General features: G+C 37.5%; 3 protein-coding genes across 13 annotated transcripts; all 3 read right to left on the minus strand.

Annotated features, from left to right (window-relative positions):
* Window positions 1–26079: 26079 nt before the first annotated feature.
* LOC114301908 (uncharacterized) lies at window positions 26080–36013 on the minus strand. 9 transcript variants are annotated; one of them, XR_014362702.1, is made up of 7 exons: window positions 33069–36013; window positions 31680–32326; window positions 30695–30904; window positions 29849–30063; window positions 29633–29674; window positions 29167–29237; window positions 27378–27846 (listed from the first exon to the last, which is right to left on the minus strand). XR_014362702.1 is itself a non-coding variant. In XM_082917169.1 (6 exons), exons 1-5 carry the CDS (start codon window positions 35848–35850, stop codon window positions 29635–29637), a joined length of 3894 nt encoding a protein of 1297 aa, XP_082773295.1. In that variant the 5' UTR covers window positions 35851–36013; the 3' UTR covers window positions 26080–27846; window positions 29603–29634. The 9 variants fall into 9 exon arrangements, 6 of the variants coding, with proteins under 6 accessions (XP_082773295.1, XP_082773298.1, XP_082773297.1 ...); XR_014362701.1 differs by having other exon boundaries at window positions 27378–27828; window positions 29603–29674; XR_014362700.1 differs by having other exon boundaries at window positions 29603–29674.
* Window positions 36014–38684: 2671 nt separating this feature from the next.
* LOC114301910 (Protein with RING/U-box and TRAF-like domain) lies at window positions 38685–43566 on the minus strand. The gene is made up of 3 exons (XM_028246869.2): window positions 43081–43566; window positions 40082–40468; window positions 38685–39284 (listed from the first exon to the last, which is right to left on the minus strand). The coding sequence occupies exons 1-3, from the start codon at window positions 43279–43281 to the stop codon at window positions 38922–38924; spliced, it is 951 nt and encodes a 316-aa protein (XP_028102670.1). The 5' UTR covers window positions 43282–43566; the 3' UTR covers window positions 38685–38921.
* Window positions 43567–47376: 3810 nt separating this feature from the next.
* On the minus strand, window positions 47377–51655 carry LOC114301911 (ENTH/VHS protein). Of its 3 annotated transcripts, none has more exons than XR_014362704.1 (3): window positions 51296–51655; window positions 48637–50447; window positions 47377–47737 (listed from the first exon to the last, which is right to left on the minus strand). XR_014362704.1 is itself a non-coding variant. In XM_028246870.2 (2 exons), exons 1-2 carry the CDS (start codon window positions 51482–51484, stop codon window positions 48687–48689), a joined length of 1950 nt encoding a protein of 649 aa, XP_028102671.2. In that variant the 5' UTR covers window positions 51485–51654; the 3' UTR covers window positions 48385–48686. The 3 variants fall into 3 exon arrangements, 1 of the variants encoding a protein (XP_028102671.2); XR_014362703.1 differs by having other exon boundaries at window positions 47414–47743; window positions 51296–51654; XM_028246870.2 differs by lacking the exon at window positions 47377–47737 and having other exon boundaries at window positions 48385–50447; window positions 51296–51654.
* Between the last annotated feature and the right edge of the window lie 20434 nt (window positions 51656–72089).

Raw genomic sequence — 72089 nt, forward strand, 5'->3', positions numbered from 1 at the left:
CAAGCAAAATTGATTGATTTTTTAATACAAATAATAACACAAAATATTTACATATATAATTCAACATATCTATTGTAAAACAAATGTAGACAACGTGGATAAGAGAAAATTATATATTTTACTAATATAGCTGGATAACTAATCCTACACTAATTTACTGGATTGTTAATCCCTTCTCTAGTAATCATGCTAATCAAACAATTACTTAGAAACAACTTAGTTGGCCACCATGATTCTGCTAAGGGTGTAGTCCCAAGAAGAGGTCATGGGTTTAACTCTCTCTCAGGGGAAGTTGAATTAACAAGGCAAGCACATAGTGCTTTGCAAAGGTGGGAAGACTTAACTCTTATATATGCTAATCTAATTAACAGGGCAAGCACTTGGTGTTTTGTAAAGGTTAGAAGACTTAACTCCCATAAATGTTAATTTAACAACTTACAACTAACTTTCGTCAATTTAAAATAAATAAATAAAATAAGCCTTTAACCGGACATTTTTAAAATAATTAATTGCATTAATTTCTCATGAGATTTTAATTCATGTAATAATTAAGTCATTTTTCATCACTAATTTGCGTATGAATAAAAAAAAAATTGGTTTCAATTTTCTGAAAAGCCTTGTTTGGTTTGTGTTTCTCAAAATTTTGGGAAAAATTCTCTACAAATAAGTTTTCAAAAGTAATCAAACCAAACAAATTTTTCCAAAACTTATTTGGTTTACAAATTTTCCAAACAAATCTCTCTCTCATACACATCAAATCAATCACTTTTTTCAAAACTTTCTCTCAAAATAATTTTTCAAAACATCTTTGAAAAAAAAATCAAACCAAACAAATTTTCGTACTTTTTATCTCAAAACATGTTTCTCAAATACAAACCAAACAAGGCCTGAGTTTTTTGTTTTTAGTAAATATTTTTAAAATGGGCCATTTTTCAAAAAGTTGTATTTCTAAATGTTATGTTCCATTTAATCCATTTTCTTTTTTAATATTCTATTAGGTTCTGTTTAAGATAATATGACCAAATCACCCTTTCAAACTTTTTGGGCATGTATCCATTTTAAATCAATACATAATAGGTTCTCCATTATTCTAAGGAGAAAATCTTTCCCTTCTTTCATAGGGAAAATCCCTCATTTATTTTATAGAAAAAATTTCGCTCTTATTTTAGGAAGAAAATCTCTTACATTTCAAAAATCCTAAATCGTTTACCTTACTTCGACGTGAGAAACAACGCTATGAACATTCACATCGACCGAAGTGTGTAGGGGGGTTCAAGGTTAAAGAGGTGATTAGAGAGGCAAAACTATGCTAATAGTCCAATAATGGCGGATATGGCTGGAGAATGAGTAGCAGCAATTGTATGGGAGTTAGAAAGTGTGTAGCTGGGTGAGGTTGAAGCAAGTAGCTCAAGAAGAAATGTATGGCAGTGTCAAAATGGGCAGCATCTCCCCCAAATCCCCAAAATTCTTCTTGTTAGACCTTGGGAAATGGGTCTTATTTATAGGCTTTTCCTTGGTACCAAGAGGACACCAAGTGGCCAAATAGAGATAAGACATGTATCCTAGAGGATTACATGAAATATTCTACCTTGAGCCACCAGGCTGAAGGTGCCACGTGTCCCTCTGCATATACTGTGTACTATCTGTTTGCCTTCGTAACTACCTTTTTGAGCATCAGCAAGTCCAGTTGCAGCGAGAGTGTTTGCCTCTGCATTTGCCTTCTCAGCCTGAATCTCAGCAAGTGCACTTGCAGCAGTGAACCTTGCCGCTGCACTTGCCTTCTCAGTTCTATTTGGCCAGTACATGCATTCTCAGGACTCTATTAGCCTGCTATTGGCTATGTTTGTGTTCACTTCAGCGATACCTCCACCCTTAGCCACCTAACCATAAACTCCCCAGCTTCCCAGGGCGAAGGCCACAGCCAAGCCTGCTATCAGCCATGTTGTGCCCTAGTACCAAGCCCAAAGGGGCTTCCTTAGTCCTGCATGTGCGACTAAGGCAGGTCCATGACCTGGGTAATGAAAAGGGAGTCCCTTATGTTTGGGCTAACTTGTTCTCATCTTCACGGGATCGCCGCGGTAAACAGGTATCTCTGGACCTGCTATCAACTCCAACTAGTAAGTCTTGGAACCTGCTATCAGCACCAAGTTAAATGAACTTTGGAGAGAGGGGGGCTTGCTATCAGCCCTGGGCTAGTAATGCCTTGGGACCTGCTATCAGTGCCAAGCATTAGCCTTTGGTTACAGAGGTAGGCCTTTCTCAAAGGCTGCTATCACCTTGGAAGGATATTCCCTCTACAACTTAGTTGCTGTGGTAGTCATTCCACGCGGCAAGTTCAAATGGCAAAACCGAGTATATTAGAGATGGCAGCACCGACATAATGCTTCCGCAACTTGGGCGCTGCAAGTGCTGCCTCTGCAACTTAGTTGCTTCAGTTTTCTCCTTTCCTCAGCAACTCTAGATGGTTGTGGTACCGACATTACTTGGAATGACAACGACATCGAAGATACTTGGAATGGCGGCGCTGAGACAAAGTGCCTCCGCAACTTGGTCACTGCAAGTGTTACCTCTGCAACTTAGTTGCTTCGGCTTTCTCTTTCCCTCAACAACTTCGGACGGTGGTAGAATTGAAGCTATTAGAAATGGCGGCACTGAGTCAAAGTGCCTCCGCAACTTGGTCGCTACAAGTGTTGCCTCGGCAACTTAGTTGCTTCGGTAACTTCGGATGGAGGCGGAACCGAAGATATTAGGAATGGCGACGCTGAGGCAAAGTGCCTCAGCAACTTTCCCGTTGCACATGTTCTCTTCGCAACTTCATCGCTGTTGGTGTTGCCTCTGCAACTTGACTTAGGCATTTTCCTTCGTGGAGTCCATTTGGACCCATTGCAAGTTGAACCTGCTTCGGCCCACTATTGGCCCGCTTCCCTTGGGCTTTGGCCCATGCTCCTTTTTCAATCCTGGCCGCCTCTTTGGGGTGACCTCAGTGCTTAGGCCCATACTTAGTTTGGGACTTAATTTCTGACCCTTCTACATTTTGCCCCTTGCGCGCATAAGGACACGCTCTTAGTTTCCCGCGTGTGCATGAATTCAACAAGCAACCCAAAGGTTGCGTCGATTGGGTCAGAAGTTGCGTCGGCTTTGAAAATGTGTCCCCTTTGACTGATGGGTCATAATGGGCCTTGGGAAGCGTGTTGGCGCCTTTTGCCTCCTCCTTTATAAATAGTGCCCTTGGGTCCACTGGTCTCCCACTTCTGCCCAAACATACCTTTTGTCTCCTTGTCTCCTTCTCTCATTTGTCCCCACTTTCCAAAGTCTTCTTTACCTTTCTTTACTCTCTCTTATGGCCAACACGAGGTTTCTACCCGACAGGGCTGCCTCACCCCCTACTGAGTAGAGGAGGGCCCCATACTTTGGAGGGCTAGCTAACCCATTCATTCCTGATGCCCTTCCTCTCGAGGAGCCTCTGCTTCTTTTTAGGAAGGCTACTTTAGATGACGCGGACATGGTGAACCCAGTCTCTGTGTTACGGTTCTGCGTGCAGCACCGCAACTTTCCACATTCTTACATCTACTATCACACTCATTCAGGCCCTCCAGCAGATTGGTCCCTTTGGGTTGATGACATCATTGCAAATGGCGGTTTCGAGCAACGTTTGCTTGATGTTCATCTTTTCAATGCCATTTTGATTTCAAAGGAGTTATCAGTGCGCAAGGTGCAAACCAACACTGATATGGTTGTCTCCCGCTGGAGCCGCGACACTCACACTTTTGCCTTGGCATGGGAGAAAATAACCCCAACCTTGGAAGATGTTACTGTTCTTCTGCGTTTGAGCACCCGTGGAGATCATCTTTTTGATCCAACGTCCTTAACCCTCGCAGAGCAAATTGCCGTCACTGCTCTCCAAAGCGCCTTTCGGGAGGCACGGAAGTTTGGCTCCTAGTACGAGCATGTGTTTCAATATATGTCTCTGTCATGTTGTGTAGGTCACGTGCCGCAAGTTAAGTGAATTACCTACTTTACTCGTTTACTTGGAGCTATCTGTTAACTGTGAGTAATAACTTAGTAAAACTATGTTCAAGTAAACTATTTTCTACTCACGGATTAAGAACTATTCTATGATTTATGCTATGAATGATTGTCCAAGTCTAACAAGCACTTATGACATTATGCTACGATTCAAGTAATGCCATGATTCAAGTATATGCAAGTTCCCGGTACCGGAGGTTCCTTATGGGACTGACAAGCTATCTATACCCGGCTGGAGGTTCCTCAGTGGAATTGACAAGTTTGCAAGTTCCCAGTCCGGAGTTTCCTTTATGGGACTGACAAATTATTCTTACTCGGCCGGAGGTTCTTATGTAGAAGTGACAAGTACGATTTAAGACATTTTGTGCGTGATCAGTCAACGCTAATGGATGTACTATGTAAGACTAAGCATGAACTTTGAATTCTATATATGCTCAGAATGAGAATACGAATGTGAATTTCATAGTTATGGAAAATCATTCATTTACCCCTTTACTTTGTTATTATTCACTGAGCCTCCGCTCACTAGTTATTTATTATATATGTAAGTGAGTAGGCTCGTGATCAGGCTTAAGAAGATTCCTAGGGGTATTTTGTGTTGGTCAGCCACCTTTTGTGCCTCACGGGAAGGTCCCAGATCAAGTCATGTTTTGTGGATGTGTCAATATGAATGTATAAAACCGTTTCCTTGCTTTTGTGAATAGTTTCCCCCGTTGTATGAACTTGATAGTGACCTGTAAATACTGTACCTATGACGTCACTTGTATGTATGTAAAGTTTAATATTTTCAGTTCCATGTATGTCTTCATAGCTCAATGGAATTCGTATATTTTGTATACCTGTTTCCGCAGCCCCTAACTATATGTTATTATGTCAAGAGGCCTTTGGTAATCTAATGATTACTGGCCGGTTGCGACGCTAAACCTGTAGGGGCTGTAGGGGCGGGTTTGGGTCATGACAGCTACCGCGGTGACTTGTACTTGGCCGCCTTCATCCGTTATTTCATCTCTTTTTTTGTTCTACCTAGTAACCCTGCCGAAAGCATTAATCCCCTGGTGTTTCCTTTGGCTGTCAAGCTCTACAACAGTAGTCAGATTCCTCTAGCCCCTCTTTTTTTGAGGAACCTATATTTCCTTCTTGATCTCATCCATTCGGACATAGAGCGATCTATGGGCTGCTATGATGTGTGGAGCTTCGTACACACTCAGTTCCTGACTGCTTTTTTCTACGAGAGATTCCCTGCCATGGGCCCTATTCCTAAAGAGCACGAGCCTTTCTTCACCGATGAAGTCTTTAATGCGGAGGGCGGCCCTGTTCTAGATGCAGAGGGTCAACCTGTCACGAGGCAAGTGCGTCAATCCCTCCCTCGCATCTCTCGATGGTCCGGCCTTGGCACCAACAGACCTTTTGCAGACTACGTTGATCGTATAGAGGAATGCGTGTTCCGCCATTTCACTCAGCTTCTCCCAGGCATTTATGTTGTTCCATTTTATTTTTAGAGGCCCGTCATGTTGATTTTTCTCTTGACAGTGTCCAGGCTAACTCCCTTTTTATTACTGCTATGATACGTCCCGGATTTCTACCCGTGTGGAACGAAGAGGGCATGTCCAGCGTCGTCTACCGACCGGACAGGGTCCTTAGGTAGTTCAAAATGGATCAGGGTGTCCCACATGCCCCTCCGCCTCAGACTGATTTCCACCAGAGTTTTCAGCAGTTTGCCCGTGACTACACCACTCTACTTATGGAGGGCTTAAGCTTCATGGAGCTTCCCTCACTTGGGAGAGAAGGCGTCTTTATTCCTAATAACAGGCTGTTCTGGCACCGCAACCTCAATTCTTTCTTCAATTTTTGTAACAGCACTCCGGTTGTCCCTACGATGGAACCTATCCCGCTGCCTGACTTATCCCTTCGTCTGCCTTCTGGCCGAGGGAAACAATCCAGTATATTCTGCCACTTTAAGCTTTTATCCTTGCCCATCGTGGATGAGCCTCACCTGTCTGGGGAAATGTCTGTTCAACCCTTGTAAATTGATCCCCCTCAAGTCGACACAACAGTACACATGACCCGCTCCAGACTGAAGGCAACCCAAGCAACAGTGGCATCAGTTGCCGAGGCACATGCCTCACCAAGTAGGAAGAGACTTCGAAAGGTATTCATACTTAGAAAAATATTTTCGCATTACTTCTTTCGCCTTCTTATATTTACTTTAGTAATTGTATAATCTTCTTCCTTTTTAGGGCCCATCGACCGTACCACCTTCGGGCCCTGGAGGTTCTTCTACTGCCATTGGCATTTCCTCAGATTCAGACGATGACGACAACCTTCCCATTGCTACAAGGGTCACAAGGTTCAGGAGCCATAGGACAGTACTTCCAGATGTTGAAAAGGAACCAAGCGTGAAAGCCGAACCAACTACTGAGGCTGAGCCAGTTATGAAGGCTGCAGAGAATGTACAAGTTTTCCCTACTGTGGAAGTTGTAGTGGGTGATACAATTATTGAGGGTCCAAAGCCTCCAAACCCCACTGATTCTGTGCACTCCGACCGTTCCTCTGTCGGCAGAGATGATTTTGTCCCCGAAACCCCAAGGGAAGATCGCAACGTGAAAAAGCCGCTGGAAGTCACACCACCTCCCTTTGGATCAACATCTGGCGGTTCCTCCTAGTCCACTGAGTCTCCATTGGTTCAACAGACTCCACTTCCAAATATCCCATTGGCTGAAGAGAGTGCCAGTATAACGGCTACTTCCACTGTTCCTGTTGTGGCCCCTCTAAATTTGGACCGACTTGCAAAGGTAGTTGTCACTTTAGCCGCCCACACTGTTACTACTGCCGCCCACACTGTTACTACTGCCGCTGGGACCTCTGACCCAGTTGATTCGGCAACCTCTGAACAATTGGTAGACTTATACCCCACTCATTTTCCAGAGGTGCCAGCTGACCTTAGGATGTCTCAAGATTTTTATACTAGGATGGATACCACTGTTGTTCCAGATCTAAACGTTAGAGATTACCAGATGGATGACCTCTTTTCAAAGTGACATGATGGTGCAGATAGTTTTGGAATTTCTCGCGATGGCTAGTTCACCCGATCGCCAGCCAGCATCTACCCACTCTAATGCTGCTAGGCAGTCATCTTCAAGAGAAGTGCACCGCCCTCGGGCCTTTGGTCGCTCTGCCAGTCTCCCTCCAGTGATTGAAGCTGGCGGCGACGTGAGAGAGCTGCCTCAGTCCTTGGAGAAAATATTATTTCTAAGCTACTGGGTCTCCTCCGAAGCTGCTCCCACTCTTGTTCGTATCCAAGCACTGCATCCGAACACCTTTACTACCTTTAATGTTCTTGGATCTATAGTGCAGACAGTGCTACTAGAGTCACTTGCCAGCTTCATCCGTGACCTTGTTACCAAATAGATCCTGACGACTCCCAGCAAGTTCATGGAAAGTGCTGAGGCCAACTTAGGCAGCTTTGAGAGGAACAGTTTGGACCTATCATAGATGAGGAATAGGCTTCAGACAGTTAATGGTTTCCTTGAGCATGCAAACAATGTGGCGATGATTGCGTCCTTGGAGAAGACTATCAAGGTGTGTGAGGATACCTTGGAGCAGCATCAGCAGAACCTAACTCGGTTCAAAGAGAAGGATTCTACATTGGTTGCCCAGCTGCCTCGAGATGTGACTCTGATGGACTCCCTTTTGAAGGGTTTGATTTGATTTGATGTAACTCTGTTATGATTTCCTCCTTCCTTTTCTTTTCTTTATTTTGTTGTTTCATTGCGCTTACGGCGCCTTTTCTTTTCCTCTTCTCTATCATAACTTCTTTTCAAACATTGTAATCACGTTTTGGAAGTTTGACTTTAATGAAAAGTGTGGATATTTGGCAGTACTTTTGAGTTTCATTTCATCGCTTTCTTTACATTGCTTTTACATAGCTTCTAAAGATACGTAGTACTCTTGCCACGAACAAAACTTCATTATGACTAAGCTTTTACAAGGATAAAAAAAAATTCACTAAGTATGGAAAACTTTCCGCACACTAAGTGTATACGAGAGTAACAAATTTACTAAGTGTATGACACTTTCTTTACAATTTGCTTTGGATATATTAACTTACAACTCTTTTTTTTCGAAAGAAATTAAGGAAAATATTCTTTAACATACTTGGCGTTGATAGGGCCAGTTCTGAACCCATCATCTACTCTTGTCAACTTGTAGTACTCACTACTGCTTGCCTCAGCAACTTTGTAGGGGCCTTCCCATCTGGGTGAGAACTTGGGAATTGGCTGGCCCCACATGATTGCATCTACTGTTTTCCATACCAAGTCCCCTTTCTTAAAATTTCTGTGTTGAACAGATTGATTGTAGGCACGGGCTATGGATTAATGATACTTTTCCATTGCCCACGATGCCTGATCTCTTCTTTCTTCAGCTTCCTCTATGTCATTCTTCCTGCTGTTTAGAACTAACACTGTGTTTGGGAACCTAGGAGAGAAAATAAAAGAAATGATTACTTAAGTAATAAGAGGGGGGAAAAAAATGATTCTGATTTCTCTCATTTTTGTTTGGATAAGGAAGAAATAAAAGAAAAGAAATGATTATGATTTCTCTTATTCTTGTTTGGTTAGTGTAGACGCGCCATCGGGCCTTACTACAGTTCGGACTCAATTTGTGTCACGGTCCTGTATCTAATCTCGCAGAGTGCAATGCAAGACCGATGACTCATCAAAGAGTCCAAATCCGGCAAATCGTTTTGGAAAACAAATTTTTTAGAAAGAAATGCCAAACTTGGACTGCTTTGCCAGATACAGAGTCGCCACCTAAATATTTATTTTGGGGGAATTTAGGAAACCCTGACTCGTTGCCTAAGGCCACGTGTCCGTCATCACCAAAGTTGCCTCGGCTCGGGAACTTGGGTATGATTGGGGATGGTCACTTTGTGAGCACCCCCGCTCGCCCAATCAAAGATCGGCCTCTACTAACCATGATATCTAGTTTTGAAAACATTATGCGTTATTAATTCGGTTATTAGCCTAGATTTACTATGTGATGCGCACAGCATATAAGTATAGACTGAGTCACCTGAATTGGAACAAAACATTTCATGTTTGTTTATTTGAAAATGGTTTGATGGTACTACCCGCAAGTAGGCTAAGACGTGGATTTGCCACCCTCGAGTGGGCTTAGAAAAACATGATTTTGCCACTATCTAGTGGGCTTAAAACTCACAATTAATGAATTGTTCTAATTCAAATAACCCAACCTTCACCCACAGGCATTCAGGCAGTTATATCACATAAGCAATTAGCCTCATGGTAAGAATGCTATCATGGCAGTCACTCACACACATGCAAGGATGCTAAAGCGTAAAACGTACTGAGTACTCCAAGCCAAAACAAAAGCTATGTTAGAAATCCATACATGATCCTAACTATACAGAAATGCCTAATGCAACACATACAAAATGCAACTAAGATAGGCTCGGCTATTCTAAAGATAGCATGTGAAATGCTATAACTAACAAGTATTCAACTCGGAATTGAAATACAAATGCAGTTAGTACGATGCACCAAGCTCGGTTCATGCAAAATAGATGAATGAATGCAAACATGCTATCATGCTGTATGTTAATTGAAACATGCCCTAATCTAACCATCATAAGCTGGTAAATAAAATGGAGAAAGACGTGGGGTTGGAAGACATACATCACACTCACGCACACTTATTACAATTGTGCCCTCGCTCGGAGGGTCCGAATAAATAATATACCATCCGAATAAATACAAAATCCTAATTAATTAACAAATTAATCTAGGAAAGTAGGTAAATTAGCACACAAATCCATGGACTGTCTCAGCTCTGTTCCGAATGATGAATGATGCATGCTTGAGTTAACTTGCGCAGAAATCCATTACGATGCCCCAGTTTGCCTCTGTTTGCAATTATTCTTGGAATATTACGCAACGCTCCAGAAGGCCGCTGATTTCTGATTTACTGCAACAGAGAGCAACAAAGGGGCATAGCAAAGTATTTTCACATATGTATGCATGACTATTCTTCAGAGAGTGTAGTCCTCGATCCTCGCGCCACCAATCACGCATATCGATGCATGATGGCCGAGGAGTCGAATTGCACGACTCAATATGAAATGAATGCACATGAAAACGCAACAAGACCTAAACTCCATCATGGGTAATCCGAAGTGTCGGTGACAGGGAATTGAGACACGTTCGGTCACTCGGAGTACGAAACGTACCTCGTTTCCCGTGCTTGGGCTAACTCCTATCCCAAACACGATGCAAATGAGATGGCATACACAATGCGATTAACATACAACCTAGCATACGCAATGCTATGAAATGGTATACACAATGCTCGATGTGACATGACATACACGATGCTCTAACATGCAATCTAGCATACGCAATGCTATGGACCGAAATGACATACACAATGCACTATGGACTTACACTAACACGAATGGACCTCAACTACACTCACATCAGTGGCCAAGTGATGGAAGTGAGAGAACCGAAATGCATGCGCACGTGCACGCGTACCGAGGACGGAACCTAAGGCATAAAATGCCACTCTACCAAAGCATGGCAAGGGATGAAAGATGGCATACAAACATGTAATTTTCAGCACTGAAACATGATGCTAAATAGTCCCGAAACATGGAGATATGGCACCCGATGCATGAAATAAGCCCCGAAACTCAAAGCTAGGCACATGCATTGAATTATAACTATGCAAAGTAAGCATTATTTGGCCATGAAGTACAAAGACAGAGCTAAGGCAGTCCCAAAATATGCACATTTCTAGTTTAAAGCATGACCAAAAAGTGCTAACATGATAGACAAAAATAGCATGCGAATTCGGCTAACAAGCATGGTTTACATGGCATGTATACGAAGCGTATGAGAACTCATCAAACCAGCCGAAAACAATGAATAAAACATGTCAAAATATGCCCAAATAACCACTGAAATGCAACTAATGCATGCAAAAATGATGAGCTCCTTTAGAGGGCCATACAAGGGATTATTAAGCACATACAAGATAGACATGTAACATGGAAAAACCACCTTTGGAAATGATTTATGACAGCCCTAAAACCCACCAAATAGGCCTTGAAATCAGTCTCGGAAACATGCACAGAAAGGCCCCTTTGAAAGGCCTTGAATGGGATTGCTCTATACATGCATCATAGACATAAAATATGGAAAAATGGGCTCTTGATAAAGCTTAGGCAGACCTTAAAACCCTCAAAATGAGGCCTGAAACATGACTTCAATGCATTCAAAATAGGGTCCCTTTGGAAGGCCAACCATACTAGTAAAGAGAATGAGGGTGAGAGGGTCACTCCTCTATGATTTCGGGGCTTGAAGATACATCAAGGCCACTGAAAATCCACTGGATTTCAGTGGCCAAGATGCCAAAACAAGACCAATGCGAATGCTCAAATGCATGGCTCAAAGCATGAGGAAATGAAGCATGCAAGGAAGAAGATGACTCCAAACAGAAAAGTGACCTGAATTAAACTTAAAGAGGAGGTCAAAAAAAGACTTTCTTCAGTTTATGTCGAGGTTCAAAAATGCTCACAAACAAGGCTAATATATCATGCAAAATAAGTCCTAAAAGAGAGATAAAGCATACAAGGGGTTAGGAGACCTCAAACAGAAAAGTACTCTTAAACAAACATGAAGAGGAGCTCGAAATAAGACTATTTTCAGTTTACACCAAGGCTCAAAAATGCTTGCAAATGGAGCTAAGGTATAGAGCAAAATAATACAAAAATGGGGGAAATGAGGATTTACCCTTGTAGCGCAGCAATGCAGCCAACCCTGGACCAAGAAAGTGAGCTTTGAACCTCTGAAAATGAGTTCCAAGGTCCTGGAATGGATAGTGAAGGTGTTAGGCTTAGAGGTGTAGTGTAAAATGGCCAAGAATATTATGGTTTGGAGCTTGGAGAAGAAGGCTATGGAGGATGGAGTGTGTAAGCCTTAACCAAAATTTTCTAACCCTTGCAAAATGAGATGGAGGGTTGGTTATATAGAGGGAGAGAAGTAAGGCTTCTTGGAGAAGCCAAGAGAGAGGTTCAAAGCTTCTAAAGGAAGCTTAACCAAAGGGGTCAAGCTTTTTGAAGAAGCTAGACCAAAGGGGGCCAATTCCTCTTACCAACCAAGCAAAGAGGTCAAAACCCCCTTTTAAGGACCAAAACAGGGACAAAACCCTCGGACAGTGGGTCAAGTGCAAAACAGCTGGCACAGCTGGAATACACTTGAGGAGAGCAAAAAGCAGAAAGCTAGCCGACCAGCTAAAGTGGCCGGCCGGCCACTCCCCCTGGTCGGCCGACCAGGGGTCAAAAGGGTCAAGCAAAATTGCTGGTCGGCCTACCCAGAAAGGTGGCCTCCCAGATGAGTAGAATACAGCTGTGTGGTGAAAAACCAGAAAATACGACCCAAGAGAGAGAAAAACCAGCTTTTTAGAGGGGTTCAAAAGGTCAAGAGGAATTACTGGTCGGCCTACCCATATTGGTGGCCTCCCAGATGAGCACAACACAATGATGGTATGAAAAGCCAGAAATTGTGGCTCAAAAGTGAGAAAAACCAACTTTCTGTCAAAAAAATCGGCTTTTGGAGAGAGAAAATGAGAAAATTGGTTTTCCAGGGGAAAAGGTGGCCTCCCACCATCCTACCGCCTCCCTAGCAATAAAAATAGGGTCCCTACCAAAAATGGACCACGCCGGATGCAAAACGAAGGTTCGGGGGCCAAAACGCGCGATTCGGGGCCCCGAAAATAGGCTGTTAGGCACCGGAAGTGGCGTATGACCACGAAGGTGGTCTCCCCGGCCACAGTGTCCCTCTAAATGGAGAAAATAAGGGGTGTGCCAAAAACCGGAGCAAACGGAAGTAGTTAAGTGGTCCCAAACCGAGGCACACGGCCGACGGCTTCGAAAATCGGAAACTGCGCTCCAAACGGGAAAAATGGCCTACGACCACGAAACGTAGCCTACGGCCACTAAGAGATGGTCTACGAGACTTCTCCCTCCCTTCGGGAAGAGAAAATAGAGAAAACAGGACCTGGTTCTCAAACCGAGGCAAAGCACAAAAGAGCCCCGAAGTCTAGAGGCAAGGCTCGTAGCCGAGACTCTGAAACCTCAGAACGAGCACAATATGCAACATCACCGAGCGCTCAACTGGTGACGTCTGAGTCTTAAGGTCGGTCAAAAATGGGGTGTCTACAGTTAGATTTCATTAAGAGAAAAGAAAAGAAATTATTTTATGTTATATTACCAAAATAACCTTTTTATATTTTCAATCATTTTATTTCTTTTATTTTTATAGGGACAAAATTGATATTATGAAAATAGTTGTTTCTTTTCTCTCCCAATTTCTCCACTTTTGGGAAGATTGAAAATGAGGCTTATAAGAGAAATGAGTTTCTCTCCATGTCTCTCAATTTCTTCCCATTTCTCTCCACTTAGGTTATCCAAACAAGTAAGAGAAATGCATATCTCTCCATTTCTTTTCTTTTCTCTCCAAATCACTCAACCCAAACATAGCGTAAGTGTGCTGACATAGCCATTCTTGGTGAGGGTACTGCCAAATTCAACTGGTAACACAGCTTCGGACCCATATACTAGGGAAAATAGGATTGCCTGAGTTGGCTTTCTCTTTGACGTTCCATGTGCCCAGAGTGTTACGGGAAAGTTATTCAGACCATGTGCCCCCTGCTTCGTCCATCATTTTACTCATTATTTGGATGAGGGCTTTGTTGGTCGCCTCAACCTGTCCGTTCCCTTGAGGGTAGTATAGACTAGACTTGTGGTGCTTGATCTTGTAGACATCTAGCAGTCTTCTCACATGGCGATTTACAAAGGGAGCTCTATTATCAGACGGTATTTTTTTGGGTATGCCAAACCTGCAGATTATGTTTTTTCTAATGAAGTTGGCTACTGCTGCCCCGTCTGCCTTCCTCATCAGTATGACCTCTACCCACTTGGTGCTAATTTTAGTTGCAGCAAGTATCCATCTGTAGCCTTTGGATTGCTGCGCTATATGACCTACTAGGTCAAATGCCCAAGTATGGAATGGGTAAGGAGTCTTGATGTTGTATAGTTCAACTGCTGGTGCATGTATCAAGTTCCCAAACTTCTGGCAAGATTGGCATCTCCTCACAAAGTTTTTAGCATCTTCTTCCATTGTCAGCCAATAGTAGTCGAGGTGAATGAGATGTCCATATAATCGCTGCCCTCCTTGGTGCTCTGTCTTGTGGACTTCCCTCAGCACCTCATTTGCCTCATCTTTTGATAAACACGCTAAAGGTTCCCCTTCAAAGCTTCTTCAGTACAGCTTGCCTTTGTCAAAGAAAGAAGCAGAAGGCTCGCCTCTTAACTCTAATTGCATCGGCTTTGTTCCCGGGCAGTGTGCCCTTTCCAAGGTAGTCGATATATGGCTATCTCCATTCTTCACTGCCTAAGAAATGGGCTTCCTCTTCCTTAGGATAGGACTAACACTTTCACATTGCCTCTGCAACTCAGTACTTTTCTTCTCCATCTCTGGCCAGTAATACCCTTGCCTATGTATCCATCGGTATAGACTGATATGTCCATCTCCATAGGACTTAGCATGGATCTGCTTAAGCCTGTAGGTTGCTTATTGTCTGCCAACGCACCTTGCCAATAGGTTGTTGGGGTAGCGAAAATACAACTCTCCTCTGAGGAGCAGAAATGATGCAAATTCTGCTAGTCTGATTGTTCTCTAGCCTGTTTTCAAATACTGGATTATATCTGTTTTCCATCCCTCAACATCTTGCTCTGTATGTTCTTCGGCTAACACTACTGGTGTTGTTCTTTTCTCGATAATGATGGCTATACTATCATTTGGTATATCCACCTTTACCCCCAGTGTAGCCAAGGCATCGGGAAAAAGGTTGTGTGTTCGAGGGATATGTTGGATTTGGACATCATCAAATTGAGTGAGCAACCTTTGAACCACGGTGCGATATGGGGCCAACAGAGGCTCCTTTAATGCGAAATCACCCATTGTTTGCTTGACAACTAGCATGGAGTCGCCCCAAATTTTCAACTTATAGAGGCCCTCCTTTTGGGCGGCAATTAGACCCAGTATCAACGCCTCATGTTCGGCCTCGTTGTTTGAACATTCAAAGTCAAGCTTATATGATATATGAAACTTCTCTCCTTCTTGACTGGTTAGTGTTATGCCAACTCCACTTTTCCCAGCTCTAGAAGCTCCATCAAATTTTAAGTCGTAATAAGTCTCAATTGCAGCTGCTGAGACATGGACCTCACCTGGTAGAGGTACCTCTGCAGGTTCATGTTCACCAGATGGGAACTGGGCCAGTAAGTCTGCAAGTGCTTGGCTCTTAATAGGCTTGGGAGTAACACAAGTGATATCATATTCTGCTAGAGCCAAGAGCCATCTTGTCATTCTTCCAGTCAGAACTGGCTTGCTCAGCAAGTAGCGAACTGGATCACTCCGGGTCACAACCTGGATCGGGTGTACCAAAAAGTAATGGCGCAACTTCTGTGCTATGAAGATTAAGACTAAACAATGCCTCTCAATTGGGGTATATCGTGACTCGGCACCATTAACTTTGCGACTGATGTAATAGACTGGTTTCTCAATGCCATCTATGTCTTAGACAAATAGAGCTCCAATAGACTGAGGAGTAGAGGTTAGCTACAGTAGCAGAGGCTTTTCGGGCTGTGGAAAAATCATTGTAAGTGGAGAGGTAAGTGCTTTCTTCACCATATCAAATGATTGTTGGTGTTCTTGCAACCATTCAAACTTGTGATTCCCTTTCAGCAGTGTCCCAAAGGGAAAGGTTATTTCAACAAGGGTTGGAATAAACCTCCTAAGATATGACACTTTGCCTAGGAATTTCTTCAAGGCCTTTTGAGAGTGTGGCGGCGGAATCTCCATGATTGACTTGATCTTATGCCCATCTACCTCGATCCCTCGCCGGTGTACAAGAAAGCCAAGGAACTTGTTTGCGGTAACTCCAAAAGCACACTTGAGAGGGTTCATCTTGAGGCAGAATTTACGACAACGCTGAAAAACTTTTTCCAAGTCGTAGAGGTGGCGGTTTGCCTCAGTGGACTTAACCACTAGATCATCCACATATACTTCTACTTCATAATGCAACATGTCGTGGAACACTGTAGTCATGGCCCGTTGGTATGTTGCCCTTGCGTTTTTCAAACCAAAGGGTATCACCGTATAGAAAAAATTTCCCAAGGGCATTCTGAATGCCGTCTTTTCTGTATCTTCTAGTGCCATTTTAATCTGGTTATAACCACTGAACCTATCCATGAAGAAGAACATCTAATGGCCCGCAGTAGAATCGATAAGTGTGTCAACATGGGGCAATGGAAATTCATCTTTCGGGCAGGCTTTATTCAGGTCGCAAAAGTCTACGCAGACCCTAATCTGACCGTTCTTCTCTGCACAGACACAATATTTACTAGCCAAGTTGGGTACTATATAGGCTCAATGAACTTAGCCTTCTGCAACTTTTCTATCTCTACCTTAATCTTTGCTTCAAGATCAGGGTGATACTTTCCAGCGTGCTGCTTGATTGGTTTAGAGTTGGGAAAAATGTCCAGATGATGAGTGACAAGAGATGGGTCAAGACCAGGCATCTCGTCATATGTCCAAGTAAAGACATCATTGTACTGCTTTAGTAGTGTTATCAATTCTGCCTTAGCTGCTGGAGCCATTGTATCACTAATAAACACCGGCTTGCTTTGCCCAGGTAAGTCACTGAGGTTGACCTCAGCAAGTACCTCTTGCTGGGGTTTGGACCTATCTTGCATGCATTCAAGGGCGGGCTCAGGCGTCTCCACCAACCCTTCTTGGGACTCCTCACCGTCACATTTATTCGTCTTGGGGCCATCTTCCCAAGGTATGAAGTCTAGCCCCCAAAACCGTCATAGGTAGTAAACGGTCTTGCCGCCCTCGCGCACTTTAACAATCTTTGGGCAAAGGACTTGTAGATTTGTTGCTCCTTTTCTGTCCACTGCTTTCTGGAGCAACCTCTGCATCTCAAATGTCCTCCCACTTCAATAATTTTACCCCTACAACTTTACCAATCCTTGGAGTTTCATATGTGGACAACTCAGTAAAGAAAATTGCATCCGAATAGTGTGCCTCTTCCACTCCGAATGGCTTTTCAGACGCATTTATGGTCACTGTGCGCTTTCTCAACTTTGTCTTCACGCATTGGTGATAACTTGATGGGATAGCCCCATATCGATGCATCCAAGCTTTGCCGAGTATCATATGGTAATTTGTGTCTGCTTCAATCACATGGAACTTAGTTGCGGAACGGATCTCGCCAACTACTAAGTCCACGACAACATAGACCTTAGTAACTTTCTTGTCGCCACCAAAACCCATTACAATGATGGGTTGGCAAACCATCTTGGACTCTAGGATACCAGCCTTTGCAAAGGTATCAGTTATTATGATGTTTATGGATGCCCCACCATTAAGGAAAGCACACTTGAACTCTACATCATTAATGTAAGCTGTGACAAAAAGATGACGGTTATGAGGAAATGGGTACGCTCTGTCTGCTTCTGAAAAAGTAATGGCCCCATAATCTTCCTGGATCGAGACATGTACTCCTTAGCCTCAGCAACTTCATCGTGGTGCATTTCGGAGATGTTAATGAGGGCCTTTGTTGCTTCCAACCTGGCAGCTTGGCTCAACCCCAACTGGTCAAAGAAAGTGCGAAACTTAACAAAATTTGGCAAGGCTTGAGCATGAGTATCCCCTACAAATTTTGCCTCTGCAAGTACTGTTTCAAGGAGCTGGCCAATTGCGATTTCTTCTAACTCATCATAGTAGGACGCCATGTGCACTTGATCGGGCACAGGCCCAAGATAGTGAATCATGTGTAAATTCTTCCCATTCTCCTTTTGATTAGGATAGGGGTCCTTCCTTACATCGCGATTACCGGCATCTTTGAACTTCAGCTCATTAGCATTGACTTTCTTCTTGAAGATACTTTCAAAGTCCAACAGTCCTTAGTACGGTGTCTGGTGGTTCTGTGATAGACACAATAATCTGGGCTTTCTTTGTCCTTCTTGGTTAGAGGGACATCAACCGGCGGCAAAGTAAGTTCACCATTAGCTACCCATTCTTTAACTAAGGCCTTAACATTCTCAAGGCTGCAAGGATATGGATTTCTGTCCTCATAACTCTTCTCTTTCGAGAGGACGAGGCCTCTACTTGCGAACGGCTTCCTCCTATGGAGGTTACCGTAGAAACTCTGCTACTGCGGGAGTAGAGGTAGCTATCACAAGACCTGTGCAAAGGACCAGTTGTACTGAGGTTCCTAGTTGCCTCAATCAAGGCTGAAAATGTAGGCAGATTATGGTTCACCAAGAAAATTTTGTAGTCACATATGGCACCCTTCACACATATATTGACTAAGTGAGCCTCATCCATTGGTTCATGACAGTCAATAGCCTTATCTTGGAACCGCTTAACATAGTCCAGTATATCTTCACCTTCTTTTTGGACATCTCGCCCAAGTGAGAGGGTTGTAACTTTCTCTTGAACTTGGAAGAACTTCGTGTGGAACTTGTTCACCATCTCCTCCCAACTCTTGATCAAGTTGGGAGCCAAGTTCACATACCAGCTGTAGGCCCTTTTCAGTAAGTGATTTGGAGAACTCCCTAAGGCGCAGAGAGTGGTCACTGCTATGGACGCTAAGAGTTTTAATGCACCTCACCACATGTTCTCTAGCATTGTCTTGCTTTCCATCAAACTTAATAAACTTGGGCACTGTATACCCAATTGGGTATGGCATGGTCAATATCTCCTGAGAATATGGGGGCTTCACATCTGGGTCTAGGAAAGATGGCAGTTGCTTCTTGCTTCGCTCTTACTCGAGCATAGCTTGTACATCGGCTAGAGTAACGAAGTAAGTGGGCTGGAATGGTCCAGTCTGCTCCTGGGTAGCTGAACCAGCGGCCGTACTGTTTGCCTGAGGCACCACCAAAGACACTTGGATCGGAGCCCAAACCTCAGGGAACAAGTTAGGCACTGCAAGTATGAACCATAAGCAAAGCAGCCTTCCCAGCAGAGTCGCTAGAAATGTAGAAGGGTTCAAGGTTAGAGAGGTGATTCGAGAGGCAAAACTATGCTAATGGTCCAATAAGGGCGGAAGTGGCTGAAGAATGAGTAGCAGCAACAGTATAAGAGTTGGAGAGTGTATAGCTGGGTGAGGTTGAAGCAAGTAGCTCAAGGAGAAGTGTATGGCAGTGCCAAAATGGACAGCATCTCCCCCAAATCCCCAAAATTCTTCTTGTTGAACCTTGGGAAATAGGTCCTATTTATAGGCTTTTCCTTGGTACTAAGAGGACACCAAGTGGCCAAATAGAAAGAAAACATGTATCCCAGAGGATCACATGGAATATTCTGCCTTGAGCCACCAGGCTGAAGGTGGCACGTGTCCCTCTGCATGTACTGTGTACTATCTGTTTGCCTCCGCAACTACCTTTTTGAGCCTCAGCAAGTGCGGTTGCAGCGAGAGTGTTTTCCTCTACACTTGTCTTCTCAGCTTGAACCTCAGCAAGTGCACTTGCAAGTGCCTTCTTAGTTCTATTTAGCCGGTACATGCATTCTCAAGACTCTATTAGCCTGCTAGTAGCTATGTTTGTATTCACCTCAGCGATACTTCTACCCTTAACCACATAACCACAAACTCCCCAGTTTCCCAGGGTGAAGGCCACAGCCAAGCCTACTATCAGCCATGCTGTGCCTTAGTACCAAGCCCAAGAGGGCTTCCTTAGTCCTGCATGTGCAACTAAGCCAGGTCTATGACTTGGGTAACGGAAAGGGAGTCCCTTATGTTCGGGCTAACCTGCTCCCATCTTCGCGGGATCGTTGCGATAAACAGGTATCTCTGGGCCTGCTATCAGCTCCAACAAGTAAGTCTTGGGGCCTGCTATCAACGCCAAGTTAAATGAACTTTGGAAATGGGGGGCCCGCTATCAACCCTGGGCTAGTAATGCCTTGAGGCCTACTATCAGCGCCAAGCATTAGCCTCTAGTTACAGAGGGTGGCCTCTCTCAAAGGCTGCTATCACATTGGCAGGATATTCCCTCTGCAACTTAGTTACTGCGGTAGTTATTCCACGAGACAAGTTCAAATGGCAGAACCAAGAATATTAGAGATGGCGGTGCCGACATAATGCCTCCGCAACTTGGGCGCTGTAAGTGCTGCCTCTGCAACTTAATTGCTTCAGTTTTCTCTTTTCCTCAGCAACTCCAGATGGTTGTGGTACCAACATTACTTGGAATGACGGGGGCACCGAAGATACTTGGAATGGCGACGCTGAGACAAAGTGTCTCCGCAACTTGGCCTCTGCAACTTAGTCGCTGCAAGTGCTGCCTCTGCAACTTAGTTGTTTTGGCTTTCTCTTTCCCTTAGCAACTTCGAATGGCGGCAGAACCAAAAATATTAGGAATGGCGGCGCTGAGTCAAAGTGCCTCCACAACTTGGCCTCTGCAACTTGGTCGCTGCAAGTGTTGCCTCGGCAACTTAGTTGCTTCGGCTTTCTCTTTCCCTCAGCAACTTCAGATGGCAGCGGAACCAAAGATATTAGGAATAGCGGCGCTGAGGCAAAGTGCCTCAACAACTTTCTTGTTATACATGTTTCCTCCGCAACTTCACCGCTGCAGTATTGCCTCTGCAACTTAACTTGGTCATTTTCCTTCGTAGAGTCTACTTGGACCCCTTGCAAGTCGGACCTGCTTTAGCCCACTGTTGGCCCACTTCCCTTAGACTTTGGCCCATGCTCCTTTTTCATTAATGGTCGCCTCTTTGGGACGACCCCAGTACTTTGGCCCATACTTAGTTTGGTGCTTAATTTCTGACCCCTCTACAAAGTATAGACACTGTGAACATTTACATTACTAATGGTTGTTTTATTTGTATACACATAACCATTGGCTTAATGTAAATTGTGATAAATAAATATTGATGTGAACTTTCACATTACAAATGCATGTTGGTAAAATAACACATTGTTGTTTACACTTGTATGGTTATTTCTGAATGTGAATATTAACATTGATTAATAATGTGATAATTCACAACAAATAATGACTCCTTACAATACGAATATTCACACCATATAACAACCATGTAAAACTCATACGATAATCAATGATATGTAAACATTTATATTATGCAATAACCATGTAATCATCAGTCTATATTGCACATCATGCAACCATCACATGCTTTTAATGTTTACATCATCAAATACAAAACATTAAAATCTGATAATTCACAACAACAATAACTTCATGGGATGGATGTGAACGTTCACATTCACTTACACTAAAATATCCACCCAATAAACATACACACACTGAAATACCACAAATATAAAATAACTAATGATATGTGAACATTCACATCATGCAAAAAATAGCTGCGTCCTTTTTTTGCACTGCCAATCCCAAACCGAACACTTTATTTCCATCATCACACATCATTATAGATCAGACAAGTCCAAATTCACACCATCAAATATAATGGCAATAAACAATCTGCAAACATTTCCCCATAATAATATAACCAATAATATGTGCAATGTAAACATTCACCACATCTAAAAACCAGAGCCATATCTAAACACATTACCAAACAAAACCCATAACATCATTCAACCAAACAAAACTTGCATCTCCATCTATTCCAGACAATGAAGTAGAAAGCAAAAAACAGAGCATACAATATTTTATGTAAATCCAAACACAAATGAACATGCATCATTTATATATTAACCTTGAGACGATATTATCTACTTGTTCTCTCCTTCTTATCAATGTCTAACTTGGCAATAACTATGTAAAAAAAAAAAAAAAAACAAAGCACAAGTGAACAACATTAATGCAGTCTTGATTCATCATCTTCGTCACACACTAGCGAAACCCTAGTACAACCAAGCAACCCCACAACGACAATGAAACTGAATCACAATCAACAGCGTGAATCATGATGACTGCCAAAATATAATGATATTAAAAAATTAAATGTATATATCCTTTTTACGTAATATATATATATATATATATATATATATATATATATATATATATATATATCAATAATAAACACAAGGGTATAAGAGTCTAACAAATAATGTAAATAAAGAAAGAAAAAAAAAAGGATCTCATAAAATAAAAGTATAAACGCAGGGGACTAGGTTATAAATTTTCTTGATGGACATATTGGATTAAAACACCCCTAAATATGATTTATCAATAAAAACCCCTTTTAAGCTTTTTTTTTTTTTTTACTTTTTTAGATGCACCTTATTTAGATGTATCTAAAAAGTAAAATATTTGTAAAAAAATATTTTAAAAAATTAATAAATACATAAGAATACGAAAAATGTGTTGAATTCTCAATTTTATTTTTTATTTTTTTTGGTGTTTAGTGAATTTTCTAAAGATTTTTTTTACAAATATTATACTTTTCAAGTGTATTTATGTTAGGTATATCTAAAAATTTTAAAAAAAAAATTGCTTAAAATATTTTAAAAATTCAGTGAAAACAAAAAAATACGAAAAATAAAAAAATTTAATTTTCTAAAAAATAAATCCTAAAAACCAAACTATCCATTTATACTAAAATATATATTTAAAAACCATACACTACATTAGAGTTAAAGACTGAAAGCATTATATTAAATGGAAAATATTTGGGATCTCTACAAAGGAGAACCCCCATGACCCCCACTAATGTATTGACCGTTGGTGTGTTTGAATTTTTTTGGAGATTGTGTCTGACAGTGACATGAATGATTTAGATCATTTTGGGAGTTGTGAGGGTTATGTTTTGTGAGAGCAGTGTCACTGCTGTGCGTGAAGCACAGCAATAACTGTTGTGTGGCGTGTGAAACTCATTTCAGATCATATTTTAATAATTTGAACCGTTGAAAATTTAGAAAATATCGAGAACAATATACTTGTAAAAAATCATATTAATCGGATATCAATAACTTGTTCATCAAATAACATCTTTATATTAAAAAAAAATGAATATATATGTATCAAACTAAATACAAATGTTATTTGATGAATAAGTTATTGATATTTGATCAACTTGATTTTTTTACAGATATATTATTCTCGATATTTTCTAAATTTTTAACAGTTCGGATCATCAAAATACGACCCGAAATGGGTTCTACGGGCCGCACAACAATCACTATTGTGCTTCACGCACGGCAGTACACTGGATTCTGTTTTGTGGAGATCTTTATCATTACCGTATTTAAATTTTGAAATCCAAGTAAAGTTGAGGTTTCTTTCTTGTGTTGTAGCTCAGTTGTAATATGTTTAAGTCATTGGTTATTTTTAAAATTTATTAGTGTTTTTGGTTTTAATTTTTTTAATTTAATTTTTTGAAAATTGAGTTTTTTGTATTTCATATTTTTTGTTTTTAGTGAATATTTTTAAAATTTTAAACAATTTTTTTATTTTTTTATTTTTTAGATACACATTCCGTAGATATATCTGAATAGTAAGATATTTGTGAAAAAAAAAATTAAAATTAATAAATACACAAAAATAAGAAAAATGTATTGAATTTTCGTTTTTTTTTTTTTTTTTGGTTGGTATTTAGTGAATTTTCTAAAGATTTTTTTTTCACAAATATTATATTTTTTAAGTGTGTCTAAAAATTAAAAAATTGCTTAAAATATGGGTAAATTACACTCACCTCTCCTGAGGTTTCTGACAAATACAGGGACCTCACATGTGGTTTCAATAATTACAGTAACCTCCTTTACTTTACCCGACATTCTCCAAGTTCTCTCATTCCGTCAAATTGGAACAAACAATGTTAGTTGCATATAACAAATGAGCACAAAAAGACGATACTACCCTTGTCCCCTCTGTTAACGTCATACCATAATCAATTTAGACACGACCTACCAGCTGATCAAACAAAACATATGGTTTTTTTTTTTTTGATTTATTTTTTTAAAATATTAAAAAACGTTTAATAAATTTTATTTTTCATTTTAAATATATAATTTTTATTTAAATATTTTGATTTTTTTAATTTTAATATTTTAAACTCAAAACACAACTCTACACTTAAATCGTAACCAAACACATAACTCAAAATTGAATTCAAAAATTATTTTTAAACCTTATAACCAAACACATAACTCGAAACTTCACATTACTTTCAAAACTCTACACTCAAATTGTAACCAAACACATAATAAAAAAATTAAAATATTTAAAAATATATTTATAAAATAAAATAAAATATTTAAAATAAAAATATATATATTTAAAATAAAAAAATTAATTTTAAATTTTTTAATATTTAAAAAATATTTTTAAAAATACAGCGCATAAATGTATGAAACATAGTGCACATTAAAATAAATAAATAAATATTTAGAATATAAAATATTTACCCTAAAAAAATAAATCCAAAAAAATTCAAATAAATAAATATTTAAAATATAAAATATTTACCCAAAAAATAAATCCAACAAATTTCAAAATACAACTCAACTCTTTTCGATACTTATAACCAAACAAATTTTCTCTTTTCAAAACTCAATTCGAAACTCAAAACTTAAAATACGACTCCACACTCAAATCATGATTCTAAAAATAATTTTAAAATATAAAATAAAATAATATTTTCTTTTAAAATAGAGTTTTGACAAAAAATTTGGCTTTGGGTTTTGAATTGAGTTTTGAGTTGCTTTGAATTGTATGTTTGGTTATAAGTTTTGAAAAGATTTTTGAAAAATTATAATTGGAATTGTAATTCTAAAAGAGAACCAAATATGTTTCTTTGTTATTGTTTGGCTAATTAATTGTTTATGCTACCTCACTGTAAACTGAAATTTTGATTAGAGTAATATTATAAAATAAATAAATAAGAATAAATTTTAATAGTTGTGGACAACCTACCTGTTGTTGTGTTTTTAAATAAAAGGTTGCAATTGCCCCTCTTCACATACACATACACATACAAAAAGGCACTGTTACTGACCAACATTTGGTATTGGTATATATAGATAGGTTGAGGACATTTGAGGGCGTTATGGGCATTTTAGTGTGTGACTTTGATGACATCAGCAGGTTTTGTAAATCAAGTAAACGAAAGTAAAAAAACGGGAGAATCTAAAAAATGTTAGATAAATTAAATGAGGTTACTGTAATTATTGAAACTACAAGAGAGATCCCTGTATTTGTCAAAAACCTCACCGGAGGTTAAAAAAATTCCATGATAACAAAAAAAAATAAGGAAAATGAAAATGTAGAATTTTCTAAAAATTGAATTCTGAAAGCTAAAACCAAACAAAGTGAGATAAAGCCCTGAAAAACTTATTTCTTATTTTCCCTAAAATAGAGTAAATTGGTGATAAATCCAATTTAAGGAGGGTATAAGGCGTTAGATCCAGTAAATGTTTTTTATTTGTGAAAGATCCACCATTTGTGAAACAATTTGGTGGGTTTTTGTTAGTTTTAAAGAACATTTTGATTCAAATTTTACCTCCTAATTTATCTGTTGACTTTTTTTAACTATTTATTCAAATTTATATCTATATGTTCAAATTATTTTCTATATATTTAACTTTTTCCCTATCTGTACAAATTTATATATATCTGTTGAATTTTTTTTCCTATCTGTTCAATTTTTCTGTGAGTTTTTCTCTACTTGTTTAAAATATGTGAATTTCACTCTATCTATTTAAAAAAAATACAAAAACCTAATCTATCTGTTCAAATTTTTTATATGTTAATTTTTTTATCTATTCAAATTTTTTTTGTTGAATTTCTTTTCAAAATAATTATTTGTTTAATTTTTTATCCCAAAATATTGTATCTGTTCAATTGGTCTACCATACCTTCTACCAGAAACATGTTTTTGAACTGATCTTGGTCAAAACTGCCGACTGTAAAAAAGTTCGTGAAAGAGAGAACATGTTGTGTATGTTTTATCTATATAATTTTTAGTTGCAACAACAAACTACAGAACAAAATCGCAATCAATTCCTATCTGTTGAAACTATTACAAAAAACAACTCATCTACATTAACTGTGCAGGGCTCAACTCAACACCAGACCTGAACGGATAACCAAAAAACAAAAAACAAAAAAAGATGTAAACAGATCAAAGAAGAAAAAGAAGCCAAATCCAGATCTAGAAACCACCGGCAACTCCAACTATGAAAGCAACTACATCTATTCCCCCAACTTCCTTGCAGACGAAATATTTTATGCAGAAAAAATGAAAATTGTGTGAGAAAGCAAATCACCAAAATCACCATACAACAACTAGAGACAACCAAATTCACAAGACCTACTCAAAGTTAAGTAAGAAACCTTATCTTCAGAGATAATGTTATGAATTTCAGCACATTTCTGAACGATGTTGTGGTCATTGAGAAGTTTCTCTTTCTTAATCAACGACTCGGTGGAGCCTTCGTTCTTGTTATTCACCGTTGCGGCCGCCAAAGAGAGTTTTTCCAGGAAGAGCTTGACTTTGGAGACGAGCACCGACTAGAATAAGGAGAACACGATTCCGATGACGGTGCACACCGGGATCACTATCACTATGCCAAGATCTAAGAGTATCACTTCCCTTATGATTGACTTCTTCAGCAGTAGCGCACGACGGAGTATGACTCACCCAGCTCGGCTTCACCGCTCTCCGCCAACACCAATCATTAGTCATGAACTCGAGAGAGAGAAAAAAAGAGAGAGAAACACAATGTGGGAGAGAGAGAGAGAGAACATTTGGTACGAGATGAAGATCATGACGGCAACGATGACGACGACGGGGCCGTAAAACAGAGACACGAGAGGAGAGAGAGAGAAAGCTTTGTTTTGTGTTTCACCGTGGATACCATATATATATATATATATAAAGGTACTTTGGTCATTGTGCATCAGTCTGTCCTTATGGACACAATAATAACTTTGCGCCTGGACCTTTAAACAAAAAATAAAAAATAAATTGAATTTGGACTTTTGAACCAAGCACCCCCTAAAATATAGTTCATGAGAGAGAGAGGGGGGGGAGAGAGAGTGTGTCTTCCACTCAAATTCCATACTCTAGATCGGAAAATTCATGTTAGGATTAATTACACAAACACCCCTTAAAAATTGGCAACAAAATTTAGGGAGTATAGAAGTATTTTCCAGATTGCTATGCTCATCTCCAAATTTGCTTCATCTACAGGGGCAGATACAGGTTCTACCACAGGCCACAAGCTGCAAATCAATGGTTAGTCATGGGTGGAAGGAGATCACTGGAGAGAGGCGATTTTGAGCTATGCAATAAAATTTATGGTTTGATCAACCCATTAATCAAAACCCGCCTCTTAGCATCCATACATGGGAGAGAACGAGCAGAAATAAATTTTTTAAGGGCAGTAGGGATTGGTACAGAGACTGAAAATATTTTGAAATTACAGAAGATGTTCCAATGTCGAGCTTAGAGATCCACATGATTTAGTTTGATCAACATCGTATGCACGGTATTGGCAGAACCCGGTACCAGAAATAACAGAACAGGCTAGAGCTGAAGAGAGCTTGGATGATGGTTTGGCTCAAGAGTCGGGACTGCCACCTCTGCATCCTGCCATGAGATCAAGAAAACGTGCTCGACTTCAACTTAGAAGTGCAAACAGGGAGTCCGTCAAGGTTTTCTATGAAGATCTTTGGATGACTAGCTTTTGTTCCTTCTTGTCTGGAGTATGGGAAGCAAGCATCACCTGTAGGGAGAACTGGCTCTAGTTCCCGAAAAATATATGATTATAATTTTAAATAAATAATAGTTGAAACAATATAGACATTTGTTTCGTGACTTATCCTTTGATGCTTGAGGATCCTTTCATCAATATGTCAGCTAAATCAATCAATCAGAGCCCTATATTTCAACTATATTGTGTATACTACACAAATCATTCTTTTAGATGCCGTTTTGTAACATTTACGTTTTCAATTTTCTGTTTATATTTACAAAAATTTTAAAAACTCGAATAAAAACTTGTTTGGTAAAAATTTTGATTTATAAATCAGTGGTCTCATCTTATAAATTTGGCCAAAAAATGAAAACACAAAAAATGTGTTTTCGTTTTGAGTTTTGAGTTTTTTTTTTTTTACCACCCAACACTAGCTACCACCCGCCATCATTTTCTACTACCGTCTTCCGCCGCCACCACCCACCACCCACCCACTCGCCGCCACCACCCACCCCTCGCCTCTCCTCCACTACTCTCCTCCACTACCCGTCACCTACTTGCCACCACCCCTCACCACCCACCACCCACCTACCACCACCGACCACCCACCTGCCATCCACTTGCCACCACCACCCACCACCCACCACCCACCACCACCACCACCCACCCGTCACCCACCTACTATCACCACCCACCACCCACTCGCTACCACCTACCACCCGCCACCGTCACCCACTCACCTACCACCACCACCACCCACCACCACCCGCCATCCGCCACCCACCTGCCACCACCACCCACCACCTGCCACCACCACCACCACCCACTCGCTACCACCCATCACCCGCCACCGTCACCCACCCACCCACCATCACCATCCACCACCCACCCGCCATCCGCCACCCGCCACCACCCACTCGCTACCACCCGCCACCGTCACTAACCCACCCGCCACCTACCTACCACCACCACCCACCCGTCACTACCCACCACCACCCATCTGCCACCACCATCCACCACCCGCTACCACCACCACCACCACCCACTCGCTACTACCCACCACCCGCCATCGTCACCCACCCACCCACCGTCACCACTTTCCACCACCGTCTGCCGCCGCCACTTGTCACCACTTGCCATTTCTCACTCTTTTTTATATTTTTAAAAATTTTTAAACATTTTGTCAATTACCAAACGCGTTTGTAGTTAATGTTTTTCTAAAAATAAACAAAAATCAGTTTATAAAATTTTGGTAAATATAAACTGAAAACGTAAACGTTACCAAACACATACTATTCAGCGCAGTTCATGACTTGGATAGGATACATACACGGTTGCTTAAACGATGAATAATCTGATTATTGTTACCATTTACAATGTAGAGATATCCATTCCAGTCATTCACGATACTGAGCCTCTTTGGTGAAGCTTTTCTTGAGCTGAATGTTGATGATAAAAAAACATAAACATCTCTCCCCCATCTTTTAGATAATCAGTTTTTTCTAACTTATTTAAGCTATTTTTACCTCATAAGCTATAACTAAAAGTTGCACCAAAAACTCAGGCATAGCCTCTCAAAAAAAGAGAGAAAAAAAAAAAGAAGCAGCAGCTACTATAAGCAACTCCATTAGACTGCACCAAACGGGGCCAACAATGGCTTAATTACCCATAAACCAACTCAACTCAACTCAACTCAACTCAAATATGTACCACGCTCCTATTCTAAAGAAGTATATATACAGGCACTCAACCAAAAAGAAGTGCAAGGTCCTCCTGAATATTTAGAGTTTATAAGGAAGGATACCTGTGATAGAAGTTAATTAATGACTCTAACCTTTACTTCGTATGCTTTTTCAGTTTCCGCCTTGACCTTCTCCTGAAAAACAAAAATGATAAAACAAAAGGTGTTTACTTTGCCACAACAATCCAGCTAGCATATAGAATACTTCATAAACATTTGTTCTTTTCATCAGTGTAAGAAAAATATTGAGTACCAACAACATTTTCCATGGCTGAATTTTGCAGATCTTAGTCACAGTTCAAAAGATACCTTTTACTGGGTTTCATGGCACCAAATACACCTTTCGTTAATGCACTTATATCCACAGACTGTTCACGCATGATTTTATCATGGTATATCTTTGTCCCAATCTCAGTAATCTGTTCCTCAACTTCTTCCAGTGTTTGGTCCACATTCAACTGCAGCACTCCTTTCCTGATGACTGTCACACTAAGTCCATTTGCTTTGGCTTCCCGAAAAGCATCCTACAGAGAGCAAGAGTTCAAAAGAGAGATCTCAAGAAGAAAGATATTTGCAGATTTCAACTATCTATATATATATGCAAAAGAAAAAAGAAATCCAACACACCAAAGACAGCAGTTTGACCTTGGGGTGACCCAACAGAAAGCAATAACAATAGTCCTTAGGTAGTATTTAACTTAATTCACTGGAATGAAATGATCATTTTATTAGGATGTCCATTCTCGTGTTGGGTTCACTAAAAATATGATAGAAAACACACTACAAATGCAATCATCATTCACCATTGAAAGGATCATTCCATAAAAAGGCTAAGAATGACTAGTCCATTCCATTCTATCTTCATTCCAGTGAACCAAGCACCACCTTGATATCATAAGTGCACGAAACTATTAAGGTAAAAGGAAAAAGAACAAATGACCAAAAAAAAAATGTACTTTTGGACAGCCACAAAATTATTATTATTTTTTTTTTTTGATAAGTAGGACAGCCACAAAATTATTGGAAGAGTTACAGAGACAAATACTTATTATTTGATAAAAAATCTGGCCATTTTTTGCCTTAGAAATCTTGTTCTTACAACTACTCAAAACACGAAGTATGTGAAAATAGCATTAGAGAGAAACAACTTATTACCTTAGGTGGTCGCGCAACAACAAATGCATTGCTATTTCCAATCATCTCCATATGAGCCTGCATAATATAGCAAAGGTTCTTGCAATCACCAGGGTCCTCAAAAGCAATCACATGATACTGCTTTGGATCCAATTCAAGATCTTCTGCCATCTCTAATGAATAAAATCCTACTTTTTGTTCCCCATTTTCATGTGTGTATAATTCGATACACTGGAAAATGTAAAAATAGAGAAATGAATAACTCAGCATTCTTTGTATAAATGGAAAACATATCATTAATGGCCAAGTTACAGAACCCATACTAAAAATATGACAATCGCATTCACTAATATTTTCAACAGATATACAATACATTTAAAAAAAAAAAAAGCAAATCAAAACATGAGTGTATATAAATTTGGTGTAAACAGACACACCAATTTTTCCATAAAAACAGTTCAATAAGTCCAGGAACACAGAATCAAACACAGAAAATAGATGGATGGATAGGATTTTTGAGAAGTGGGCCCCCACCAATAAATATTGTAAAATCTTGTCTACCCATATGTTTACCGATTCCTGTTATGTATTTGATTCTTGTGTTCCTACTATCATTGGAGAAAAAAAAAAAGTTCTATATGAAGAGGACCAGTACCAACAAAATATTATCAAAGAAATATGAACATAAAGGTCATGTTTGTTTGGGTGGACATGAGCTTGGGATTGGACTAATAGTCCAATAAAATTATTAATCCGATGTTTGGTTAAACAATTGAAGTACGGATTAATTATTTTAAACTTGACTATTAGTTAAGATAGGATACATAATCCAACGGATTGGTAGTCCTAGGACTATTAGTCATAGGAATACTAATTCAGTCCGCCCAAACAAACATGGCCAAAAGGTAGAGCCAAAGGATGCAGCTTAAAGCACATGGGACTATCTAGCATTAGCTTATAGGAAGAATTGGATTAACATAGTAGAGAAGACAAGATACAAATTTACCAGTACAAAGGGAAGATCTAGCCACCACAAATAATCTTCTTCCTTCTCTTCAGCAAATTCCTGGTATTTGCTCATGACAGCTTGTGGTCCAAACAGTTCCATTTCTCTTTTGACCTTGTTAAGTTTCTTGTCAATGAATTTCCGTCCTCTCTCAGATATTTTATCCATCAGATCAGCTGCTTCCTCTATTTCCTTCTCAGTGATCCATCGATCCAAATCCTTCCCAATATCCTTCATGATAGCTTTTGTTTCTGGGTCCGCCTCTGCATTATAAGATTCCAAAAACCCACGAGACCATTTCTTAGTGTGCTGCCAGTACTCTTTTCCTGATTTTTTGCCGGCTCTAACAGAACCATCGCTGCCTTCTATAACTGTCTTGGGACTCCTTGAATTCCCTTCAAGAATTTTTGTATTCTGATTATTTACTGCTGAGGTCAGCTGAACATTTTCATTGGCTGGAGGTTCTTTAGATTTCTGAGGGAAGTTCTGCCCATCCTTCCTCTCAATGTCTGAATTACTAAAATTTCTAGCACTAAGTGTTGCCCTTTGTTCAGCAAAGTTATTGAGAAACTCGGGTTTTCTATCGAGTGGGGGACCTTTCCAGCGGGGTATAATTTTTTCCGGTGGATCGTACATGCTAATACCATCTACAGGCAATAAAAACTCAATTAGACCATGGTTTTTAAAATTAAAAAGGGTAACTTACACTATTCACCCTCCAACTTCTACCAGAATTTCACTTTAGTCTCTCATCTTCTAATTGCAACGATTAAGTCCTCATACTTCAACTTGTGTTTTAATGTAGTCATCTTATCTGTTATTATTAAAATTTTGGACAAAAAGTGATAGTATGAGCACGTTTTAGGGACATTAGAGAGTTTTTTATTTTTTTATTTTATATATATGGAAAATTACACTTTTCACCCTCCTACTTTCACTTAAATTTCATTTTAGTTCCTCATGTTTCAACTTTCATGCAAATTTTAAATGGCTGGGTAACATATGGACCAAATTGAAACACAAGTTGAACTTTGAGGACTTAATTGTTACAATTAGAAAGTGAAGGCCCAAAATGAAATTCAGAAAAAAGTGAGGGTGAAAAGTAAAATTTACCCAATTAATAATGTGAACCTAATGGTTAACTGAACAGTAATTTTTTATAAATATCATTTGAGAAAATCTAGTTTTGTGGTTTTTCAAAGAAAATGATAATTAAAACATGGGAAAATGTAATAGACCAGATGTGGTTAAACCAGAGAAATATCAGTATAGTGGTGGCAACTATATACATGGCCGTTAACATTTTTATAAAATTCAATTTTCGAATTTTTTCCACTGTTTCAGGAGATAAATAGTTAACCAAAAGAAAACATAAGAAAAATTAATTACCTGCACCATAGTCAAGGTTTTCAATGTTTGAATGGAGATATTCATGCAAACTGGATAGTTTTTCATTCTCTTTCTCAACTTTTCTCTCAAGGCCCTTGAAGAACCCGAGTTTATCTTCATCATCCATCAGGTAAAATGGATCACGCCCCGCTAACTCATTTTCTCGGACTTGAAATACAATTTCTCTAAGCCTATCATCTTTCATCCAGTCAAGTTCAGCGTCATCTTCATCAAATTTGGACTGTATCATCTCGAAATTTGTATCCAACTCTTGTTTAACTTTTTCCCTCGCAACCATGTAATTATCTCTAAATCCACCTTCAATCTTCTTCACTACAGGCTCCAATTGGTGAAAAATTTTCTCCATCCAGCTCTCCTTATTCACTGATGATATTTTCTCTGAACTTCTGCTGTTACTTTCATTAACTGAGGAAGTTGGTGGCTTTTGTAGATCGTCCACTTGATATCCTCCCTCAACATCTTCAGGATCACCATCCATTATTTTTCGAGTAGAATCTCCAAAAGCACTTGCAGCAGATGCAGAATTTGACGGTCCACGTAAAATGGTTGATTGGAAGATTTTGTTGTCCTTGTCCAATCCCAGGCTTGTGTTACTATCCATTTCTCTTTCCCTTGATAACGCTAAAACAGACGGCCCTATCTCCTTGCATCCTTCATCAGCAGCTTGAGGACCACTTTTTTCAGCCGGAACAGATTCCTTTCTCTTCAGGGCAGAATCTTTACCAGCATTTATTGCAGGTGCAAAATCTGACGTCCCATCTAAAATGGTCGTGCCAGACACTTCATTGTCCTTATCTATTCCCTTCCTCGCATTGCTATTGGTATCTTTTTCCCTTTCAATACTTAAAATTGCAGCACCTTCTGGCACGGTTTTCTCTTGATATTCTTGATTAGGCTCTTGTTTGTTACGTTTTTGAGAGAGGAATTCCCTAGCTTCCTTAACTGAGCGTATAACCCTTGGTTTTGTTCCGAAACTTCTCTTTAGTTTTCTTGAGTGACTTTCAAATGTGTTAGAGGATTGGCTCACATTAGTTGTGTCTGATATGTTTACAGCACTTTCTCTATTGATCACATCTTGTATTGTGCTTTCACCATCATTGGAAACTTTCATGATTGAAGTACTAGCCGTTTGCGTACCACTGTTCTCCAGCAAAACTTCCTCACCAAATCTAGCATCATTGTTTTTCAGATCATTGAACTTGGGCGTTAAGGTTCCATCATCACCTTCTACTTGGTCTGAATCTTCATTAGAAAGACCATTTGGGAGACTCACAACTCCTTCACGTGTAGTGCTTTCACCATCATTGGAAACTTTCATGCTTGAAGTACTAGATGTTTGTGTGTCAATGTTCTCTACCAAAACTTCCTCACTGAATTCAGTATCATTGTTTTCCACATCATTGAAAGACATGGGCGTTGAGGTTCCATTAACGCCTCTCATTTGACCTGAATATTCAATAGAAAGATCATTTGGGAGAATCACGACTACTCCATGCTGTTTAACCACTTCCTTTTCATCAGTCAGCTCATTCACAGTTAAATCATCTCCTCCATCAGTATCACTTGGTGAAGGATCTCTTCTCTCAATCTCTCGTGCTTGCCTTGCCATTGCTCTAATTTCCTGAATTTTACTATCTAAATCCTTAGACACCGCCCGATCACTAGAAGATTCATGTAGTGCCAGTGTATTATTACTTGATGCTTTCACTTTCGTAATGCTATTCATAAGATCCTGCTCATTAAGCCTTGGCCTTTCAATCTGTGGCTCCATTGGATCCTGAATAACTTCCACGCTACCCGTCACCAACTTCTCTTTCTCCTTTCTTGCTTTCATCTTTCTCCTCATAATTTCCTTCTCCAACCTCGTGTATTCCACTTTCTCTTTCCCACCACTGAAAATTGCCTTCATCGCCCAGAACACAAACAAACCACACAACACCATGATCCCAATTCTTGGGAGCTTCAAAGACAATCCGGGTCGAAGAGCAAGACCCCAAATTGCATTATCAAAACCCCTATGCTTGCCCGAAACTATGAACTTAGCTACCGAACTACTCTTGGAAAACACACAATTCCCATTCTCCATCTCTCGAGCCAGAAATTTAGCATGAGAAATCTTTGAATTCACTTCTGTCAAGTCCTCAATTTCACTTTTCTTATACATCTCCATCTCAATTCCGCTTCTTCGCAAGATTTCATCTTCATTAACAACCACCCTCTCAACATTCCCACCTGAATCTTGAAACACAGTGAATATAGGATTAAACCCAATTCCCCAAAACTCTGAATCATTCTTATACTGATCAACCCAACTCTCCAATTTATTCCACAATACAGATTCACCCAAACCTTTTGATTTCAATTCCTCTATACTATCAGAATCAACACTACCTTCACTAACCCCATAATTAGAACTAAACTTACTTTTTTCTACACTATCATTACCCAAATTCGAATAATAAATCTCACTATTATCATAATCAAGAACTGGGTTTTGAGAACGATGACGCACCTGTTGTTGTTGTTCTTCAATGAGCTTTTTTCTCAGCGAGTTTCGGCGATTCGTGGGTCGGCCGAAATGGGCTGAAATTCGAAGTTTTGAGGCGGAAAATGGTGGGTACAGAGGAATTTTGGAGTTGGGTATATTGAACCTGTAAAGGTTTTTCTTTTTCCATGTTCTCAGAGAATATTTGGGAGAGAAAATCGAAAGGGAAGAGAAGAATTGAGGTTTGCTTGGTATTGTGGGATTGAGAGCCTCCATGGACGAAGAGGGAGGTCACATAGAGAGAGAGAGAGAGAACGCTAAAACCTTTGATAAAGCCTTTTCGGTTTGTGTGTATTATGTGGCAATTTATCAGTGTTTGAGGTGTCTTGCTGCTATAGGAGGACGGCGTTTCGGTAATGAGAGGGAGTTCATGGCGTGATTGGTTGGTAGGATAGAAAATAAGAGAAACTTTTTAGATGGGGTTTGGAAATTTTGTTTTGTTTTTTTTTTTTTTTTTAATTTTAAATTTTTTGGAATTAAAAAATAATAATGTATTTAGTAATTGTTAGAAATAAAACTTTTTTATATATAAGGTTTTTAATTTTTTTTTTAGTTACTTTTTAATAAAACAAATATTATTTTAATCAAAACTTAAGGAAAAATTATTTATATGCTACATATGATCCTACTAAAAAATTTATGTTCCCATAAGTCATGTGGAAAGTTTGTTGACACATTTACCCTCAATATTAGTTGTTAATATTATAAATAATAATAAAACCATATATAGGAAATTGAATATTTCTATAGATCATATCTATATAAACGTAACGTAACGTGACACCTACATAAACGTAACGTGACACATGTACATAACGTGACACCTAAATAAACGTAACATGACACCTATAATCTATATAGAAAATTAAATGTTACCATAGATCATATCTACATAAACGTAACGTAACGTGATACCTATAATCTATGGCAACATTCAATAGATCATATTTATATGAAACGTAATATGACACCAACATAAACCAACAACATTTTCACATTCAATTTAAAAAAATAAAAACTCATTAAGTTTACGAAACGTAACGTGACACGTTACGTTTATATAAGTGTCACGTTACGTTACGTTTATATAAGTGTCACGTCACGTTACGTTTATATAGAATCTTGTGGAATACATTCCTATCTAAATAGGACTTGAGACTCTATAAGAAATTACACAAAACTTAGCCTAGCATAAATGTCTGAAAATGATTTATAAATAAGTCTCCCAAAACTTAAATTGTCACTTTTCATGGCTATTGTTGTTTAAATATTTAAGTCATCTAGTAATTTTTAAGTTTTAAGTGAAAAAAAAAATGGAGAAATAATTACACAGTAATGAGTAAAAAAATACAAAATCATGAAAATATATATAGTGTTTTAATTATTAAAATGTATAAATTTTTTCATTAATTTACAAAAAAAAAAATTCCTCTAGATTGGTCCCGTTTGGTGTAGCTGTTAAAACAGGTTATAGATTATAGCTTAACAGATTATAGATTATGACTTTAATAAGAAGTTAATCTGTTTGGTGTAGCTGTTGGATTATAGATTTAAGTTGCTGAGTAGTGTTTGTTAAATAAGCTGTGAAATAGCTTTTTCAATTAATTTTTATTTTTTGTTTGTCTACATTTCTCATAAAAAATAATAATAATAATCTATAGTCCATTTGAGTCTTTTTCTATTTTTAAAAAAATAAAAAATAAAAAAAATTAAGAGTATAACCATAAATTAACATGTCCACAACAGAAGCTGATAATCAGAAGCAATGGGTGAGCAGCTTCTCAGAATCAGCTTTTTTGAGTTACAATAAGCTGTTAGAATCAGTAACTGTTTGAAATAAGTTTAACCAAACAGTCCAAAATAACTTTTTCACTGCTAAAAACCATAAGTTGACTCTGAAAAGCTGAAACAAACACCCCATTACTGTGCAGTTATTTTTCCAAAAAAAATTTCACTAATGAAATACAGTGAATCTCACTCTTTGGTGTCAAATAATGCACGTGTAGTGTGTTAATCTAATGACATGGGAAATATTTGCACAATGTTTATAGAACTTCCTGAAATGAAATCATTCTTTAATTTTAATTATATTTTTAACGTGATTTTTCTTCTCTGTTTAAATTTTAAATTTGTAAGATAAAAAGAAAAAGCAAAAGAAAATATTTCCTTTTCCTTGTTAATTGTTTAATACTATCTAATATTGTTAATTATTATTAATCATACTCGTCACTTAACTACTAATCAATTTGTTAAAATGCAAAAAGAATTTCGATAAAACAAAAACCGCTTCCACTATGAAAAGAATATTTCTTGAACTTGCATCTACTTACTTTGTGAGAACATGATAATTCTTTTCTTGAATTATTAGAATCCAACTAGTTAGATTCACATTTTATGGACCTTCAATTTTTCACCCAAAACTAATAATGAAGAATACACAACATTAGAAACTTCATAAATACTATTACTTATTTGATGAGTAATTATTCAATATTTTCAAAGTATTTGAACATATTAATATAGTGCTCTCGAACCAATAAAAACCTAATAATGGAAAGAGTTGAGATAAAGTTAACCTCATCTATCTTCTTTTGTGCAGTCTCATTAGTCAAAAATATCACGTGCCGTGAAACTTTAAGAGTATTGAATAATTTTCCTCGCTTGACACAGTAAAATCTTACAAAGTAATGCCATATCTACATGATAAGTAATGAAATGGGCAATTAACTTAAGAACAAGAGGCCAAAAACCAATCAAAATAAGATTGCACAATGTACTCAATGAAGTCATTACTTGTTTGAATCAAAAAATAAAATAAAATGAAGTCAATGCTTGTCCTAAAAAAAGAAAGAAACAAAGAAAAGAAAAGATGTTACATTAATTATCAATGGCTTCTATGTTATTGGCACGGAAAATTTTCACAGAATAAGATACAAATACGAGACAAAAGGTGGGCTCTACATGTGAGATCCACCATATGTGAGACCTAGCATGTCATCTGTATCCCATTCTATGAAAATCATATGTGCGCTTAGATTTACTCTTATGAGTTGAGCAATTCAAGCTTCTCTACAATTGCATTATACAAGGAGCATAGCTTGAAATCAAAGCCTGTTCTGACCACAAAACCACAACAAAAGAACCATTATTAAACAATGTGTGAAAAGCTGAAACTTCCAGCTAGTATTCATGCATACATATCAAGAATTCTCAACATCTCTATCAACTAATAATATTAGCAGAAAACTCAGCACACACAAGAGAGAGAGAGAGAGAGAGGACCAGCCTTAACTACAGAGGTTGGGTATGCACGCCCCGCCATCTGGGTTCTGTTGCTCCTTCCATATCCGCCCCGTAACTCGCAGCTTCAGTTCTTTCCTGTCCCCACCAGAGAAGAAAAGCGCCATATTGCGCTGTATAACGAGGCCGTCATGGCTGTCCCTCACTTTCCTGTGACTGTCCCTTATACTTCGCGGGGTACCCTCCCAAATGAGTTTCCGTCCATTTCCTCCAACCTCGAGGCTGTAACTGTAGTTTCGGGCGTCTGTCTCATCGCCCATGAATCGTAGAAATGCCATGTAAACCGGAGCCATCCCAAGCTGAAAAGCTTCGAAATGGAGACAGAAGTACTGACCAAAACAATTGAAAACCTAAAAAAAGGAACGGATAACAAATATTTAGGGAACACTATAATTGAAGATGTTCAATCAATGCTCAATGATTTGTGCTCTAGAACAGCAATTACCAGCAACTTAAAGAAAGATAGATCAAGATAAACATGGCGACATAATTTTTCCATTTTTTGATATATATTTATAAAGATGGGATATGAAAAAAGGCTTGAAATTATTATTAAAAAAAAGAAGAGGGGATACCAATGGTAAAAACTCAAGAACAATATATAATGGTGAATCTTATTCTAGTCCAGCAATGCTAGGAACCCAAAAAATTTACCCAGAAAACATTGTGTGGTTGAGATTTATTTCAAGTGTGGATCCCACTATACAAAAATTGAATCTGAATCACGCATAATTTTCCGGGGTAAATTGCTCGACATATTTTCTAGGTTCCTATCTTTTTGGAATCTCATCCCCTGATGCATGCAGTTCTAATGAGGTGGTTAATTTTACCTAATAATCATTAATAATAAAAAAAAATCGTTCTGTGTTACTATTGATATTATTACTTGAAACAGTAAAGCAATAAAAATGATCTATTTAATGCATAGGCCAAAATTTTCAAGAATTATTTGTTAAAAAACCTAACCGTATCAAAAAAACAAAAAGAAAAGGAGGCCCATCTTTAGAGTGAGCCTATTAATCCAAAAGATTAGCATTTTGCTCATTGAGGACCATCAATCCATCACAAGAAACATCATTTCTAAACAAGACATATATATACATATCCATACATTAAAGATTATTTCAGAATAAAGAAATATACTTACAGTTAACATCCATGTGGCATTCTCTACTTCACGCGGATTAGACTTTACATAGCGATGGTTAAATGTGCATCCCGAGTGCATGTCTACTTTGTGATCATCTCGAAGATGGGTAACAAGGTATGGAATATCACCTACAACCGAGCACTCTGATCCAGCATAGGGGCAATTGTATGGTCTAAAGTTACAAATGGCCTCGTGTTTGAGCTTGCTGTAGTAGGGGAATATCTCGGGGCAACCAAGAGAGCAATACTTGCAAGGCAGTTCGAGTGATTCAGCAACCTTTTCCAATGCTAAACACCTTATATCACCAAGCTCCTGTCTACAGGTGGGACAGCGGTTCTGTACCCTTACTTTACAGGTGCTACAGAGTGTGTGCCCATTGTGACACTGCAAAATTCAAAAAGACTTGTTAAAATACCAGTCAATTCGCTTTTTAAGGAAAAAAATGCAACCCTGAAAAATTTTAATAGTATACTAACGAAAAAACTAAAATAAATACGTATATACACATACATGTAGACACATCTTATTACTGTTGAACTTTTGATATTATTATTTACATGTGTATGCAACTTAACACACTCATTAGGATGCAACCTATGTTACATGGACTTGTTTACGAGTGTTGGATGTCAAGTGCAAGCATGTGTCCAAGTATTTGATTCATCTAATTCCCATGTCCATTGACGCAAGGACAAGGAAAAATATTCATGGTTCTTTTAATATGCTTTTCTCTCTTCTTTTTTTTTTTTTCTAGGGTAAAATTGTGTTACAAGGTGCCAAAGAGTATTTTATACATAATATGAGGGTTACATGCACAATTTTATGATGAATTTGAATTATTAAGATGTGGTTTGGGGTTTGGCTTTTTTGGTGACTTTTGGCTTTTTATGAGGTGTAAATTAATGTGTTCAGGAATATTTTTTTAGTTGTATGGAAAAACGTGAATGACTAACACGTATAAGTATATCCCAAACCCTTACCCAAATATCAGTGTTCAACACAGGTACTTACTACTTCGTACATTTAGAAGAACTATGCATATATGTAATAGTAGAAGTGTCTACATATGTAACTCAAGTTTTATGATAATATTTATAACAGCACCACAGTTGTCATTGTCAACAGATCTAAAACCACAAGTATTTGTCCCGTTCAGCCAACAATTTATTCATCTTTACATGACGCGCATGACCGTAACGTGATCAAACACCGGGATTGGATAACATAACTTTCTCATGCAGAACAGACTATTGATATCCTAAGGGTTGCACAAGAGTTACCTTCCAATATCAAAGAACATTCTTTATTCAAAGTAAAATAACTTTCTAAAGGTATTTATCCCGACAATGCTTCAAAAGAGGAAACCCCAAAACCGTCCTACATGTTAATATGCTGCCAAAACATTTCATTTTCAAATCCTTGCTCCAAAGCTCCCATTACTATCAGCTCCTCAAAAACCATTTTTCTTAAGGAAAGCCTTAACAAGTATTAACCGACTCCAAGTTTGCTATCTCATAAACAAAACTTAAGATGACATGCACATTCAAAATTCATTTTGAGTTTATGTTCCAGCATTCTGTTTCCAAGATCACACATTTAATGACGTTAATTCATCCATGTATTGAAGAAATCACCGCCCTCATCTTGGCTCAACCTTTTCCGTTAAATCCCCTTACAAGAGACATAGCCAACTCACACTCTCTTACATTCAAACAATGAAGCAGTTATTGTTCTCATTCATGAAATAACCCTTTCACTTCATACAATTTAAAATAAAATAAAACAAAACTATAAATGCAAATGATTCAGTTGACATTTAAACTGACTCTTTAATGCCAGATATTATGTCGCCGTAACTACACATTATACAAACAATTAATTGAATTGACATTAACTTTCTTGGTCAACAGTCATGAGATTTTGTGACGAGGTAGGAAAACAAAAAGAGAATCCTTGCCATGACAGCACTGTGAACATCTGATTCCAACCGCTGTAGTTGAGATCCATGAAGCTAATGGCATGCAGTTTCTCAGACATTCACTAAATCCATTTTTCTTCTAGTGTTGTTAACATCAGTTTATGAAATCATTTGCACGTGTACACACATCTCCAAATAAATACTTTGATACAATATAAGTCCTATATTCAAAGGCTAGTAAACATTAATTAAATTATAAGCATTACTGGTTCCTTCTTGCTCATACAAAATGTTGAACAGCAGATAACTATCAAATACTTATTAAGCGACAAGTGATTCACATAATTTTAGAAGCCATAGTCTCTCTCCAATAGAATATGTTCTTCCATATTCTCCATTCTATATCCCCAAGCCAGTTTTCCTGATCATACAAGATACATTAATAAAGATAGTATCATAATTTGGCGACAAAACTCAAACCAAACTCCAAGCTAGTATATAAGCAAAGAGAATAGGATTAAGAGCACCACAAAACCCTTCTTTCAAGTAAAAACTCTTGAAACCACACAGATCTCCACCCATCCTATATTCAAATTAAGCAATTCCAAAATTACACAATAATTATCCTTTACCTCCAAATACCCCCAAAATTTGGAAAATTTGTGAATTAATTGGGAAAACCCAATCCCCATAATAGAGCCCACTTACATCATCAATCAATCACCAAAAAAATCCCACGAAGAACATCATGCCAAAATACATAACAAATTCTCAAATAAATTGCAGCATTTACAACCAAATTTGAAACCCTAATGCACCAAATTAGCTTGAACACAGAATCAAGAAACCCCAAGAAATTATAGAATTATAGAAACCCAACCAAGCAAATCACATGCTTGAATCGAATATATCTTCGGAGTGGTTCCCAAGTATCCAATCTTCCACATCAAATTCAACAATCCAAAGACATCAAAAGAAACAAAACAAACACAAAGGCACAACCCAAAACATAAATTAGTGAAACGATTGAGACAAAAGCAAAACAAACCCAACAATCTAAATCGAACAAAGAACAAACCTGGTGTATTGGAGGGTACATTGAATTGGTACAAACTGGGCATTCGAGAAGCTCATGGACACTCGTCGTTGGATGAATCGCAGAAGAAACAACGTTGTTGTGAGGCTTCGAGGACGAAAACTGAGGATGACGATGGTGATGGATCTCATCCTCATCCATACCATCCGATACGCATTCAATGCTATCCAATTCCATATTCATAAAATATATCTACAAACAGAGAATTAACACGAAATTCTGGGTTTTTCTGAGATGGGTTTGATTCTTTTTGGATGTGATTATCAGTCAGTGTTGAGGGTTCTTGAAGAATGAAAGGAAGAAGAAAGAAAACCCACAGAGAGAAGTGGTTTTCTCGATGGGTTTTTGATTTTCTTTCATTTTCTTGGGCTGTATGAGAGAGAGAAAAGAAATGGGAAAGGTTTTTAGAGAGAGAGAGAGAAAGAGGTAGACGGATTGGATTAGGTAAATTAATGGTATTATTGATTCACTTTTTATTGGGATTTTTTTTATTTTGCTATTGCTTGTTTGGCATGGATTAAAAAGTATATTTTTTTTTATACATATATTTATTTATATTATATTAATTGATATTTATCAATATTTTTTTTTTATTTTTTTATTTATTTTCTCTACTTTTCTATATATTTTTTATTAAAAAGTTAAAAAATAGACTTTTTGATAAAGCTATTAGCTGTTTTATGTTCATCACTTAATTGTAATTCTAATTTCTATGGGTCAATATTTCATCACTTAATTGTAATTCTAATTTCTATGGGTCAATATTAATTAATTACTAGCTTAGTATATTTATTAACAAATTTTAAAATAATTATATATATTTTTTATGACGTGTGTTTAGTTTATATTCGGCAATTTTTTTTAGTAATGTTTTGTTTTTTCTTTTCGATTAAAATTGTTTCACTAGAAGAATTAGATGCTTTTGGCAAATGTAAAAACAAAAAAAAATTGTTATTGAAAAAGTTTAGGCAAGTTTAGAACAACTTGAAAAGTAAAAAAGTTTAATGAAAATTTTAAAAAATTCACTAAATATAAATTTTTTTGAAAAATGTGAATCTTTTAATAGTTGTGATTGTGAAATAGAGATGAATTTTGTTTTAAAAAAATTCACAATTATCAGATAAAAACACCTTAGCCAAAGTCTAGCATTTTTTTACTTTAATAGTCAAAAGATAACTTAGCTTCAAACAAGGCCCTAATAAATAAATAAAAACATACAACTATATTAAATTTGTTGGCAAATATCTTTGAAAGCTAATAAATATAATAACGTATGCATATACAGATTGTAATGCATAAATTTTGATACAAATATTGAGTTCGAGTAGGTGTCTAAGCATGGCTAATAACAATTGATTGATTATAAGTCTTGATATACATATATAAATTATATAAAAATATATTAAAATTGTATTGACATTTTTTTATTCTTAGCCACATCCTAATGAATTAATTTAAGCAAGATTCTTCAACTTTTTATTTTTTATTTTTTATGAGTAATATCTCCCACCATTTTATGTTGTTCTGAGTGTATTCATAATTTCCAATAATATTTAATTCACTTTGTATAGTCTTCATAGATATAAAGACAACAATCCTTTTTTTATTTTTTATTTTTTATTTTTGATCAAATGTGAAATAGATATATAAGACAATTCTTGTGGAATCTACTTTTTGACTTATTTCACTTTCAAATGTCTATATTGAGTGCCAAACAATTTGTTTTCTCGATTAAGGCTATTACATCATGCGATAGGATGATAACTTGATTAAGTTTTTAGAATTTATCTTTTAAATTTTTTAACAAATTTTTTTTTTTCATCCCATAAAACAAAGAAAACAAAAAAAAATGAAATAATGAGTATTTTGATTTTTTTTTTGCCATTTTTTTTTTTGTACCAAGTTAGTTTCTAAAAATTTTCTAGATAACAAAATTTGAAAGCTCAGCCAAATAAATTTGGAGAACTGCTTTCAAACATTGCTTTTGGACATTTTTTAGAAAACATTACAAAAAGTTGTTTCTGAATTTTCAAAATCTTTTTTGTTTTTTTTATTTTTGCACAAAAATGAAAACAAGAAGTATTTTTGAACTTCTCATTACTTTTATTGGATAAAATGGTGTTTTGAGAAGATAATTAAAAATTGACTTTTTTACTTTTTGACTTTTTTTATAAGAGAAAAAGTGGGTTAAAAGTTGATAAATGAATTTTAACTCACTTTCTAAAATACCACAAAAACAAATGAACAAAAATTTAGAAAAACAAAAACACAACTAAACAAAAGGTTCACCAATGACCTAAAGCCCTACATCATCACTTTGAACCTAGCATGTGTGAGCATTGAGCAAGTAGTCTACGTATTTTTTCCCACAAAAGTTCGTGTGAGGACACAAAAGTTTATCCTGATATAGTAGGTTTCTTTTCCTTTTCTTTTTTTTGGGGTAAACAGAGTAGGTTTCAACTAGGCCAGTATAACATGATGTTCCAGCAAAGGATGGACATTGGGCACAAAGAGTTAATGGGTTTTCTTTAGATGATATAGTACACAATATATATATATATACATATATACATGTATATATTTTTAATGCTCTTTTTGCTGTCAATTTGTTTCTATATATATATACCAAGATTCATATTGATGAAGAAGACTAGGATGTGAAATAAGCATATGCCAATTTGACAACAATCACAAAAGTTCTCGATCAAGCATGTTATATTGAAGGAGAGAGTATTTTACGTTACGTGGTACCATTTCACTTATTATTTATTGCATGATAAATATGAGACTTAAAAGTTAATTTATACTCTGTCTGAGGTACTGACTGATTGGCCACATCAAATTTCGATCTCACTTGTTATTAAATGACAAATAATGAATGGAAAAGTATATCACGTTAACTCAATCATATAACATACACATTATATAAAATACTTTCTCTATATCCAAGACAGAAAAAATTTAGATTTTCATTTTAGTATTTTATGTCGAGTGTTGATATATATATCATCAGAATACTTTATCATAACTTTTTATTTCTTATGCAATTTAGTGTGAGAATATGAAATACATTGGGTGAAAAATATTGTTTTCCTTCTATGTTTTGGTTCAAGATGCAAATCATTAGAGGTGCATGAATGGAACCACTTGTATGTCCATTTGTTAATTCTACTTCACGATGTAATTATGCCCATAAAATTTGCCTATTGTTTTGAACCTTAATTTATTTGCTTTTCTACTTTTTAAGCCTTTGTCAATTTTTATTTTTTCTTAATAAGTCAATTATATGAAGTATATATTATTTTATATTATTACTTTTGGTAGAAGCATTTAAGGATATTAAGGTCTCGTTTGTCTATTATACATTTTAGTCAAAAATTTAAAAAATCAGTATAAATTGTCATTTCACTCTATTTATTTTTTTGCACATCTTTTCGTAAAAAGATAAAAAATTACTAAAATAGTATATTTCCAAATGAGGCCTAAATTCAATATAAATAAATAAACTTGAATTCAAACTGCTATTTTGTTACACATACAAACAAATAGGAAATTACTCAATTGATTGGTGAATGAGAAAAATTATAATCCAAAAAAAACCCTCTCCTACTTCACTTTTTTTGGAAAAACTTATTACCAACTAAAAAAAGTAAAAAATGACACAAATATCAGGATATATGCTAATTATAAAAATGTCACTGATATATTATTTTAATAAAAAAAATTATATGAATCTTTTGATAAAAATAACATTTTTCATACACTCAAGTACAAAAGATGTTCTCTTAAATGTTGTCACCTCTACAAATAAATGCCCATGATGTAATCATAATCCTTTGTGGACTACACTATGCAAGGCATCAATTGTACTTTATAATTATATTTAGATAATAAATAAAGAAAGAAGATTAGTTAGAATAATAATGGGCATAAAAGATCACTTGGGTTAAAAGCCACTTCAAGGTTAAAAAAGGCCACTAGTGTTGCAGATAGGATTCTAAAAGCATTATATTCACTACTTTAGTTGGCTTTGAAAGGATGTTACCTATGTTCCATCTATTTTGTGCTCTAACCAATCAAAAGATTGATCAAACTTATTGATCATGATGGCCACAAAGATGATGAAAAAGATCATGAGTTTTGTTCTTCCTACCAACTTAGGGTTTGGTTTGGTTAGAATGAAATGAAAGTAGAGAAAATCATGAATTTTTCATCGTTTTGATTTTTTATCATATTTTTCAATCCAATCAAACAGGCACCGTAAGGAACAAAAAGAAATAAAATGAAAAGGGAATTTACTTCTTGCTACCAAACAAACCATAAAGAAAACCATCACTTTCATTTTTTACCATATTTTTCACTCTAATGAAACGAACAGTAGAAGGGAAAAAAAAAAAGGGAGGGGGGGGGGGGGGGGGGAATTTTGTTGTTCCTGCTACCAAACAAACCATAAAGAAAATATTTTGTTGAGAAAGTCAGCTACATCACAACCACTTCACCACCACCGACCATCAGATTTATATTTATTAAATAAAGAACAGGTTTGTGTTTGTTGAGAACAGGTTTGTGTCTGTTGAGACCTAACATTTCACCTTCTACATTAAAGTGCAGGTTTGAGAATGGTCACATTCATCATAGCCTGAAACTAGAACCAAACAAGGTTATTACAATCAATGAGCATAGATATATACCTGGGTCTAAACAGCCTTAAACAAAATCAGCATAAAAAATTTGATCAAATCATGCTTTTCAATTCATAAAAAAATTAAAAAGACAGACATTTCTAAAAAAGTAAAATGCCACTGATACAACATGACATTCATCGGATATTTCCCAACACATAGTGAACACAAGTCCAAATATGTCCTACTATTTTTTAAAAAAATTACACATTTTAGACACTTTAAGGCCACGTGGATATTGCTTAGACACACAAAAAAACACATTAAAAATCTAAATAAAATAACTTGAAATCCAATGAAAAAAAAAACACATAAATTTATAAATATTCTCTTCTTTTGACTTTAAAATTATTATTTTTAAATTAAATATTCATATATATAACATATATATGTTGTATAATAAATATATAAAACTATATATTTTTGTGCATATTCTCACATATTGTATCCTACATTTTTTTTTAAAAATTCCGTGTTAACATGTTCGTATCGTGTCATGTGTCTATGTCCGCACTTCATAGGCAAACACCGAGTTTAAACAATAATTAATGTAACCAACCATATTTCAGAGGTAACATAAACAATGAAAATTCACAGCTTCTCATAACTTAAAAATATAAATAAAATAAAATAAAAAAATTCTCTATCTGCAATAGATACAATCTGCTGCAAAGAAATTGGAGAGGAACAAAAAGAAAAAAAAACACTCATGTATAATACAAACTAGCCAAAAAAACCGCTCCCTTGGTGTCATTCACTATCCCCAAAGCCGATATTACAACAAATGGATCAAGTGATTAAGACGAAGTGTTATGGGACTTACAGGATGATTAAGAGGAAGTGTTATGGGACTTACAGGATGAACCGAACGAGTTATCAGAAACGTGTAACTGAGAAATTTCACATCTACCACTGATTTGGGAAGGCTTCTCTGTATTTTGCATCCTCTCCCAGAGTGAGTTGTCTTGTTGTTGCATCTCTTGCACCGGTGTTCAACAACCTTTGAGCTAATCTATCTTTAGCCGTTACTTTCTTTTTCAACATCGACGCAAGAGTTTGCTTCTTGTTTCTGGCTGAAGACCTCTCCCCATTGGTTTTCTCTATATCTTCTCCAACAGCTGAAGATCTTGAAGTTGAAGCCATAGCAAGTTCCCGTAAGACAGCATCATTGTGTTCTCGAACTTTTGCAAGCTTTGCTCGCTTCAATGCCTTTTTATCATGTTCTCTCTTCTTTACTTCCTCTGTATCTCTATCCCGAATATTCTTCACTGCCTGTCTTGCCAATTGCTCCACCAAATTACTCCCGAAATCAGGAGTTATCTCCTCTGTTAAAGAGGTTTGATTGATTGGCTTTCCCTCATCGTCTCGCGGTATTATAGGCCCGTGAAATGGGCAAACCCTCAAATCTCTTCTCTGACAAAGGCCCCCTTTACTCAAACGAACGCGACATGGTTGGATTTCAACAGGGTCTTCTTCATAAACCGTTGCTTGAACATTCAATTCTGCGATTTTCGCAGCTGGAATAACTGCATCGTAATCCACCCGACCCCAATGATTTTCGAGCTCCAAACCCCTTTGGTTGGCCAAAACATCCCTTTTTTTATCCCAATTATCCAAGAACGAACCCCACTTCATCACTGGAGCTTCAGCCAGAAACTTACTCCTCTGGGGGTTCGATTCAGTTCCACTGCCTTCACAATCCATCTTCTCATTGCTATCTTCTTTTTTATTACTGTTCTTGGAACCTTTCTTTTTTACCTCAATGGAAGTCGAGGCAATATTAGAATCATCGCTTTGCTTATCGAGAGTGGCAGAATTCCAGTTCTCAAATGATTCAATAGTACCCTCTTCCCAAATATCTTCTTCCTCGTGATTTTTGCTGTCGGGAAGAGAACAACCTGCTTCTTCACATTTCTTCTTCACTGACTGGAGATGATTTCGAATATCAATGAACTCTTTCAACGCGGAGTCCCTGAATCTGTTGTCTGCCACTTCAACCCTTACAAGAACTGAGATCCACTCTTGCACTGAAACCAAATGCTTCGTCACCAGGAGCTTGTAAAGCTCCCTCAACACATCGAAAACCACTTTATTGTCACCTGTTTCTTGAACTTTCTCTGCTTCTTTCAATGAATCAAGACGTATCTGTCGAAGTTCAGAACTACGAAACTCTTCCATTTCTTCATCATCTAAAAGATCCATTGGCACATTTTCATTTGTTGCAGTTACAATTTCTAAACATTCCCCAATTTCATCAAGTGTTGACTGTAATTCATCCTTGATTGAGGGAAAATTTTCCTTCAGCGTTTCAAACTTGTTCAGTAAAATCTCTTTTGTCCTCATCTCCCTCTCCCTTCTCTCCTGCTGAATCCGAACCCCATTAGCTTGTAAGTTTGGGAATTGAAAACGAAGGGTGTTTTTTAGGTAGTCAAACCCTAACCTAAGCTGTCTGTAATACATCCCATAAGAAGCATTCCATTTCTCTAAGAATTCAATCGCCTTCGAACGCAAAACCGATGCAACAGCTGGAGGAGCAGGAAGCGGCAAGTTTCTTCTGAATCCCACACTTAGAGTCAATAACTGATCCAAGTTCTCAACAAGAAGGGTTCTAAACAGTTTCGACCGCATGAATAGTTCATCTATTATGAGAAGCGCAAGATATCTAACCTACAGAAGACATTTCAAATTAAAATATCATATCCAGCTTCTATTGGAAAATCATATCACACCACCATTAAACCATAACCTTCAATTATAAATATTTTGACTCCATTAGGCATATTTTCCAAAATGCAAACCCCAGATTAGTTTTTTTCCCTCACTAGAGTCCATTTCAATCTAAACCATTACCCTCCAATTAGACACTCCCAATTCCTATAGCACTACCTTTCATGATCTCAAATATCTATTCTTCTATTCCATTATATAAAGCACACTATTCAAAATCTTTGTCACACTTTTTTTTTCTATCCAAAATAACCCTAAAATTGGTAACCGCTAAAACTCCACATCCTGTAACTGCTAATTCAATCTTCATTCATTACACTGCCCAAAATTTAGATGTATAAAATTGCAAATGCATCACATTTGCACCAACCACTAGTATAAATATATACGTGCACAAAAAAGAATTTGTGCATCAAAGTATTGCGCAAAAAAATATTTGTGACTATTTCCCACTTTGTGCTATGAATTTAAATGCTTATTTCCCAATACAAACTGACATCTAATCAAACCAAGTATACCCACCCACAAACCCAAACTCAATTTCAAGCACCAAATCAGTAAACAAGAGAGCTAGGTCACAAATTCACACCTTATGTAGTCTCACAAAATCCACCCAATTAAACCTTTCGAATCCAATCTTGGAAAGAAAAAAAAAATTTCTTGCCATGCGCGAAACAAGAACCCTAGATTTATTCATATTGTGTTTTAAATTGCATGAGAATTAACCCAAAAAACACAATGAAATCAAAAAAACAACACAGCATATATAGACATATATATATATATACCTGAGAGTGATCTCGTTTCATGAGATTCATTAGGGTTTGGGCGGCGAGGCGGAGCTCGGAATCGGAGTTTCGGACGACGTATTTGATGGCCTTGAGGAGGCGTGGATCGACCTCCGCCGCCGTAGAGTTTGTGGCGTTCTCTATCAAACCAACCACCACCACCGCCTTCTCTCTCTCCTCCTCCATCATCGCCTCTATCTATCTACACATGAAGACTCTCTGATCTGATTTGATTGTTTGTTTGTTTGTTTGTTTCTATCCTCAAAAACTGCCTCGCAATATTTTTTTGAATTTTCTTATCAATTTTCCCGGAAAATTCTTTTGCTGTTTGCATAGAGGCAAAAGTCAATGCGACGACGATTATCTAAAGCTCTAAAAAAAAAATTATTAATAAGGTGACACTCAATAAAAAAATATATATATATATATAATATTAAGGTTAAAATATCAAATCATGTACGGTAAAGTTTACTATCACATTATTAATGTAGCACTAATTAGTACTCTCACTCATGTACACCTAACAAAATGTACAATGCAAGGTGAATGGAACGACGTCGTTGGATGAATCTATGCTTTGGGCTAAAAAAATTCAACCTGGGCCCCAATTTAAACTGTATGGACCTAAGCCCAAAGCTCGGCCCAATTCAAAATTGTAACAAAACTAGGTCCTGAAGCGACACCTGTTCTGTGAGGTTGCCATATTAATGAATATTAGTACAAATTTTTTATTTTATTTTTATTGAAGGGAATAGGGGAATGGGAAAGTACACAGGAGTAAGATTTGAATCCAAACATAACATCTGATAAGGAAGCAGTCCGTTTGGTAGCTCAAAAATAATTAGCTCAAATTGGCTCAAAACCCAAAACGACGTCGTTTTGGGTTTTCCTTCTTTTTTTTTTTTTTTTTTCTTTCTCGTTTTTCTGAAGAAAAAGAAGAAGAAGAAGAAGAAGAAGATGGATCTTCATCAACATCATCATCAACACATCATCATCAGCCAACAATTTTTTTTTTTTCCCTTCATCTTCAGATCCAGATCCACAAGAAAAAAAAAAAAAAATCCACATCATCTTCATCAATGCATCATCATCAACAACAACAACATCTTCATCAACATCATCATCAACACATCATCATCAGCCAACAAATATATATATATATATATATATATATATATTTTTTTTTTTTTTTTTTCATTCATCTTCAGATTCAGATCAACTAGAAAAAAAAAAGAAGAAAAAAAAAAAGTAGAGAAAACAAAGAAAGTGGCGATCGGCGATACCCACCGGCGATCACCGCTATCACCGTCTTCTTCTCTTCCTCCTCCTTCTCTCTCGCCTCTTCTCTCTTCTCCTTCTCTTCTCTTCTCTCCTCTCTTCTCTCTTCTCTCTCTCTCGTTTGTATTCAAAAGCAAAATAAGAGGGGAAAAAAAAAGAAAAATCCAAAATGGCATCGTTTTGGGTTTCGAGCTGATTCGGGCCAATAATTTCCGAGCTACTAGGTATTATTCATAAGAAAGTGTCTCACTCACCAAGATAAGGATGAGAATCGTGTCGTGTTATTGATTATGTTCATATTGAGTCATTTTAAATTTCAAAAATTATTCAATCTTAACTGACTACTTTCATGTATAATACATGGTAAAAACTTTTACTCTAACTCAAAGCCAACCTTGGAAATTACATTACCATACAGTATAATTATTTATGAATTATGTTGATCCCAATAATAACATTTATCAGAAGGAGAAATGTCATGTTTTTAAGCCAAGAATGTCTTTGACATTTTATAATATGATAAAATAAAATAATATAACATGGCTTGAGGGGGGTGGTTTTTTTTTTTGGCAAACAAAGACTAATGTCCTAGTGAGATCTTGTTGGCTAAAAGACATGCATTGTTTTGGAGAATCTAGTATAAAAAATTGTGGTGTTTGGGGGGGAGAATCTAGTATGAAAAATTGTGGTGTTTGGGTTGGGGTTTTGTGCGTGGGTCATACATTGATGCATATTTACTGGGATTAGGCTCTTTTCACATGGACCATCATGGCACATGGGTGAAGAGAGAATTTGGGCTCTTTCCTTCCTATAATGGATGGTGCCAGGTAATGAAGAATAGGTCAACCAGCCGAAATAAATTAGAAAAATTAGTTCAAGTGAAGTGGTGAATAAATAATTTTATTTTTATAGTGATATAAGTTTGATATGTATATTGTAATTTTTTTTTTTAATGTTTGGTGTAATTTTTTTATATGTAGACTTGTATTCTTTTTTTGTTTTTTTGTACTTATAATGTAATTATTTTAAGACTATCTCGTTTATTTATAATTTTTTTCAAATAAATTTTACACCTTATTTCTTTTAGACATTCTTAAAACTAATATGTTGTGGTGGTGTATATTATGTATTAGTAATAACTTTTATCCGTTTCACTGAATTATCAATATCCAATACCGTTCCAAATATCTTAATCCAATTCATAAGTTGTCTCCTCTGGAGTTTGAATTGCACAACTGTACCAATCCGATTTCATATTCGACATATTAACTGATTCTGATACTAAATGCTACAAACTTTTTAGGTAAAATTCCTCCTTAAAAATCAACTAACAAAAAAATATATTTAAAAGACTTATATACACCGAACCGAGAGTTATGTTAATTGATTTGAAATCGTAAAAATGTATAAGCTGTTATTATTATTATTATTATTATTATTATTATTATTTGGGGAAAGTTAGGCCACAAATGAGAGCCTGACAGAGACAAATTGCCTTGTGACAATTTATGACTTAGATATTCTGCTGCATGTGAGTATACACGGCCTGAATTGGTTCGGTTCTAAAAAAATTCAAGAATTGAATCGATCCTAACGGTTCTGTAATTTTGAGAACCAGATCAGACCGTTACATTTGTAAAATCGGACCAGAACCAAACCAAAAAAACGGTTCGATTTCGGTTTGGTTTACGGTTCTAAAAATTTCTATTTACAAGAATAAATTGTTAATATTAGCAAAATAATTACTCGAACTAATTACATTTAACTCATGATAAAAACTAATAATATAAAGGCATTACTTAATATTATATATCTATACCATCCTGATATCATTAAAATTATAAAAAACCAATTAATAAAAATAAAACTTGATATTATATTATATTATATATATATATATATATATATATATCTTTTAAAATTCGGTTCGGTTCGGTTCGGTTCGAACCGCGAATTTTTCATAAAATCTATTAACCGAACCGTTTTTACGATTCTCGTATTTCTTAATCCGAAACCGAACCAATTCTTAATGGAACCGAACCACACCGTATGATTCGGTCTGGTTCGGTCCGAATTACCGATTTAAACGGATTTTTGAATAGCCCTAATGTCCAAGGAGCATCTATATATTTTTGTAATCATTTTATATACAAAATACATATATAAATATTATATATAGAGGTAATATAAAAATAGTGGCGTATTACACCTTAATTCTTCATGTTTTCATCAAAGAGTTAGGAAGTTCAAACACCCTTGCAATGGCGTTAGGGTTTTCGATAGAAACTCTAAAATGAATCAAGCTATTTGAGTTTCATTTGTAATTTGATTTGTTAAAATTTTATTTTAATATGTAAATAAATTAAAGTTTGACATATTTTTTAACTTATTAAGTTTTCATATTAAGTTTAAATAACTTACTACTTAGCTCAATTATATGCACTATAAATACATAACTACTGGAGACCAATTTAATTGAAATTCATTTGAAATTAGTGTGCCTTAGACTATGCAGTCCTCTCAATCCGATTATGAAAATTTGATCATAAAATTATCATACACACTAGTTTTCTACTCGTGCTATGCACGGGCTGTGTTTAAATCTTGATCTTATGTAAAATTAGCTTTAACATATCATTTTTAGTAAGTTAGTTAAAATTATTGTTAAAGTAAATTTGAATTTTGAGTGTAAAACGACGTCGTTTTAACAGATTTGAGCCATTTGAGCCACAAAAATTTGAGCTACCAAACATTTTCCTATTATATTAGTTAGTAAATCAATTTTACTTACCCAAAAAAAGTAAATCAATTTTAATTTTCTATATAACCATAACGTTCCATTTTGTGAGTAGATTTTTTTTCACACTTTGACATTTTACTTCATTTTTAGTTCGTTTATTTGAAAAAAAAATATTATAATCAATTTTTTTTTCTTACCCAAACATGGGTTGTGTTTAATTTTCTAAAGTGATTAAAATTAATTTTGCAAATTAAATTTGATATTTTATCTTATTTGTAATCATTATAATATTTTTTTTTCAAATAAACGAACTATTTCAAATGTTTAGATTAAATTTTTATTTTACATTTTTTGGTGTATAAAGTCTTTATATATATATATATATATATCTTTGTATGAAGCATTTAAACAAATGATAATGGCTATAAAAAAATACTTGAAATTTCAAGATAATAAAATAATGGATAATCAGCGATATCACATTTGTTAATATGTTACCTTTCCTATAGTACTATAATATAAGTTTCACAATCAAATTGTGCCCCTTAAAATCCAAAATCAATTTTCCATGTTGAATAAAAAAATAAAAATAACAATTCTATACACACCACAGCATGACTATTATGAACTATCCATGTAAATTAAATTTATCACTGCAACTTTGTTAGAAATATCTTCCCCTTATGACATTTACACTGTGTTTGGTTAGAGGATTTGAGGAGGGATTTGGAAAGGAAAAGGAAAAAGTTAGGTGAAATATAAATTAAATGTACCTACATTCACCTAGTTTCACATACATTTTCCCTTTTCCTTTCCAAATCCCTCCCCAAATCCCCCAACCAAACACAGTTAGTGACTCATGATTGGGTGGGAGTAATGCATACATGTTGCATTAACTATAACAAAACTCATAAGGTTAACCAAAAATAACAAAATATTAGCCCAACTTAATACAAAAGTTGTTGTATTTTACATATTTTAAAAGTTTAAAGGATTATTAAAGTTCTAAATTTATAGCATCTATTCATAATCAACTGTTAAATAATTTGATCAAGTTGAAATAACTAGTATTGATTAGTCAAAATTTACATATAATTACAATCTCAAACACATGAAAATAATGATAATAGGAAAATGGTTTATAAAATAATGAAAAGATTAATTTTTTGGAGCAAAAAGTCGTAGTAAAACTGGGTAAATTTTAAAGAGAAATTGTAATATTTTTTAACAAAAAGACTAGACGGAGAAAATATATGTAGAAATTAAAAAGAAATAAAAAATTTGAGATCCAAAGCAAAACATGGATGGAGGGAGTTATAATACTTTTTTAACAAAGAGAAAATGAAAAGGCCATAAAGAGAGAAAAGTCTTAAAGTAATAAAAATCTCAATTATCAATGATGCGTGTTAACTATTTAGATTAACACATGGAAGTGTTCTAACTCGTGTTTGTTTGGCTTTATAAGTAGGAGGATTAAATTATCAATTATGTAAGTCTTACGTAACTCATATTTGGTTGACAAAAATAGAAGGGGATTAGTAGTTTCATAAGACTATGAATACTCTCACATAGAGAGATTAGCTTGGTTAGATTTTGAATGGAATTATGAAAATAGTGAGCGGATTGAGTCTATTCTATATAAAAATTTTATTTTTTTAATTTTATTTTTTTTTACCAAGTCTACCTGGTTGTTTTAATATTTGTTTTAATTTTTTTTAATATAGAAATAATTTATTTATTTATTTTATATAAAAATAATTTAACAATCTCATTACTACTCCCACATTATTATTAAAACAAACACTTTTACTTAATCTCCTCACTAACAATCATTTCACTAACAATCTCATCCGATCTAATCCGTCAAACAAACGTGGCCCTAGAGCATTCTAATATAAAATTTTACTCTACTTATATTATAAATATTTAAAATTTTTAAAATTATATCACATCACACTAATTAATATATTAATTAGTACATATAATATTATTTTATTACATATGATATCTACACAGTTGACATGAACTGTGTTTAAAATTGATATAATTTTGACATAAATTTGAAACATATATCTCAACCAAGGGATAGGAATGGCAACGGGGCGGGGCAGGGTCGAGGATTACCTTTCCCGTCCTCGATTGAGAAAATCTCCCCGTCCCCGGCCCCGATGGGGAACCTATCACTGTTCCCATCCCCGTTCCCTAACAGGGATCGGGATTCCCCGGCCCCGAAAATTTCCCGGCCCAAATCTGTTCTGTTCAACAATACCATCAACAACATCAACAGCAGCATCATCATTATACATGTATACATACATACACTAATAGATCTGTTTCAACAACACCATACATGTACAAATCTATTTTCGTTCAAAAAAAAAAAAATCTGTTTCAACAATACAAAATCTGTATACATACATACACATAAAAAATAAAAATAAAAATAAAAAATCTATATATATACATACACATACAAAAATTTGTTTGAACGATGAAGGAGGATCGGCATTGCGGAGAGGACAATCGGCGTCGAGGACGACTATCGGCATCCCAGACGCAGATCGGAGGGAGGCAGTGACGGAGATCGGGGTGAGGCAGTGAGGTCGAAAGGAGGGAGATCGGAGGGAGGGAGATCGGCGTGAGGCAGTGATGGAGATCGGAGGGAGGGAGGGAGATCGGAAGTAGGGACATTGGAGAGAGGGGAGGGTTTTAGAGAGAGAGAGAGAGAGAGAGAGACTAAACTGAGTCCAGAGAGGAGTTTTTCATACCTGAGACAAGGAAACATATATATATATATATAGAGAGAGAGAGAGATAGAGGGGTATAACTATAATTTCATACCGGGGCAAACGGGGGACGGGAACGGGGACGGGACGGGCGGGTCCGGGACTGGAGAAGGTATCACCGTCCCTGGCTCGAAAATGATCAAAAATTTATTTTTTAATACCATCCCCGACCCGTGTGAAGGTTTTTTAGAGAGAAAACTATCCCATCCAAAGTTAGGGGGTCAGGTCCCGTCGGGCCGATTTCAAATTGTCATCCCTATCAAGAGATGAGCACCGAAAGGCCTTTTCAAAATAACATAGAGTGGGAAAGATAAAGAAAAAGGAAAGTGGGGTCCCCAGTCCCCCAAATAAAAATTGACTAAATCTTTTGTATGCATGTGGTTTCTTATCATCAAATTGGATTCTTCAAACTTTCTATCCTTCATCAATGGAACAAACTTTTTAACACAAAATGAATTACAAAATAGTTAATTGTTGGCTTTTTGGCTTTCGAAGGTTAGTTTTGTAATTATGAGCGTGCCAGCAAGGATCAATCAGTCCTTACAGAATTGTAATTGCCAAACAATTATTCAGACAATTGTGTTATGGTTCTTTTAGCCTCAATAAAGAGGACTTTTACTGGTGGCTTACTGGTAATTTGACTTCAGAGAACTTGAGCATAAGAACAGTTAAATAAACTGAAGCATTTCATTAGTATGAAAAACTTACAATGATCTTAGTTCCGTAGAAAATTACAGCGGCAATATACTCGAAAACTACTCCTACGAATGAAGTGCAGCGCAGGAACTTAAAGTACAGAAATGTAAAGGACAGGAAATAACACTGGAATATGTAAAGTAAGACTGATTTTCTTTAGATTTTTCTTCGTCCCTTTTTCTGAAGTCCTTCCTGCTATTTATACTCTCTGAAGATAACCATCGAATTGTACTTCAAACCGTCGAACTGCTCCTCCGTGATCGCTGATCATGCTACCTTATAAGTAGTTCCACTACGCCTTCACTTGCAGTTAGGCTTCTCCCCTATATTCGAATTTGAATGTGAGCAACCGTTAAAGCCACGTCACCGTACATTTCTTTGTTGATCCGCTACTACTCAGATCTTATAACAACCAATATTAACTGCCACGTGTATGATCAGGATCGAAGACCTACCTGGTCTCCCCATATTACCCTTACTTTGTCACGCGTCGAATTGTCACTGACTAGCACAAAATGTGTAGCCAACATTACCCCCCGCACTAATATGCCCAAGACTTGGTGATATTAGTGGATCAGGGTCCTTTTTCCCACGTCTTAGAACGTGCATAGGTTTTGCATCTTCCCAGAAATGCAACTGTCACTCACCATCTGTATTAATACTTTCGTCTTGATCCTTTAAGTATTTTCACTGTCTTATTATTCGAACAGACTGATACATTTCATGGCCAAATTAATTCTTTCCTCCAGTGATGAAGCATACGAAGAGTCATATGTCGATGCTATTTCTCATCGAAAGCATGCATTTATTAGCCACCTTTACCCATCTTTCTATATTCAGGTCATGGATGCCTTTTCAAATTACCGACCTTTGGATTACGAACACATTGCTCTTAATCCTTCGATTCAGAAAGCTACAAACATAGACATAAGAATTTTTCCCTCTAACCTACCTTTACAGTTCGAACAAACTGCTCTCAAACCTTTGATTCAGAAAATTACAAATATGGATTTGAGCAACTCTTCTTCGCAAATTTCTGTATGGGATAAAGCTGCAACTTCTTCCTCTTCTGGGGGTTCTGACTGGACAAGCTGGTCAATACCTGAGACTTGTGATTTGAAGGAGCGAATCAACCATCATTTTGTTGAGTTCACTGACCCTTTAGAGTTTCCTTCCTATACTCAAAGTTCAGTTGTTTATCCTTATGTACCCATTGACCATCGGCGTAGTCTGGAGGAGAATCTTCTTGTAGCATGGTATACATCCTCCATGCCTACAAAGATAGTGCACGCTGCCCCCCGCCCAGAAGAAGCACAAGGGTATAACCCATCATTCTTAGCCCAGAAGATGAAGATCTGTTCTTCCGACTGGCTTGATTATATTAATGCCTTTGTTCCTTCTGCTCCCGTATCATCCCCGAAAACAGAAGCGTCCACACCTTCTTCTTTGTCTCCCGAAATTGAAGTATTCATACCTTCTCCCCCATCAATTCTTTCCTGGACAGAGAAACTGAAGATTGCCCTATCCATGGAGAATGTCTTCCCACCTTATAAACCTCTACCTCCTCCTACCCCAGCTGAACGGAAACAGGCTCAACTTCTGCTTGCAGTCTTCTCTCACTTGCCTTTTAATGTACTCGAGGACGAAGTCCCTCTCAAGAACCTTCGATGGGCTTGTGATATTCTGACTAGGGGCCATGTCCTTAATCCCCTTGCTCAGGCAGAACTTCATATGTTTCTGGACCAACTTCCATTGCTCCTTTACTGGCATCGAAATTCTGTGGCTACCACACAATCTTTAGACCAACTTTCGTCTCTTCGAATTCATGCTCAGTACGAAGCAGAGAACTTTATTGAAGAATTCAATGATTTCAAGAATAAAGATTCTGCGTATTGGGATGACTTAGACATTGATGAATTGGAACAAGGATTAAGAGAGGTGGCTTTCGAAATAAAGGCTGAAGAGCTCTACTATGAAGTGAGAGCACATCAACTTATGCAGCCAATGCTAGAAAATTTAGAAGATAGAATAAGGAAAGAACAAAAGTTCATTGATCATTGTTGGGCTAAATTTCATGATCTTGTTATTTATTCCATTCCTTATTTTTATGAGCTCGAGTTCATACCGAGATAGGGTCAGCTGATGTAATCGCTCTGATCTTAATATAAACAAAATTCTTCTTCATTTGTCTTTGTTTGACCTTGTCTTCACTTGTGTTTTCACTTGTGTTTTAAAAGTCAACTCAAAGCTTCGAACTTCGAACAATTTCATCCTTTGAATCTGGACTTAATTGTTTTAAATGAAACACTAAATGAGCCAATTGTAAACCTTTCCAATTTGTGGAATAAAGTTTTGGCTGATTTTCAATTGGAAACAGTGCTTCGAATCTAGCAATCTTACACTTAAAGCCTGTTTTGACCATAGTCAACATCTAGTCATTGTCATTACTGCTTTTGATGTTTCAAACACCAAATCTCATCCTTAAAGAATCTCAAGTTTTGCCTCGAAGGACATTACCTTTGTTAAAAAACCTAAAAACAGGTCTTTAAACTCTTTTAAGTGAAATAAACACTCGAGTATTTTTATATTTTGGGTATGGCAACCTGCTTCGAAGCCGGCTTCTCTGTTTCGAAGCCGTTTTGACTTGGTTTCGAAGTAAAATATCTTACTTCGAAGCTAGCCTTAACAACTGGGCTTTGTTTTCCCTCCAAAAGCATCAATATTGAAGGAAGCTTTTGTATTCGTACTTTTAATACTTAACAGCTCATGTAATATATTTTCAAATACGAGGGCTTTAAAAACCCTTTTGTTTCGTGTTCTGAAATCACTTGCTCTTCTAAGCGCACAAACCCCTCTTATTACCGATCGTCGGCTTCTCTCTACTTCCTTTCCCGGTTTCAGTGTCAAGAAAAGCATACCGTCAATGGCTTCTCCTTCAGTATCAGTCGTAGAGCGTGCGAGCCCATCTGTGGCCCTGAAGAGGATTATTGATGCAGAATGTAAAAAGTACAAAGCTGGGGAGAAAAGCGCTATTGATGGACGCATCTTTGTCCCTCGTCACCATGTGCAGTTAGACTACGTGCTCGGACCCATATTCAAAGAGGTCCTTACTGAGCTCCCAGCCCTGTATCCCCGACTAGAAAACCAATGTCTTCTCTATGAAGGTGGTCTTGACTGGAGGAACTGGAGGATAAATCGCCCCCACCGATGCTGGCCCACGGTGAGACCAGAGTGGCAAGAATGGTATGATCGGGTTATTCCTGCTAGGACCCTGGACCTTCAAGAACTCTGCCTTCTCGATGCTCTCAGACTATCTAGGGTAACTATTTCAGAGGACCCTTTCCTTGTTCCTGCTGCCCTATGTTTTTGGAATCCTGTCTTTAACTTTTTCCAATTTAGATGTAGGATGATGGCCCCTACTGTTCTTGATATTTGCCATTTACTGGGACTATCTCCTATTGGCACCCCTTTTGGACCAGATTATCCTGATTTAGCAGTCCCTTTCTCTCTCCCCTCCCTTAACTCATCTTATAGTGATTTCGCTGGGGCTGAGAATAAAAGAGAGGGCCCTGTGACTGATAGGGAATTCTTTTCTTTCTTATTGTATTGGCTTTGCAAATTCCTTTTTTGCACTTCCTCTCAGAGAATTATGCCTGAATTTGCCCCTCTTGCCAAAGCCTTTGTTTTACAGAAAAATGTAGCCTTAGCCCCACATGTTCTAGGGCACGTATATAGAGACTGCTCTATTTTCTGTGAGAAACCCTTAGATGCTAATCAAGGGGAGCCATTCTGGATCCTTCAGTTTTGGCTTTTCGCCTATTTTACTGAGTTACAATCCAAATGCCTTAAATTTTCCGAGCCAAACCCTCTTACTCATGGCATAAGGATGGCCAATGCTTCACTTTACCCTTCTACCTTTGCTCTTTACTTCTCTTTCTTTCACCAGTTTCCAACCTCCCTTCCTACTTACCGCTTGCGTCCCTTCGAACCTTCCATTGGTCCATCTTGGTTGAGGAATTTTCTAAGTGACCAGTCCTGTACTTCACTTATTCACAAGGATATATGGGCTTCCATTCTGATTCCCAGAGAGTTATTTATCGGGACTTTGAACCCGAAGGCCTACAAATGCATTGCTGAACCTTACTGTCCAGCTCAGTTTGCTAGACAATTTGGCCTCACACAAGGGGTCCCAATACCTCTCTATAGCAACACAAACCTCAGCCTTACCAGAAGGGATCTGAAAGTTCGGAAATCCAGGCTAGAAGAGGAAACTTTGAAATTTGTAGATGACTTAGCCAACTTTGAGTACACCCCTTTCATTCCTCAAGGTACCGTGTTGAAGAGGTACCAAAACTGGTGGGTGACTAATATGGAGATTTATTTGGCCATTTCACCTTTAAACCTACTAACGGTGTTAGATATGACCAAGCCCAAAGAAACTGGGGTTGTCACTTCTTCACCTGTTTCAGATATAGCACATGCTGCTCCTGCTGCTTCAATTTCTCCCAGAGTCACTCGGGCTGCCTCGAAGAAAGGTATACCCTTGTCTCTTCTCCTTTTGTCTTTCATAATGCATTTTACCTTATCTTTAATTCTTCTTTTGTGGAGGTGGTCAATCACAAAAGAAAAGGAGGCCCTTTGAACTCGAGAAGGGAACATCCAATATTCAAGGGGAAGAAAAGGAAGAAACAAATGAAGAGGAAGAGTTATTTTTGAAAAGAAAGAAGAAAGCGATCGTCTTTTCATCCGACTCGGTTAGGGATGAGACAACTGCTAGAGAGTCGGAAGATGAATTCATCTCTTTGGAATCCAGATCGTAGCTTGAAGAACTTGAGGGAAAAGTTGAGAAAGAGCTGACCCTGCCAACACAGAGGAAAAGGAAAAGAAAGTTGACTGTCTCTCATTCTGATATGGTCGAAGACTCTGATTCTGAGACAATTGCCAAAGCCATAGAGAAGAGAAAAAAGATGTCTGCTTTCGCTCCTGTCTCAATTGAAGATACCATCCATGAAGCAGCCGTCAAGACAATAGAACAAGAACATCCTAAAGCCATGATTGTCTTCGAGAGAGCTAAGAAGAGACGGCAGCAACAATTTCTGAGAGATGAATCTGCTGCTGCTGACATACTACAAAGGGAAACTGTAAGAAAGCAAAAGACTGCCAGATATTACACCCTTCGCAGTTCCCCCATTATCGCCAATACTTCTGGAGCAAGTAATTTTTATGCTTCTGCGATTTTTCCTCTGTTAGCCTTTGGTATCGAGGTTTAACATTGCCTTACATTTCTTCCTCTTGCAGCGGCAACTTCTGAGTTCATCTTTCCGATGAGACCTCTCTCAGTTTCACTCGAGGTTGATCAGATGCAGGATGTAAGGACTACTCAGACCATACTTCTATTTTTAGGGTCTACATTTTCTGCACTTTTCTTGAGGCCAAGCATTCCTACACCTCTTCCTCTTGGTTTGACTCCATATCTTTCTTACTTGACTCTTGACTTTCCTCAATTTACTTCTTTACCGAGTCTTGCTCATCTTTCTCCTTCCAAGGAGATTCCAACTGTTACCTTGTCTCTGATGGGTGCTGACAGCTCTCCAATTCATGACTTACTACCTTTACCTAGCTCCAGCCCTCCCTCTCTAGATTCATTGGTGACTAGGACCATGGAGACCATTAAAGATGCTCCATCCATTTCTCCTATCCCTATGCAATCTTCTGTGTCTCATATGGCAACTCTCTCTGCGCCCTTCATGTCTACTGATGAGATTGATATTTTTGAAGCAAGATTAGCTAGTCTTTTTGACATCACTTCTACTTCTCCAACATTCGATGAGGAGGCTGAGCCATTAGTTTTGGCTGATTCTTTGCTGGAAATTTTTGAGAGCTCTCCTTCCTCCAGCAGCCAACCTTCTGTGCCTTTGATAGACATGGACACCTGTCTGGACCTGCTAATTTCTTTTTCGAGAATTCCCTTCGAGGCTCTACAAAGGCCTATAATTAAAAACGGGTTTCTTCAATGCTGCAAACTTGCTGAGCAGTCTGGTATGGATGTCTCTAATCACTTATCACAGGCAGCAGCTACCATTGATTTTTACATCAGCATCTGTCATGCTGCCAAGGCCGCAGATGAGAAATTGGTTAGAGATCAAAGTTTTGTTTCTCAAGTGCATACTGAAGTATCGACGCTTAAGGAATAACACTCATCTGCCTCTCACTTTCGAACTCAACTGCTGGAGAGGAAAGCTCAACTCGAAGAGGAGCTTTCTGCAGTGAATCAGGACTTACTCCGAACTGACCTCAAACTGCAAATCACCAATCAAGGACTGACTGATCAAAAGAAAGATATGGCTGAAGCTATTCAACTGTTTTCGTCGTTTACCAATAGGAAATCTGTTGTACAAAAACAGCTAAAACATTGTAATGATTTTTGGGCCAACTTGTGGCACAATGTACTTGACTCTTTATAAAACATTTCCTTGTTTACTATTTTATGTTCTTGTACTCAGTGTTTATTTTATTCCCTGTGTTTCCCAAATAGTTGGAAAATAAGGTTTTAAATATCTGTCATTAATCTTTTTGGAATGCACATAACCACTCAAATTTTTCAAATGGTATGCCCCAAAAGGCAAAACTCTATGAATTTGATATGGTCTTTCCCAGTTAGGTGACCATTTGCCAAATCTATGGCTTTTAATCCCCATTGGGAGTATTGTCTTCCACACCAAATCACCTTCATCGAAGCCAATGTGTTTGACTTTCTTGTTATAATTTTTGGTTGCTTTCTTCTTCTGAAAGAGAATGCTATTTAATGCCAAAATTCTAACTTCATCTATATCTTCTAACTCCAAGCACATACTCTGATAGTACTGCTTAGAATCCAACTGGTCTTGGCATCTTACCCTTAAGGATTTAACATTGATCTCCACTGGTAACACTGCATCATGCCCATAAACTAAGGCATAAGGAGTGACTCCTGTGCTTGACCTTGGAGAAGTTCTATAAGCCCACAATACATCTAACAATAAGTTGTGCCAATTTCTAGGATTATCTTCCACAACCTTTTGTATTCCCTTTTTTAAGGACTTGTTAGATGACTCAGCTTGACCATTGACTTGTGCGTAATATGGAGTGGAATTAACAAGGCTAATCCCGAACTCAGCCACAAAAGACTTTACCATTTTCCCATCAAAAATAGTCCCATTATCGACCGTTATCGTTTGTGGGATGCCAAATCTATGGATCAAATCTTTAATGAACCCAATAACCTCCGTCTGATCTAGAGCTTTATATGGTTTAGTTTCAACCCATTTGGTGAAATAATCAGTAGCTACCAAAATAAAACAATGATGCTTCGAAGAGGGAGGGTGTATTTTCCCCATCATATCCATGGCCCATCCTCTGAATGGCCAAGGCTTTATTACCGCATGTAGATCAGTTATGGGCACATGCCTTATTGTACCATGCTTTTGACATGCCTGGCAACCCTTTGCATATTCTATGCAGTCTTTAAGGATAGTCGGCCAATAATAGGAATGTCTTCGAAACAGCCATCTCATTTTTATGCCAGGCTGATATGCACCACAGATGCCTTCGTGAACTTCAGCCATAGCTATTAATGCTTCTTTTGGCCCTAAACATTCTAACAATAGACCATCTCCCCCTCTTTTGTAGAGATCATTGTTGTATATGATGTATTGCACAGATTGCAATTTAACTCTTCTGTTGGCTTTTGAGGATGGGCCAGCCAAGTATTGTATTATTGGATGTCTCCAATCCTGTTCCTGCAGATCATTATAATTGATTTCCAGGACCATGTTCCTCTTACTTAAAGGTGGTATAGGTTTTTGATATGTTGTTTGGCTCACATCCCACTGGGTACCATCTTTACTCTTGAAATTCGAAGCTTTCTGCGCCACATCGTTAGCTCTATTATTCAAGAATCTCGGAACATAAATTACATTTACTATTTCAAATTGAAAGAGCAAATGTAATGCGACGACATAATATGGCAGCATACTTATACTTTGACACTTGAAAATCCCTTTTACTTGGTTAACGACCAATTGGGAATCTCCAAATATGTCAACTGCATGTACTTGTAATCCAATAAGAATTTCCAATCCCACTATCAAAGTTTCATATTCAGCTTGATTATTAGAATAAGCAGTTTCATCTACTCTGAAACCATGTGTGGTTTCTATTCCTTGTGGTGACTTGATTACTATACCAATTCCAATTAGGCTATTGGCTTTCGATCCATTGAACCACATTTGCCATGGCTCGACACTAGCCATACTGAGTTCCATTATTTCTTGACTCTCTGTTTGAGATGGATGGTCTGCCAAAAAATTGGCTAAAACTTGTCCTTTCACTGCCCTTTGGGGCACATATTCTAAGTGAAATTCTGACAAGGCTAATACCCATTTGCCAATTCTTCCCCTCAACATAGGTCTAGATAACATGTATTTAACCAAATTTGTGGTTGCAATTACCAAGACAGTCGTAGGCAAAAAGTAATATCTTAATTTCATTACAGCAAAATACAGCGCAAGGCAAAGCTTTTCTTCAGCTGAATATTTACATTCACAAGAATTTAAAAACCTACTAAGGTAATAAACAGCTTGCTCCTTGCCTTCCTCATTGTCTTGGGCTAAGAAAGCTCCCAATGAATCTTCTGCTGCGGCTATGTACAACTTCAAAGGCTTAACGCCATTTGGTGGCATCAGTACTAGAGGGTTGGCCAAGTAGGCTTTGATTCCATCGAAAGCACTTTGATGCTCCGTTGTCCACACAAATTCCTCTTCATCTTTCAACCTTAATAAAGAAGAAAAAATTTTAGTTTTCCCTGCAGTGTTAGAAATGAATCTTCGAAAAAAATTAACCTGTCCAAGAAACTTTTGTAATTCTTTCTTACTTGATGGAGGTCTGGCTTCAATGATGGCTTTGGCTTTATTCTGGTCGATCTGTATTCCTTTCTTGTGTACTACATAGCCCAAGAAGTTTCCAGATGATACGCCAAAAGCACATTTAAGAGGATTAAGCTTCAATTTAAACCTTCTCATTCTTTCAAAGGCTGCCTCTAGGTGAAACAGATGCTCCTCCATGGATTGGGATTTAACCACAATGTCGTCAATATAACATTCTAAATACCCACCAATAAGGTCATGAAAGATAGTGTTCATAGCCCTCTGATATGTGGCCCCGGCATTCTTTAGGCCAAACGGCATTTTAACCCATTCGAAGGTCCCGATATTTCCAGGGCATCTAAATGCTGTCTTGTGAACATCTTCCTCCGCAATGCAGATTTGGTTATAGCTTGAGTGCCCATCCATCATTGATAAAATGTGATGTCCTGCTGAGCTATCCACCAGCAGATCTAATATAGGCATAGGATATTCATCTTTTGGAGTTGCTAGATTTAGGTTTCTAAAATCGATGCATACCCTCATTTTGCCATTTTTCTTGACTACAGGTACAATATTAGATAGCCACTCAACATACCTGGCTGTTCTGATAAAGCCTGCCTTGAGTAGTCTAAGAATTTCTTCCTTGACTTTCTGGATCACTTCTGAACCCATTCTTCTTGGTTTTTGTTTGTGTGGCTTGAAGTTAGGCTTCATGGGAAGCCTATGTTCCACTAATGACCTATCCAATCCTGGTAGTTCATTGTATGACCATGCAAAACAATCCTTATATCTTCTCAGAATAACCAATAACTAGTCCCTATCAAGAGAATTCAACCAAGCACTTATATAAATGAGTTGTTGTACAGAATCTTCCCCTAAATTTATTTCTTCTAGGGGGTCTTGTATCTGAGTACTTACTGGAACTCCTTCTTTGATCTTCTCCGACTTCGCAGAAGTCTCCTTGCTGTGTTCTGTTTCCAGGCTCTTTGATTCCTCCTCTTTATTCTCCTCCTCATAGACAAAGTCTGTCCACAAGGTTTCGTCTTCCTGTATTTCTTGGACTTTTGTTTCTATGTCCAATGCACAGTATTTATCAAGGGTCAAAACTCTGGCTTGTTGCTGCTCCAGCTTGCAGCCAATCGTCATGACTTCTCTCTCTTGCTCTCGTACTTTCTAGACTATTGACTTTATATCCAATGTTGAAAACTTGATTAAAGCCAAAGACCTGGCTTCTGGTGCTTCATCTTGCTGCCTATAACCAGGCATCATTGTCATCTTTAACCACTAGCTCTTCACCAGCACTCTCCTGGACTAAATGCTTTAGGTGTGCTACTTCCTCATCAGTCGTTACTTCGGCTGAGCCATCGAATTCCATCAGTATACTGAGCGGTGCCACGCCATCAATATACAACTTAGCTTCTGCGAAATCTGCACAGGCTATGAAAGGTTGAGGATCTGCATTAATTTCCTCCATCTTCCCATTGCCTAGAGCTATTATCATTTTCTGATGCAAAGAGGAAGGCACACATTTATTAGTGTGGATCCAATCTCTACCAAGTAAAGCATTGTACTTCGCATTGCTATTGATGACGAAAAACGCCGTCATGCAGTCCTTGGTTCCCACACTCAGGTTGATGGGTAGAATTCCCTGGGCTATCTGCTTGTCTCTAGCAAAACCAACGATGGTTGCACTGGTTGGGATCAACCTGGGATTCCTCTTCCCTAATTTCTTCAGGGAGGATATCGGTAATAAGTTCACCGCCGCTCTATTATCCACAAAGACTCGGTTTAACTGAATCTCATCGAAGAAGGCCTTAATGTACAAAGGCTTAACATGTTGCGTCATGGAATTCGAGGGATATTCGAATGGATACGAGAGGTTAATGCTTACCACTTCTTCGCTCTCATATTCAGCTTCCATTGGGGTAACCATTCCGAAATTATCTTGTACCATACTCACTTGTGAATCTTCACTAGAGATCGGAATTGGATCAGCTTCCTGCCCCTCTTGATTCTCATCTCCAGCTTGGAATTCTTGTGGTAGTATGTGTACCATGTTCACTGATACCGGGGGAAACGAACCAAACTGGATGGCTGGCTGTACCTGTTTCCCTTCTTGGTCACCTTGGTCAATTACCTCAGAAACATCCTGCATGCTGCATTCTGGTATGTCATTGCTAACGGGTCCCTTCGAATGATTTTCCTCGGCTGGTTTTCCAACCAGAAATGTTTGCTCGGCCATGAAAGCTTCGAACATTTCTTCTTCCACCATTTCTTTCTTCTGGCTTACGCCAATATCTTCTTCCGTTTCGCTACCACTCTCCATCAGAGCTTTCTCCAACCCTGCTAGGCTTTCCTTCTCACTGACTTTCAGTTCAGAATGAACCTTGGCCAACTGTTCTCTGCTGCGATCCACCTCGTTTTGTATAACTGGCTTTGGATTATGGTCTGACTTTCGATTCTTCTTTTCTCCAGTCTGGATCAACGAAGAACTCTCTCCACTTTCTTTCAGGTCTTTCTGGTATTGGGTGTACCTACGCTGAATTTTCCTCCTTTGTGATCTGCAAATAACGGGGACCATATCTGGTTCCCTCGTTCTTGGGTGTTTCAGTAATACCCAGTTGTTGGGGGCCACCAAATGAGGCTTAACCATCCTACTTTGATTTCCAAAATTCCTTTGGGTAGGCATTTCCCTAGGTTTGTTTTGCATCACAAACCAATCTGGGACTCCAGGTATCCACACGAACTTACTGACCCAGACGTTGAACTGCCTCTTTCTTCTTTCGAGGTCACCTTCGAGGCTGGCTGTGAAGACAATTGTTTGGCCCTGTCTCCAAGCTTTGAGCCTGATTCAGGCTCTCGATGATGGTGATCATTTTCTGTCTTTCGTGAAGCTAGCCCAGGGGGCCAATTCCTGGCTTTGATCCTAAAACCTGAACTCTTCTCCAGTCTTCTTTCAGAATGACTACTCTCCATCCTGTAATAGTTAGGTGACCTGGCCTCATATAAGGGCCTCTTGCCTTTAGCATGCATCTTATCAACTGCAGGTTCAACCACTAATGGCTGTCGCCTAACATTAGCCGGATACGGCCTTTTATTATAAGTATTGGTTGGTTTGGGACGCCTCTGCACATCCCTGTAATACTACTTCCCATCAACTGGAAGGCCTTTCAACCACTTATAACTCAGTCTACACCTGGGACACATTCTTTGCATTACGGCTGCCTCTAAGGAATCATCATCCAGTGCTTCTTCCTCAGAGTCTTCCCTCTGATGTGAGAAATCTCGTCTCATAGCTGGTGGACTTCTAATGTCTTTTTTGGTTGCTGACTGGTTGGCCACATGCATCTGTACATTGACTTCCTCCAATTCTTTCAAAGACAGTTTCTGAAAGTCTAACATAATGACATTGGCTGCCACCTCTCCAATTTCTGGAAATGGATTGCTATTGATCCCCATGGCTTTTTCAGCTTTCGCTGGGAACTTCAAACTCCCTTTCCGAATTTGTTCTTGGATCCTGTCTCGAAAAACAACACAGTTTTTAGTCGAGTGAGACCAAGAATTATGCCATTTACAATATATTTTTCCTTTAAGTTCATCAAGAGATGGAATTTTAACCCCTCTTGGTAACTTAAGGAAGTTGGCCGCAAGCAAATGATCAAAAATGTCATCTGCCTTAGTTAAATCGAAAGAATATTTTCTGTGGAGATCTTTCTTTTTAAACTGCTCGTCAATTGTCGTATCTTTATGAATTAATGCTTCACAGATCATAGGCTCTTTTCCCACAATCTCTGCGGCATCAATCTCATAATTAGGATCTTTGTAGTATGTCCTATATGATGCATTATTTCGATCATGTTCTTCTTCTAGTAATGCTTCATATCTAGATACTTTATAAGTCAGTTCCACTAAATCTCTAAACTCTGTTAAATCAAACTTCTTTCGAAGCCTGAACTCTAGGCCATTTTGAGCCAATCTTACGAATTCCGTTCTAGCAAGATTGCTCTACATTTATTTCGAGCTCTCTTAAATCTAGAAATAAACTGAGTAGCCTTCTCTTCAGGCCTTTCACTCAATCTTGCTAAGTCTGCCATGGAAACTTCTGGCTCAGATTGGAAGAATTGGGCATGAAATGCCTCTTCCATTTGCTGCCAAGTCTGGATGGAGCCAGGTGGAAGATTAATGTACCATACAAACGCTCCCCCAGTTAAAAAATTCGGGAATAGTCTCAATTTCATATAGTCATGATTGGTAAATTCACCACATTGAGCGGCAAACCTAGCAATATGCTCTACTGTTGATTGGTTTCCGTTCCCATGAAAGAGGACAAAATCTGGTACCCTGAAACTTCTTGGATATTCATGTACCCTATCGACCCATTCTGGGACTTA

Source organism: Camellia sinensis, chromosome 2 (assembly GCF_055761805.1).
Source record: "Camellia sinensis isolate YWXY chromosome 2, ASM5576180v1, whole genome shotgun sequence".
Taxonomy (NCBI): domain Eukaryota; kingdom Viridiplantae; phylum Streptophyta; class Magnoliopsida; order Ericales; family Theaceae; genus Camellia; species Camellia sinensis.

What these genes read in the sequence shown, in the direction of transcription:
- LOC114301911 (XM_028246870.2), bottom strand. Translation starts at nt 51,484, where the DNA reads ATGATGGAGGAGGAGAGAGAGAAGGCGGTGGTGGTGGTTGGTTTGATA. An exon ending in TGAAACGAGATCACTCTCAG is followed by an intron (nt 50,448 to 51,295) that starts GTATATATATAT and finishes TGTCTTCTGTAG; the next exon opens with GTTAGATATCTTGCGCTTCT.
- LOC114301908 (XM_082917169.1), bottom strand. Translation starts at nt 35,850, where the DNA reads ATGGAGGCTCTCAATCCCACAATACCAAGCAAACCTCAATTCTTCTCT. An exon ending in AAACCTTGACTATGGTGCAG is followed by an intron (nt 32,327 to 33,068) that starts GTAATTAATTTT and finishes TATTGCCTGTAG; the next exon opens with ATGGTATTAGCATGTACGAT. An exon ending in TAGATCTTCCCTTTGTACTG is followed by an intron (nt 30,905 to 31,679) that starts GTAAATTTGTAT and finishes TACATTTTCCAG; the next exon opens with TGTATCGAATTATACACACA.
- LOC114301910 (XM_028246869.2), bottom strand. Translation starts at nt 43,281, where the DNA reads ATGAATATGGAATTGGATAGCATTGAATGCGTATCGGATGGTATGGAT. An exon ending in TGTACCCTCCAATACACCAG is followed by an intron (nt 40,469 to 43,080) that starts GTTTGTTCTTTG and finishes TGAATTTTGCAG; the next exon opens with TGTCACAATGGGCACACACT. An exon ending in ATGCCACATGGATGTTAACT is followed by an intron (nt 39,285 to 40,081) that starts GTAAGTATATTT and finishes TCCTTTTTTTAG; the next exon opens with GTTTTCAATTGTTTTGGTCA.